This window comes from Humulus lupulus, chromosome 3, assembly GCF_963169125.1.
Source record: "Humulus lupulus chromosome 3, drHumLupu1.1, whole genome shotgun sequence".
Classification (NCBI taxonomy): domain Eukaryota; kingdom Viridiplantae; phylum Streptophyta; class Magnoliopsida; order Rosales; family Cannabaceae; genus Humulus; species Humulus lupulus.
This window is the reverse complement of record NC_084795.1, coordinates 277,446,289-277,507,236: the sequence shown is the minus strand read 5'-3', so window position 1 is coordinate 277,507,236 and position 60,948 is coordinate 277,446,289. Positions and strand designations below refer to the sequence as shown.

Sequence of the window (60,948 nt, the reverse complement as noted above, 5' to 3'; positions counted from 1 at the left end):
GTATATAGTGAAGCTCAGTTTGTGTATTTTGTTTTGACAGGCCTTATGTGTACTCAGAATCTGAGAGTGGGGTAATTTGTGCATAGATTGTTTAGAATGCTACTTTTCTAATGAAATAGCTAGATTTGAATTGCAAATGGCTGTGGGAGGAAACATTTTTAAGGAAGCTCTTGACGAGTCCCTTGGTACGATTCAGATTATGATGTAGCTAATTGTGTCCTAATTAGCACAAGTTGATGCACCCCCAATTCATCAGGTGTGTTTACAATCACACTGCTTGAATCTTACATGTTTTTTTGTGTATTTTTCTTTTACTAATGATATAGATAAGTGTACTTATTAGTATAGCTTTACATATCCTCTAACAAATTTGTTAGCCATTGGAATTTAATCAAGCAATATAGTACAAACTAGGCAACTTTTCTTGTTTGCAGATTGCTTGAGCAAAACAAGTATTAGAGCTGCAATAAATGAAAGTCACATAAGTTCAGAATGACCAAATATCATTATGAGAATTAATCCAATAAGGTTCAGATTTCTTTTTACTGTTCAGAACATGCTTCACATGGAAATTCTTGCTGCTATAAAAACCCCATCTGATACTAAGTAAAACGATTAGTGTTTATAGACATGTTTATTTACATAGAGATGTATATTTGAGAATGTTTACAAAAGCACAAGTTCAAAGGGCAAAGCTTCTACAGACAATACTTGTAGAGAAGTACTTGTTTGCAATGAAATTTACAAATTAAAGATTATATACTCTTGCCTACTTACTGATCAATGATGAAATTTGTGCTAGTTGAATCTATACATGGGACAATACTACAAGTGACCAATCTTCCAGCCTTTGCAGTGCAATTCATAACTAGATCAGGCGGTGATTTATGTTATGAATTCGAGAGATTGAAGGAACTCTGGGAAAAGCTACAACACTAGGACAATATTCAATCTGCAAAGTGGTGGAACTTGCTCCTTGGAAGGCATGGGATATAACAATGAACTACTACTTCAGGCTGAGGGTATCCTCTAATGATCATTGATGATTAAGGTAAATTTTACAATCTTGGTTGACACATTCTACCAAATCTTGCTTTTCACTTTCAACTTATGCCAATGTCTCTCTAACGCAGGGAGATATTTTGGAAAGGCCGGAAAAAGGTAGCTTCCATAACATGAAACAAGCAATGTTCGTGTTAGATTGTAATTTAGTTGTTTTGGTTTTCGTAAATCTAGGCTTGTTTAGATTGGTCTTTCATTTTATTTTGTATGTATTTAGTAATGTCTAGTTCTTTCTTATTATTTTGATGTTGAGATTTTTTCTATATCTTTCTATAATTTCCAAGTGTCCTGATTGTTACTACGGTTTTCCTCCGCCATAAGTGAGGGTTTTCAATAAATTTGGGAGGAGGTCGCTCATGGACAGATGACCTTCGTCTCTTCTTAAAATAAAATGAAAATGTTTTATGGTGTATGTTGAAAGGCATAGGAAAAAAAGGGTGAAAAAGAAAAGATTGTAAACATTCTATAATGTATAATTAGTACTTATTCTACTGGTTTAATGGAGTTAAGTTTTATGTTTTAACAAATTCTCATGTACTCTATTTTATAAATAAAATGTTAATTTATGAGTTAAGATCAATGAGTGTATTGGTTGTAAAGGGGATTTGGGAAGTAAGGTTTCTGTGAAGAGTTTTTTGTTATACAAAACTCAACAAAGAATTGTAGAGAGGAATTTTAATACTTTCCAGCTTTTTATAACATTTGATTTATATCCAAATCACATAATAAAAATCACTACAGAAGTCTTCTTTTAATTAGTTTGTAGACTATTGACTAATCACTGCATTTTTTATTTTTCACAAATAATTGCTAAGCTACTGTTCCAATTTAAAATGGGAACTTGGTTTTGCAGGAATTTCTCTGGGAAGAGCCTAAAGATTTAGAGAGAGAATTATTAATTTTGATTTTTCTTTTTAAAAAGAGACAAAGATCACATGTTCAGTAATCTTATCCTACAATTATTAAGAGCCATCACTTATGATGGAGGAACACTGTGGATACAAAAAACACGAAGCTAAACATGAAACAGCAAAAACCATCCAAGAACTAAACCGCAAACAAGGACCTAGAACTCAGAATACCTCAGGAAACAATCCCAATCTCTACCGAGATCTAGAAAGGAGAGTCCTTCAAAGTACTTCGTTTTCAAATTACACTCGATAATGTCTCCTCTTTTGCATATTTTTCATGAAGGTTTAGTTTTCCTAAGGCTAACAACCAGCCAAACACTTTAACTTTTGAAAGCTAAGACTAACAACCAACCAAACACTTTAACTTTTGAAAGAACGCAACTCTTTCAAAGAAGATTGAGCCAATTAAACTCTGGCACGCGTGGATTGAAATGAGCGAATGGAAGGTTGATTTACAAGAGTAAATCAGTTACAAATTGTTAATTAATTAATTGGTGACAATATGATAAATAAGAAAGTGACATTAATTATTGTGCCAAATTTGGCACATGCTATATCTTGTGCCAAATTTGACACAACTTTTAGCATGTGCTAAATTTATCACACCTTTTAGAACATCATTGGAGTGATAATTTTGTTAAAATGTGTTATATATAACAATGCATCACCTTTTTGGAACTCCATTTTAAGTTGTTCTTATGGTGTAAATTTTATGAAAAATGATACTTTTGTAATAGTTATAAGTAAAATGGTATTTTTACAAATTTGAGAATTTTTTAATAAAAAGTGATATTTTCTAAAACTTGAGGCCTTTTTTATTTGGGGCCTAGTGAATATTGTAATTTTTTGAGAAATTATAGGAAATTGCCCAAAATAAACCCATCAAGAAGTTAATGTCCTCATTTTTTAAATTGTAGATAAATGACCATTTTACATTGTTGATTATCTAAATTGCCCTTTTTTATAATTTATTTATTTATTTAGGATTGTATGACTTTAATATAGTGGTATATGTATATTAGTTTTGTTTAATTAGTTTTTATTTTAAAGTTATATTGATTTTTTAAGTTTTTTAAAGGTTGTTGGTATATTATTTTTCAATTAGTGTATATGTTTTTTGTGGTATGGTATATAATTTTTTTTTTTTGTGATATTTAATTTCTATTTTATTATATATAGTGGTAGTATATAATTTTGTATCATGGTATATACATTTTAATGGTAGTATATAACTTTGTTAGCATAGTATATACATTTTTGAGTAATAATTTTGTAAGTTTTGATGATATATTATTTTTCAACTCAGTATATATATTTTGTGGTATGGTATATCATTCAACAACCCATAAAAAACGAAAAAAAAATCAAAATAACTTTAAAATAAAAACTAATTAAACAAAACTAATATACATATACCATAATATTAAAATATTTAGAATAAAATAGTAATTTGTTAAATGGTGTATTTGGTAATATGTGATATTAAATAGATGATTAGGCTATTTTACTACAAAATTAAAAACATGGACATTTACTTACTTTCACACAACATCAAGGGTCATTTTTTAGATTTATAATGTAATTATGGTGCAAGCATGTATTGGGTTGGTACTCGTTTGTGCTTTTGTTTTTCTAAAGTACAAGATAGTGAAGAAAATGAGAACAAGTAGTAACTTGGTTTTTGGGTAAGAAAGGTAAATTCATTTGCTATTATATGTAACTTGGTGGATGTTTGGTATATCTTGGTCTACCATTTGAAAAACCAATTATATATAAGATGAACTAATTAATAGTGTCAATTCAATATAAGAAGAGTTTATATTTTTTTGGACTGTGTTTTGACAAATGACTTTTTGAATCCCGTGTTTTGTAAAATAGGTCAAATAGAACCTTAAACTGGATTTTGGTTAAAGTCTTCTAAACTAAAATTACAAATAATTCACCAAACTAATAATTTAAAACAAAACAAAATCATTGTGCCTAACAACTGTATTGTTATATTCAATTTTTTCTTCATCAAAATTGTGTTAAATGGTCTATTTGAACAATTTTACAAAACACAGGGTCCAAAAATGAATTTGTCAAAACACAGGATCCAAACAGATAATGAGACAATACACAAGATCCAAAAATGTATAAACACATATAAGAAAAACTACACGCATTTTCAATGTGTTGGCCATAATTGTGTAGTAGATAATATAAATAATTTTACAAACTTATATATAGACTATATATAAATCTCTCCTTTATTCTTTTTATAGTTGCTTTTTTAGAAGGAATTTTTTGAAATAAATAAAACATAATATCAAGCTAAATTCATTACAAAGGCTTACCATTGATCCACCTTTGAAACATAGCAAAACATTCCTTTTGCTTGTACTGGGGAGCTGTGTGTCCTGCTCCCTGCATTCATGTAATAATATAATTATCAAATTAATGATTATTTGGTTAAACATTGAACAAAATTAAATGATTTTTTTTATAAAAAAAATCATTAAGAATTTGATTATAGATAATTTAATCTTGCAAAATTTATACAAATATATTATGTTCTTAAAAATAAACATTCAGCCTTGCCTTAACAGTTGCAAATGTCATTTGATTGGAGTAACTCCTAGTGAACCTGAAAGTCCAAAACAAATAAATTATAATCTAAACTTATGAAAATGTGAGTGTTGAATATTAAACCTTTATTACTATGGTTGTGTTAGGTAAAATTTTTATTTTTGAAATTTTTAAACACAAAAATGGGGATATTATTTTTATTTTTGTTTCTTTATTTTTAAAAAATAAAAATATGTTTGGTAACTATTTTTGTTTTTTGTTTTTAAAAACAAAAAATAATAAATGCATTTGATAATTTTTATTTTTATTTTTTGTTTAACAATATAAAATGATGTGTTGATTTGAAGAAGAGAAGAAAAAAAAGAAACGAAAAGTCGAAAACGGTTTAAAAAAAATTGAAAGTGAAAAAATTCTATTTTTAAAATTTAATAAATTTTTTTTAAAATAATAATTAAAAATAGAGTTACCAAACACTTTTTTTGTGTTTAATTGTCAAATTTTTAATTGATTAAATAAAAAATCATTCTTTTAAATGTTACCGAACAACACCTATATCTTTTTTTTTTATTATTTTAAAAATAATGTTCCTTTAGGATTTCCCTCCAAGCAATTTGTGATGTGCATATTTACCCTGCAACTTGGTCTTCAACAATCCATGACCTCCACTCATCTACAATGGAGTAATTTAAAGACTTTATCCATGCTTGAGTTGCCAAGAACGGAACAGTCATGTCATGATCACCACTTATAAAGACATTAGAACAAAAAACAGATTAAGAAATTATCCAAACAAAATTTATACATTTATATAGGTTATTACTATAACCTATAGTATTCTACAAAGAGTAATGATATGTGCACCAAAATTATGCACAAAAAATTATGTATACATAAGATGACGTGATAGTTTCATTTGACCAATCAAATCTATATCACGCGGGACCGACTGTTTTTACATCAGTTGGTGTAATATTTTGGTGCACATATCATTACTCATTCCACATATTATGAAAGAAATGACCTAATAAATTAGATTCACCTGTATATTAAAGATCTGTAGCCTTTAGCACTAAGGTTTACATGATACTGAAAGCTGCTTACAATGTCTACTTTATATTGATCTCCTAGGTCGTGATTGCATCGCAGCCATTCATGTATACTACCCTGCATAAAATTATCTCGTCACATCACTACCTTTATTTAAAAATAAATAATTAATAATTAAGAAAAATTTATGGGTATGCACATCACCCTAATTGGTTTGGCACAATTCAAAATATTCAACATGTACAAAAAAGTTCACTTCATCATGAAGGATGAAGAAATGAGAAAACCTAACTTTGACACCATATAGAAAACTTTTAAAGTAAGATTGAGAATCCAACTTAAAACTAATTGGTGCTTGTTGAAATTCATTTCCAGCACATGTCACTCACGTGATCAACATGTATCTCATTAAAAATTACAAAGTTGCAACACATGTTTCGCTAAGACCAAGTATTAATCTCTCACTCAAGGCTACTTGGCTAGAAACAAGCAACGTGCAATGCGCGTTGTTTACTTAGTTTTATTTATAGAATTTTTTAATTATATTTAATAAATTTGTATCATTATCATATAAATTTTAAATAATATAATATTATTATATATAATAATATAACATTTTTAAGCATACATGATAATTTTTTTAATAAAAATTAAGATTATATATTATCATAATATTTAAATTTATACTAATATAAATATTAAATATCTAGTCTTAATTGTATTAAATATTATTATAATTATAATTATTTATAATATTTGAATTCATATTAATATAATTAGTAAATAATTATGATTATATATTTGTTACACCCAGATTTCGAGCTATGTAAAATATGACCTTGAAAGTTGGAATTCGCAAGTAAGTGGACTCACAAGGTTGGAAACATGCTCCAGGATTGTATGTCGAGCCTGCAGGACATAGAAGACCTCGAGTATGGTGACCTCGAAATATTTATGATCTCGAAAGATGGCTCCGGGGAAGCATTCATCTCCAGGGATGACCTTGGATCAGAGGTCCCGAGCTCGACGCACATACGATCTCGAAAGCCATGTGGCCTCGGGAGATGTTTCTAGCTCGATAGATGACGGGAAACCTGGGAAGCTAAAGCCTTAGAGATACGCGATAACCACCTTGAATATCTACAAGTGTTATAAATACGAGATGTAATCCTCATTTATTATTGTAAATCCCCTAGAATCGTGGGATATTATTTGGTCAGTTATACGTCTCCTGGTCTTCAGGGGACGTTTCCTTTTATATCTGATTACAGGCATTTAAAGCCATTTATTTTATTTATACAAAAAGAGTAACTACCCAAAATATGTGGGATAGTATTCTGCAACCTTCTCTATAAATAGAGAGGCCATGCACCATTGTAAAGGACCGAAATTCTGATCTTTGAGAGAAAACTCTGGAGAATTCATTCCTGAAGAATTCCTAGAGATAATCTTGAGTACTAATAACAGAGACTCGTGGACTAGGCAGATTTAACTGCTGAACCACGTAAAAATCGTGTGTCTGTATTGTTTTATTTCAATTGTCCATTATCAGTTATTGTTTAAGTGCTCTTCTTTCACTGTTTGACGAAAAACGGCGTCAACAGTTTGGTGCTTTCATTGAGAGCCTTAAGCATTCATCCCTGAGAAAATCATGGCCACAAACAATTAGAACACCCCTGAGGAAAATTACCCAAGACGTCCTGGAAAACAACCAATGGAGAACCCAGATGTTGAAGAGAGAAATGGGTCCTCTGATTCCCGGGGACCACCTCCTCCACCAAGAGATGAGGATATGTACTACAATCCTGAGCGGTACGTTCCTATTGTGGAACTTGAAAACCGGCAACTGAAGCAGTTGTTGGCAGAAGCCAACAAACGGAATGAGGAGTTGACAAGGATAGCCGCAGAGGCGCAGGTGGCTCAACCCCCGCCTCCGCGCGAAAACCAAGTTCCTCCTCCAAGGGACGTACATGTTCCTCCCCGGAGGCCCCGCGGGCATCCACGAAAGGATGCTGCCACAAGGAGGCCAACTCAACCTCCGGCACCAGCGGAGCCATCCGCTCCGCCTAGGCCCCAGAGGAGTACTCGAGCTCGGGCCCCGGCTAACCCGCCTGTAGAAGTGCCTGCAAGAGCTGAGAATAACCGAACCCCTGCAGAGGCTCGGACTCAGGTACCTGGGAGTACACCGAATGCGACTGACCCATCTCGGGCAAATTCTGGACCCTCTAGACCGTGACAAGGGTGGCAGCCACCGTCGCCTATACGGTTCCCTCTGTCACCCATAAGATATCCTTCGCCTCCACACAGAAACACTCAACCTGTTCGAGATCAGGATCAAGGGCGTGCGGGGGAAAGACAAGGAAACAGAGAGACTTTCCAGGAGCGGAGAGGCGCTCCATCTGAGAGAAGTCAGACGTCTCGGTCTCGCATTGCGGAGACGAGGCGACGTGAAAAGAATCCATCGCGAAATAACCGAGCAATAAGTTTCACCAGTGATGAGTCCGGAGAGACCAGGTCCGTCAGTAAACACGACCGAGGTCGTAAGAATACTGGAAGTCGCAAGAATCGTCCCGACCTGCGAAATCATCTGAATCAGAGTCGGGGGAATGGAGATCAAACAAATACGGACCTAAGGGATCGCTTGAATAAGCGTAGAGATCCTTTGCGAAGACGCGAGCCTGGAATCACTATCAATGACAGTCAATTCCAGACAGTACCTCCTACTGACCCAGTCCAAGAAAGAATCGATCAGCTCAAAAGAGCCTTTAGGCTTTTAAAGAATGAACGAGGAAATGGTCGATATGAGGACTCTGATGAGGAGCTCGAGCCGTTTGCTCCCCATATATTTGACACTCAATTTCCTCAAGGGTTTCAGATTCCTCACGTCCCTACGTTTGAAGGAAAGACCGACCCGTGTAGTCACCTGAGCACGTTCAACACTATCATGAGAGCCAGTAATGTGGGTTACGAGCTCAGGTGCATGTTGTTTCCAACATCATTGGCAGGACTTGCCAAAAGTTGGTTCGAAAAGTATAAGAGACACTCAATAACCTCATGGGAGCAGTTGTCCAAAGACTTTAAGAAGCAGTTCAGAGCGATGGTAGGGGTCAGACCAGAAGCATCCACCTTAACTAACGTCCGGCAGCAACCGGGCGAAACATTGAAGAGTTATTTAACAAGATTTAATCTAGAAGTAGCCCGAGCTCGGGATGTGGATGATAGTGGACACCTCATGGCTATCCGAGCTGGCGTATTACCGGGAAGTACCCTTTGGGAAGACATGCAAGGGAAACCGGTAAGGTTGATAACCGAGTTTAACAGACGAGCGCAGAGGTTTGTCAATGTGGAGGAAGCGAGGTCGACACTCAAAGCGACCTCCCAGTCCGAAACTACAACGATAAACATCAACTCTGCCTCAACCTCGGCGGATCCAGCGGCACCAAAGCCTGCCTCGGAGAACCCCTCCAAGAGATAAAAGAACGAAGGAAGTAATCCCGAAGCTGAGGGAGGAAAGAAAAAGAAAGGGGAGAGGTATTTCTCCGTGTATAAGGTATACACCGAGCTCAATGAGTCTCGAGAGAACATATACTTGGCTAATGAGAACCAGGTCCCCTTTGGGCGCCCTGACCCGATGAGAAATCAAAAATCCAAGAAGGATTCCAGTAAATATTGTCGGTTCCACAGAGACACCGGACATACAACCGATGAATGTCGACAACTGAAGGACGAGATCGAAGGTTTGATCTCGAGAGGTTACTTCCGGCATTATGTCAAAAACCAGAGTACTGGTCAGGCGGCCGCGAGCCAGAGAGTAGCCGTGCCTCCGACCACACAAAATAATAACTCCCGATCTCGGGAAGAGGACAGGCCCCCGCCGATTGATGGAGAGGATGTAATAACCATCTCGGGAGGGCCTCACCTCGCAGGAGGGGGCAGAAATGCCCAAAAGAGGTATGTTAACGAGTTGAAGACAGGGGACGGGTCTCCTTATGAACCCAAACCTAGGGCACCAAAAAGCCAGAGGATTGAAACACAGCCAATAACATTCACCGAGGATGACGCCTCTCATGTTCAGTTCCCTCATCATGATCCGTTGGTCATTACTCTTCAGTTAGCCAATAAAAGGGTTCACCGAGTTCTCATAGATAATGGGAGCTCAGTCAACATCCTTTACAAAGCAACCATAGAGAAGATGGGACTCTCCCTTCGCGACCTGAAAGCGTGTGCAACTACTTTGTACGGCTTTTCAGGAGAAAGAACTGCCTGTATGGGATCCATTGAGCTCCCCGTGACCTTGGGAGACTATCCAATCTCGGTGACCAAGATAATGGAGTTCGTGGTAGTAGATTTACCATCCGCCTACAATGTGCTGCTCGGGAGACCCGCCCTGGTCGGGCTGGGGGCAGTTTCATCAGTACGGCATCTAGCCCTTAAGTTCCCGACCCCCAGCAGAGTCGGGACATTAAAAGGAGACCAGTTGGCAGGGAGAGAATGCTATAGCATCTCCTTGAGGGGAAAGAAACAAACGAACGCTCAAGCACTCGTTATCATACAAAATAAAGACGGAACAGTTTTAGAAATTGACGAAGAGATCGATTCGAGAATTGAGGAGAAAGCTGACCTCGAACCTTTAGAGGAGCTCGAAGAGGTTCAGCTCGAGGAAGCTGATCCCTCGAAGAAGGTGAAGGTCGGGAAACACCTCCAAGATGAGGCCAAATAGCAATTAATCTATTTTCTGAAGAAAAACCAGGATGTCTTCGCGTGGTCGCACTCAGACATGGTAGGAATAAGCCCGAATGCAGCAAGCCATGCTCTAAACATAGACAAAAGCTTTCCCCCAAAGCAACAAAAGCAAAGACAGCTGGACGAAAACAGAAAGAAAGCACTGAAGGAGGAGGTTAACAGGTTAAAGGCAAACCATTTCATTAGGGACGCCTTTTACCCTGACTGGGTAGCCAATCCGGTGTTGGTCCCAAAGCCCAATGGGACGTGGAGAACCCGTATTGACTACTCAGATCTCAACAAAGCTTGCTCAAAAGACTGTTTTCCGTTACCAAGGATTGACCAGCTCGTGGATGCCACGGCGGGGCATGGCCTGATATCGTTCATGGATGCCTATTCTAGATATAACCAGATTCCCATGCATGCCCCCGACCAAGAACACACGAGCTTCATCGCAGATAAAGGGCTATATTGCTATAATGTCATGCCATTCAGGCTCAAGAATGCTGGAGCCACATACCAGCGGCTCGTAAACATGATGTTTTCAGAACAAATAGGGAACAACATGGAGGTTTATGTTGATGACATGCTTGTAAAGTCACAACTCAACAAGAACCATGTTGATGACCTCGAAGAGTGCTTCGGCGTGCTCAGGAAGTATAACATGAAGCTAAATCCTCAGAAGTGCACTTTTGGGGTATCTTCAGGAAAATTCCTGGGTTTTATTGTGAACTCCCGTGGAATCGAGGCTAACCCCGACAAGATCAAGGCCCTAATTGATATGCCCTCACCTCGAAGGCACAAGGATGTCCAAAGTCTGACTGGCAGGATGGCGGCCCTAAGCAGATTCATCTCGAAGTCTACAGATCGTGGTCTTCCATTTTTTAACTTGCTGAGAGGAGGTAAGAAGTTTGAATGGACAGAGGAATGCGAGATGGCCTTTCAGGAGCTCAAAAAGCACCTTGCGGAACCACCCATCCTGTCAAAACCTGAAACGGGGGAAATACTGTACCTATACCTTTCAACTACCGAACACGCGATAAGTGCAGTGGTCGTCCGAGAAGAAGAAAGGGTGCAAAGACCCGTTTACTACATCAGTAAAAGATTACTGGGGGCAGAGTCAAGATATCCACTGATGGAGAAACTCGCACTCAGCCTGATTCATTCATCCCGTAAGCTCCGCCCTTACTTTCAGGCACATCCCATCCATGTGCTGACTGATCAACCACTTAGACAAGTCCTATCTAAACCAGAGGCTTCAGGTCGACTCCTTAAATGGGCTGTTGAGCTCGGACAATTCGAGATCACCTACCACCCAAGAACGACCATTAAGGCACAGGCATTGGCGGACTTTATAGTGGAATGTACGGGTATAGCCGACGACGAGGTAATAACCACGGCCCACGAGCTGTGGAAACTTTACGTCGACGGCTCGTCAAATGAAAATGGAGCAGGGGCAGGGGTCATTTTGGTTACCCCCGCAGGAAGCAGATTTCATTCTGCCCTAAGATTTGGCTTTAAAGCATCGAATAATGAGGTCGAATACGAGGCTTTACTCGCGGGACTTCGTATAGCTAAGGAGCTCAAAGCTAAAGCTATACATTGCTACAGTGACTCCCAGCTCGTGGTTAATCAAATCTTGGGTGAATATCAGGCTCGCGGCACGAGAATGGCAGCTTATTTGGAGAAGGCAAAATCCGCGTTAGAGTGTTTCAAATTCTATACAATCGAACAGGTTCCCCGCGAGTAGAACTCGAATGCAGATGCTTTAGCTCGGCTCGCCACGTCCACCGAAAACGAAGAGCTGAATGTTGTGCCCGTAGAACACCTATCAACACCTAGCATTAACGAGCCAGAAGAGGAAGATGTGTGTATGATCGAAACAGAGCCGACCTGGATGACCCCCATAGTTGATTATCTCGAAAATGGAGTTCTTCCAAAAGATCGGAACCAAGCTCGAAAGTTGATGTATCAACTTCCCCGTTACACAATCTTGGATGGAAGGCTATACCGAAGGGGATATTCCATGCCGTTACTCAGGTGTGTAACCCCTCTCGAAGCTAAGAAAATCATTGAAGAAATTCATGAAGGGTTCTGCGGAGATCACACCGGGGGGCATAGCCTATCCAAAAAGATCATACGCCAGGGATATTTCTGGCCAACCATTAAAACAGATTCTTTCGAGTATGTGAAGAAGTGCAACAAATGCCAGAGATTCGCCACGATACCTCGAGCCCCACCATCCGAGATGACCATGTTGACATCCCCATGGCCTTTCGCGGTATGGGGCATCGACCTCATAGGCTCTCTCCCGACTGGCAAAGGCGGAGTGAAATTGTAACGCCCTGGTTACCCCAGAACAGTTACGGTGAACGGTGAACCGGAAATTTGACCCGCTACCCGAGTCCTTTGGTTAAAAACGTGATATAAGTGTTAATATCAGGTTAAGGTGAAAAACCAGCAAAAAGGAAAGGGTGCATTTTATTAAGTAAACAAACTGCTCCTGAGCCTTTCAAAATATTTACAAGTAGTTCGTAATACAAAAGAGTCGCTACAGTTCCAAATTTACAATCCCCGCCGGCCTAAGCGGCAAAAATAGGGTAAACCCCTAGTCCCTCTGAGAACTCCTTGACCGTGGCGGTCAAGCGGCCCTGTATGTACATCACATCGCCCAAGCTCTCCGCTCAAGGCTGGCCAAGCTTTTCCTTTCCTTTACCTGCACCACAAAGCACCCATGAGCCAAGGCCCAGCAAGAAAACACAAATAAAACATGATATAATGTCAACAACGATCATAGTAATCGTCCAGGACTATCAGCCCAACAAATAGGTGACAATAGCCAACAGTCACAATAACGAGCAACGCTCCCTCTAGCCATGTGACGATAGGGTCACCAGGGCTTAACTGATAAGTGATCCTCTCATAAATTGATCAGGATAGGTGTATGGTGATTAGTCACCAACATAACCTTCCTCACGACTCTGGAGTCGTAACTATGGACAACGTCCCTTAGCCGCGTGACTAACGGTCACCGGGGTCGTATACTTTGGCTATAGACATCTGGTCGTAGACCAGGCAAGCGCTTATAAGTTCTTCGACCTTAGGGTCGGTCCCGCATTAATGCCATAGGGCCATTCAATGCGTGATCATCGACTTTAGAGTCGGTCCCTGACTAGTCAGTGTCTTAAACAGGTAATCAGCATTCATTAGCATTTAATATGAAATCCACGTTCATATATATCAACCAACACGCCTCAATATCAAACCATGCATGTCATATACCTGTACAAGGTGCAACTGTATTCATACACTGTTTTCTTACCTCAAGTTCGAGCGAGAAATATGATAAAGATGACCCCTGAGAACGATCGACCTTTTAGTTCCTTAGCGGTTACCTAATCACAACCAATTATAACCTCCATTAATGAGAATCCACAATAATAGGGTCTTAACCTAAGCACCACCCTCGGGACCCCGAAACATGCCCACACGGTGAGTAGATTCGATCCCGGGCCTTAAGGATTGAAACCCTAAGTCAAAAACCCTTAAAAACACTCAAAACGGGACTTAGAAGGAACAGGGTAGCGCTATAGCGCTCAACCCCTAGCGCCACAGCGCTCTACACAGAACCTCCCAAGCGCCAGAAAGCCTCCTGAGGAGCGCTATAGCGCCCTAGGGTGGGCGCTGTAGCGCTACCTCCAGGCCCAAACACCCCTGAACCGACCTTCTTCATCTCCTTCGATTCTAACTCAATTTCCAAGCTTCCAAAGCCTACTCTTGATGCCAAATAAACCCAAAAACCACCCTAACGCACCCCAAACATCACAAGCATGGGAACCCTAGCCAAAACTCCCCAAAAAAACCATGAATTCATCCTAGTAATCTCAGCTGCAAAACAAACCAAAACAAAGCAAACTAGAGAAAACCATGGTTAGAAACTTACCCAAAGCTTGGCTTGTGATGGTCTTCAATGGTGGAACACACTCCCAAACTCCCAAGGCTTGCTTCCTAAGCTTGAATCCTCAAAATTGGTTCAAAAACCACAAAGAACAGTGAGGAGAAGAAGGTACGGGAGAACTCTAAAGTGTACTCTGTTTTTCCATCACTTTTCTCAGCTATCAAGGGTTATATCTATCCTAGGGGTGAAATGTCCATTTTACCCCTAGGTCATTTAATACTTTCTAAAGGCTCCTAAGGGCATTTTTGGTACTTTCCTCCTAACTCGTTAATCATAATTAACGCTCTCCAATTCTCGCTATTCTCAAAAATCTCAAACACCAATAATTCTCATCCCGTTACCCTTTATCTCCCGATAACGCTCTAATCATCAAAACCACCCCGAGACTCAACCCAAGTCCCGACGCTTAATCCCGTTGTGACTAAACCGCTAATCAATAATCTACGATCGTCTCATGTCGAATAGCTCGAGCCAACCCACATCATAATGTGGTCTCAACACATAGCATCGATATGCATACAAGTAACATTATATTATAATATAATTCTCATAAACATGCATAAACACATTTAATGGCGTAATTAAGCAATTATGGCCCTCCCGGCCTACAAATCCAGCCGCTAAACCACATTAGGGAATCCGGGGCATTACAGAAATATGCTGTAGTTGCCATGGATTACTTCACGAAATGGACGGAGGCTAAACCGTTGGCAACTATAACCTCGAAGAAGATCTTTGATTTCGTTGTAAAAAGCATCGTGTGCCGATACGGAGTACCAAGGAAGATTGTATCCGACAACGGAACCCAGTTCGATTGCGACCTATTCACCAATTTTTGTGAAAAGAACGGTATAATAAAGAGTTTTTCATCAGTGGCTCACCCTCAAGTGAATGGCCAGGTCGAAGCTGTGAACAAAACTCTCAAGAGTTCACTAAAGAAAAAGTTGGAGGAAGCAAAAGGACGGTGGCCCAAAGAATTGCCCCAAGTCCTTTGGGGATACAGGAGCACGGCTCGAACCTCAACAGGACATACCCCATTCTCTCTAGCATACGGCTGCGAGGCAATGTTGCCCATAGAAGTCAAAATCCCAACGATCCGAACTCAGATTTACAACCAAAGTTCAAACCATACTCAGCTCGGGGAAACCTTAGACTTGATTGAAGAAAAAAGAGAAGAGGCCCAGGTGAGAAATGCTGCCTACCAGCAACGAACTACCAGATACTTCAACAAGAGGGTTCGAGATCGAAAATTCGGAATGGGAGATCTAGTGTTAAGACGCGTATTCTTGGCAACTCGAGATCCGGCAGCTGGAGTGCTCGGGCCGAACTGGGAAGGACCATACCAGATAGAGTCAGTCATCCGACCTGGTGTGTACAAACTTGCGAGATTGGACAGGAGCCTAGTACTGCAAGCATGGAATGGCGAACACCTTAGACCTTACTATCAGTAGTATAGGAAAAGTGTTGCCTATAACCATGAGTTTCTATTTGTATTAGCTTATTTGTTTTTGAATGTCATCAAATAAAAGTTCAATTTCGTTCAAATATGTTATTTCTTTTCATTTTTGCAATCTCTCTTAATTTAATAACCTATGGTCACACTCATAGGATATTAAGGGGGCATCATTGGTACATATACCATCAGCTTAAAAAATAAAATAACATATACAAAAAAATATAAAGTATTTGGATGTAACCAAATACGCGAGCCTAGATAGTTCGGATATAACCGAATTATCAAAAACATATAAAGTATTTGGATGTAACCAAATACGCGAGCTGAGATAGTTCGGACATAACCGAATTATCAAAAATATATAAAGTATTTGGATATAACCAAATACACGAGCTGAGATAGTTCGGACATAACCGAATTATCAAAAATATATAAAGTATTTGGATATAACCAAATACGCGAGCTGAGATAGTTCGGACATAATCGAATTATCAAAAATATATAAAGTATTTGGATATAACCAAATACGCGAGCCTAGATAGTTCGGACATAACCGAATTATCAAAAATATATAAAGTATTTGGATATAACCAAATACGCGAGCTGAGATAGTTCGGACATAACCGAATTATCAAAAATATATAAAGTATTTGGATATAACCAAATACGCGAGCCTAGATAGTTCGGACATAACCGAATTATCAAAAATATATAAAGTATTTGGATATAACCAAACACGCGAGCTGAGATCGTTCGGACATAACCGAATTATCAAAAATATATAAAGTATTTGGATATAACCAAATACGCGAGCTTAGATAGTTCAGACATAACCGAATTATCAAAAATATATAAAGAATTTGGATATAACCAAACACGCGAGCTGAGATAGTTCGGACATAACCGAATTATCAAAAACCGAAAACGTTTGGAGTTAACCAGATGTGCAAACTTAAAAGGTTTGGAACAAACCAGCCAAAAGATAAAAACTAATCGATGGTAAGTAGGAACCTAAACCTATTTCGAAATCGAGGCTGGAATATCTTAAAGAAAATAGTTTCGAACTCTTAACCTCGGAGCAAAAACTGAGGATGAGGAAAAGTGACTAAACAAAAAAGATATAACCAAATCATTCACATTACATACCATATAAGTACTTTTGGGTTCATGGTTAAAGTAATACCCGACCTTGAAAAATAACGAGGTCGGAAGCGGATAATTTGAACAAACTGTGCATGAATGCATTGAGCTTCGAACCTAAATCCATAATATGTTTGTATGACTAAATAAACATAATTGATTCATCAATATAAAATGTGCCAAATATTTCGAGCCAAGAAATGTAAAGCATATATGAGTAATATTTAAAGAAATTGTATCAGCCCCGAGGGCATAAATTAAAATAATTACAGAAATAAGGGGACGCAGCCCCAATAGATGGTTTCCCCGAGATCAGATCTAAGAAAGAGGAGTCTCCTTGGCCTTCTCAGCATCTGCAGCACCGGATTCCTCAGGACGAATAGCATGGCTATCCTCTTGGGCTCCCTCCGAAACGGCGTCCCGAGCAGCCTTTTCCTTCTCGAGCTGCTCAGCCTTCTCCTTCTCGAGCTGCTCAGCCTCTTCCTTCTCGAGCCGAGCGTTCCACCTTTCAAGAAGCGGCGCCTCGTGAGGACCTAAGAAGCTGGTGTCCAGATCTTCATTGTAGGCCCACATTCGGTACATAGCAGAGTCAATCGCTTGATCCTTCTTCTCTTTGTATTCAGCAAGGAGGCGAGTTTTTTCATCCTCCATGATCTCGAAGGTGGCAGCCTTGTCCTCTTCAAGCTTCTTGTTGGTCTCCTGAAGCTGGGTGATCTCCCTCTTATGTTCCTCGAGCTCAGCTTTCAGCTTCCCGAGCTCGGTGGCCATGTCTTCACGTTCCTTGGCTCCTGCCTCAAGCTTCGCATTCGCTGCCTTCAGATCATCGCATGCTTTGAGCTGGAGATCCTTCGCTTCCTGAGCATGAGACTTGCTCGAGTGGACCTCATTGTTCAGCTTATAGTTGAGCTGGGCAGTGAAGGCAAGAGCCTGAAAAAAGGAAAAAACCACCATTAGCTCCAGGTCAGTGTGATTATAAGCAGAAAAGGAAGGACTATAGAAGGATACTCACCGCGGCAGTATGCTCGATACTCTTCTCGTAGAGAAAAGTGCAGTCTCGGGTGTCATTTAAGCACTGCTATTGGGGAGCTTCGAGACTGCCATAGCTCTGGTCGATCCGGGACATAACATCCGAGACCAGCGTAGATCCATGGGACCCAGCAGCATTATCAACCACATATGCATCCATGTGGGTGGAGACTGATAGCTTCTGTGCTCGAGAAGCAGAAGGCCTTCTAGAAGTCGGACCTAAGGAGGACTGAACCGCCACGGGGGGTTAGGACTCAGCCATAGCGGAGGGACCAACAAGCGAAGTCGGCGCCACTCCCGAGGCGACGACCTGCGAGGATGGCGCCGTTGTGGAAGCACCGGCCTGGGAAGTTGCCGCAGCGATGGAGCTCGAAACCGGCGGAGCGAGGGGAGGTGTTTTCTTGGACCTCTTGGGGCCTTTGCCCGGCTGGTCAGTCATCTGCGCCCCCGCTCTGGGGCGCTTGCTCCTCTTGGCGCCGGCGCCGTTGATGATGTTGTCGAGGTCGGAGTCCATCTTGCCTGCACAAGTCACAACACAGAGCGAGTTAATAAAAGAGAAGCACACAAGTTGTTTCAGTGTCACAGACGTATAAAGTGATGATAGAAGAAACCTAACTGGAACTCTCCCCCGAGCTCGGGCTTGGGGACCATGAAATTCCCCCGTCTTCAGAGGAGGCGGGGGGAGTGCCTTCCCTATATGTAGGTGATAACCTCGAGAGGTCCCTATAATCATTGGTCCCATACTGAACGGCTATCCCATTCCACACCTCGTCCGTGGTATACATGGTGTCGTATTTCCCGAGCCCACTATCAAACCTATGGACACAGTCATCTACCCAACTCCATATGTAGAAGTGGTATCTATCTTGTGGGCACGAGACTAACCTATTGGGCCTGTGTTTTAGTAAGGTGGGGGACCACATTCTCGAGGTAGGGAGGACTTTACCTTCATCCGAATCCGAGCTCGAGGCTTCATCATTAGCCTCATTCCCCGACCGCGGACTCCTCAGGCGAACTGGAAGAGGTGGCCTCGTTTCTCTCCTCGGAGGAAGGGCGCCTGTGGGCAGGGGCACCTGCTCCCAGTGTTCATATTTTATATTGGACCAGTCAAAGGTGGACTGGCCCTCCTCCAAAAGTCCGCACTTTCGGAGCTTATCCTCGTGTAAAAGATATAGGAGAGATCTCCTGCCACGGGGGAGTTGGAGCAGGGTCTCTCTATGCTCCTTCATTGTATCGTCAGGAGTGAGACGCTGAAAATTGGCTGAAAGACAACATATTTCTACTAAGTACGGATCTAAGAGCTAAGGTCACGAGCACAGAAATAAAGATAACAAGAATACTTACGAATCCGCCTGAACGAATAGCGTCGAGACGGGGACAGACCGTCTGTCCAGAAGAAGGCCCTTTTGAAATCGGGCGGATAATTGGGAAGATCTTCAAAGACCTTCTTCTCCTTGGGATAGCTCGAGAGGTAATAAAAGCCATCCCCTCCCCGAGCTCGGGAGGGGTTACTTTTCAGACAAAAAAGATACAAGATCTCTTGAGGTGAAGGTCCTTTCCACCCCATCTCGTGGTATAAGGACCTCAGGGCAGACAGTACCCTGTAAGAGTTGGTGTTGAGTTGGAACGGGGCCAACCCAACGAAATCCGTAAAGTCCTTGAAAAAATACTTCAAGGGCAACATAGCTCCTGCCCTCATATGTTCCTGGCTCCAGGCCGCGTATTTCACACTGGCGTCGCGGCCCCCAGGGGCGAAGCAGCTTCGTTCATGCTCGACCGGAGGTCGAAATTTCAAGGAGCCTGACAGGCTGAGGCCGTGGAAAGCTAGGATTTCAGTTATCTGGCTAGTTGTGGTAACCGAGCTCCAGTAGTGCTCGGCCTCGAACATTTTCCTCCCCGGCTGCGAGGAGGAAGGTTCCCCCATTAGTGAAAATTTGAGCTCTCCTGGATGGTATGCGATAGTAACCTTTAATGCAGGATCGAGGGGAATCGGCCTAAGTCCTGAATTGGATTCTGGATAGAGGGACTCCCGAAGAACTCTCCTCTTCCCCTCTATGACCTCGTCAATCTGGCGGCGGTAGTGAGCTCGAATGTCCTCTTGCTCGCGCGCAAGCTCGTATTCTCTTATCTGACGTTGATTCCGGGCGAACAGCGATTCTGGGCTCGGAGATTTTGGCTCGTAAGGGATTGCCAGCAACGACCCCCACCGTCTTTCCAGATTCTGTGACATCTAGCGAGAAAGAAAAAATGGTGAGGGCCATGCATGCAAGAGTTCCGAGCTCGAACTTACGAGCTCGGGGTTTAGGAGCAAAGCAAGCTAAATATTAAGACCCTAATTGAAGAGTCAGGGCGTGCGTTCCACGAAAAAGAAAGGAGCGTGGATAATTTTTTGAAAATCCCGAAAATCAAGGGAAAAGAAAGTGGCGGTTAACCAGGAAAGGCAACCTTGGGTTTCATGCATTTATCAAGGCCCATGTTTTTTACCCGAAAACTCAGTGTACAAGAAACGTCGCCTAAAAATTTCAAAACCCAGAAAATAGGAACCTCACTCAAATATGAAAACTGGGTATAAGCCAGTGATGTAAATCTAGTATGAAAGTCTAAAAAGCACAAGAGCCTATCGGATCAAAACCTCCTATCATATTGTGCTAAGGATGTAAACTAGCATATACACATACACAGCAAGAACAGTATGAGCAAAAAACTGGCAAAATGGAAAACAAAGATTGCTTACTTACACACTAATGGCGATTGCAGAGAGATTGTCGATTGAAGAAGAGGTTGCAAATAAGAACTCACGGACTCGAACAGACCGGGGTTTCTTTGTTTCTTTGGCCGAGAAAACATGCACAGAATAGAAACGTTATGAGGAGGTCTCTGGTTTCTTTTTTCTTCTTTTCTTGCTTTTGGTAAATGAAGGTAAAAATGAAGATGAAGAATGGGGTCTCGTATATATAGATGGAAAAAGGGGGATTAATCCGGGGCGTTGAATGAAATCCTTGCTAGATCGGACGGATGGGGATCAATGACAAGATGGCGCCGAAAAGGTGGCAGACGGATGATCGTGGGTATGTTTCCAAAGTACTCAAGTACCAAAAATGAGCAATACCCAGCTGACGCGTGTCCATTTTCAAAAGTGTGATGGTACAGTTCTTAAATAAAGTAGTTCAAAAGTTTCCTTCTCTTAGGATTCGAACAAATACTTTTGAGGGGGCAAGATGTTACACCCAGATTTCGAGCTATGTAAAATATGACCTCGAAAGTTGGAATTCGCAAGTAAGTGGACTCACAAGGTTGGAAACATGCTCCAGGATTGTATGTCGAGCCTGCAGGACATAGACGACCTCGAGTATGGTGACCTCGAAATATTCATGATCTCGAAAGATGGCTCCGGGGAAGCATTCATCTCCAGGGATGACCTCGGATCAGAGGTCCCGAGCTCGACGTACATACGATCTCGAAAGCCATGTGGCCTCGGGAGATGTTTCTAGCTCGATAGATGACGGGAAACCTGGGAAGCTAAAGCCTTAGAGATACGCGATAACCACCTTGAATATCTACAAGTGTTATAAATACGAGATGTAATCCTCATTTATTATTGTAAATCCCCTAGAATCGTGGGATATTATTTGGTCAGTTATACGTCTCCTGGTCTTCAGGGGACATTTCCTTTTATATCTGATTACAGGCATTTAAAGCCATTTATTTTATTTATACAAAAAGAGTAACTACCCAAAATATGTGGGATAGTATTCTGCAACCTTCTCTATAAATAGAGAGGCCATGCACCATTGTAAAGGACCGAAATTCTGATCTTTGAGAGAAAACTCTGGAGAATTCATTCCTGAAGAATTCCTAGAGATAATCTTGAGTATTAATAACAGAGACTCGTGGACTAGGCAGATTTAACTGCTGAACCACGTAAAAATCGTGTGTCTGTATTGTTTTATTTCAATTGGCCATTATCAGTTATTGTTTACGTGCTCTTCTTTCACTATTTGACGAAAAACGGTGTTAACAATATTATTATCATAATAATATTTTATAACATTTAAATTTATATTGATATAATTATTAAATATCTAGTCTTGTAATATATATAATTATAATAATAATATTTTATAACATTTAAATTTAAATTTAAATTTAAATTTATATTAATATAATTATTATATATGTAGTATAATAATATAATTAATAAATATCTATTTTAGTTAGTTTTAAAGAAATGTTCCGTTAAATATTTATAATATTCCATTAAAGTTAACAAAACAAACCGTTAAAACTAAAAAATTTCGTTAGCTACACACTTTTTATAAATAATATTTTTTAATGAAAATTAAGATTATGTATTATATATTATTATTATAATAAATATTAAATATCTAGTCTTAATTATATTAAATATTATTATAATATTTGAATTCATATTAATATAATTAATAAAAAATTAGGAATATATTATTATCATAATAATATTTTAAAACATTTAAATTTATAATAATATAATTATTAAATATCTAGTCTTGTATTATATGAATTCAAAGGTGGTGGTTCGGAAAACAAACTATTGGGTTTTAAAGCCCAAGCCAAGGGAAATGTCGTGGTGGCGGTGGTTTAGTTTGAAATGGCTCAAAAAAGCTCGGATCTACGCTTGAAGGTTCATAAATCACCATGGATTCCGACGAGCATTGACTTCCAACTCCAGTGACCATTGAATCTGATTTTTTAGTGGGTTTTGAAGCCCAAGAAGCAAGGAGTATGGTGGTGGTGGTGGCTCAGCTCGTGGTGGCTCGAGGTGGCCGGAAAGTGCTCAGAAAGTTTGGGAGAAACCCATGAACGACAGAACTTCAAGTGCCCAGTTGAGGGCCTTAGGTCGTGCGTGAGGTGTCCATCTTCGAGGGTTGGGGGTTTCGGGGGACGGCGCGTCGGATGGTCTGGTGTGTGGCGGTGGTCGACGGGCGTTCGGCCCTGGCAGAGACGACGCAAGGAAAGAGAGGGAGAGAGATAATGAACTTTGGGACAGAGAGAGAGGGAACCGAGGAGAGTGAGAGAGAGAAAAAGGGGCTGAGTGATTTTTTTTGTTTTTTTTAATAAATAATGATAAAACTTTTGTTAAAAAAAATTATTCAAACTTTTAGGACACACATAAGTTTTTAGGGCTCGCACTGTGTGTCCTAAAAAAATTCTTTAAGGACTCCCAATGAGTGTCCTAAAAAGTCCGGGAGGTGTTTGTTAAAAAAAATTCAAATTTTTAGGACACATAGTGCGAACCCTAAAAGAAAATTGCGAGTCATAAAAAGTCCCAGAGGTGTTTGTTAAAAAAAAATTCAAACTTTTATGACACATAGTTTTTAGGGCTCGTGGAAAATTGCGAGTCCTAAAAAGTCCAGGAGATGTTTGTTAAAAAAAAAAATCAAACTTTTAGGACACACATAGTTTTTAGGACTCGCTCCGTTGCGAGTCCTAAAAAGTCCAAGAGCTGCTTTTAGGACTCACATCTAGGTGAGCGCCCCAAAAAAATGTCATAAAATGATGTTTTTGTAGTAGTGTTGTGGACACAACACATGTACAATTCTATATATATACTCGAAAGAATAGTCTTTGTTGCTAGTTAGATGATATAGTTGGTGAAATCTAATGGTGATGCTTACTTGACATAACTAGAAGATGACAATCATACAAAGAACGATCACATACCTTTCTTATGTGAAGTGCTTTGCGAACATCACCATTGTTAGCCCAATAACGAGAAAGCTGGTGATCATAGTTCTAGACATACCCAGAAAACGTATGAGTTATTAGTATATGAGATCGAGTTTGGACTTAAACAAATATTATATGTACTGTGTGTAGTAGTCAAGTTGATCGATTTTCCACTTACTCGACAACCGAATGGAGGAAATGGTGAATCATCATCATCATCAAAAAGGAGAAACACTTGAGAATTCATTTGATTAAACCATCTTCTAATTTTATGAGGTTTTAGAGAACGATCACGAGGGCAATCCAGTTCTAGAATATGATTTTCATGAATTCCTGCAATGCACTATAAATAGAAATAATAATAATAATAATAATAATAATACCAAGTATCAAATACTTTTGCAAACGTAGAAGGAACCTAATCTTGACCATTGAATCTAGTTTGTGTTTGATCGAGTGGTGAACCTAAAATTGTGTCAGTTGAACTATATCTCTTCTATTTCTATATAATAAGTGTGTAGATAAAGCAAATTCTTGGTTTTAACGGTTTTTTATTTATTTTAATGTTAACTTTAATGAAATATTATTATATTTAACGGTAATGTGTAAACATCACTTAAACTTAAATAAAATAAAATAAATAATTAAAAAAATTAAAAAAAGATATTTTTGAGATATTTTACAATGATAATTATTTAAAAATAATAAATAATTAAACAAATTAAAATATGATATTTTTGAGATATTTTATAATGATAATTATTTAATTAAAATAGGATATTTATTTGAAATTTATATGACATTAATGTAAATTTAATAAAATAAATAATAAATTCTATAAATAAAACTAAGCAAATAATTATCATTATCTTTATAATTAAACAAATTAAAATATGATATTTATAATGATAATGATAATTATTTGCTTAGTTTTATTTATAGAATTTATTAATTATTTTTATTAAATTTATATTAATGTCGTATAAATTTTAAATAAATATCATAATTTAATTAAATAATTTATTTATTATTTTTAAATAATTATCATTGTAAAATATCTCAAAAATATTATATTTTAATTTGTTTAATTATTTATTTTTAAATAATTATCATTGTAAATTATTTCAAAAATATCCTAATTTAATTATTTTATTTTATTTAAGTGTTTACAAACTACCCTTAAATATAAGAATATTATGTTAAATATAAGAATATTTCGTTAAAGTTAACATTAAAAAAAAATAAAAAACCGGTAAAACTAAAAAAAATTATAATCTACACACTTATTATATAGAAGAGATATCATACTCATCAACTTCCTTAGTACGTACAAGTTACCTTTTGGTAGTATTGGAAAGTTTTCAAACACTTGGTATTGTTGGGATCTATGTTCTTATGCTCTCCTCGGCAATTATTCTCCAGGGACTGAAAGAACAAAAATAAATGTTTATATTTAGGGTTCGTCGGCAAAATGATCTATTTTTTTAAGTTATTTTGTACTCTGGTCTAGTTTTGATAAATTTTTGTAAAATAGCCTCTAACACTCTAGACAGTTAGTTGAAATTTTAGACAGATGTTATTTGGCAAAAAAAATTATCAAAACTAGGCCAGAATGCAAAATGACTTACAAAAATAGTTTATTTTCACCAATTACTCTTATATTTATATATAAATTTATATAATTACATAATCTTACTTTGAATACTATAAAACTATATTCCACAACTATGCTTTTTAATAATTAATTATATTTAACCATTCACCTTGTAGAGTTCATCAGAAATAAGTGCCATTCCATGTGTAAATGGGATTTTGTAATTTTGGTTTGTTGAATGATCTGTTAGAGGGTTCCCAAGTATGTATCCCTGAAAAAATTAAACCATTAATTTGAGTTTTTTTTTTTTGAGAAATTAATTTGACACATTTTAACCTTCATAAAAAAACTTTTTTCAATATGAAAGAAAAATATTTCAATAGATGTAATAATAATAACTTGATAACCTTTAGAGTTATAGATGGTATGGTGCTTTCCTTAATCCCTGCATAGCAAGATTTTAAGTGATTATTAGCTCTAGTGCTCCAAATTTGCCATTGTGTTTTAATTATGAAACAATACAAACACACCTATTTCACACACAAAAAATATGCATACTATGATATGCCATTATTTACAATCATATCATTTAAATGTGAGAGTCTCACATTAAAATAATAAATTTTTTATATTAAGGACTTATTATAATGTGCATATTTTGTTTCTAAATTAGTAGTATATGTAGTATTACTCTTTAAGTATTATTTAGGCTATATAGTCATTTGATAGCATGTGTTTTATCCAAATACAAACTTGGTACTTTATATTTTCAATAATGCTTATCTAATATCCTGTAATTTGATATAATATATATTTGATACCCTGAAATCAAATTTGAATAATAAATTTTAACAATATGACAAACCTATCATATAATTAAGTAATTAAATTTGATTTTAAACTCTTATATAATTAATAACAGTTTGGTCATATTGATAATATTTATGTCTAAGGTACTAAATATGTCAAATTGCAAATAACAGGGTACTAGATGATCATTATTGAAAATATAGAGTGCCAAGTATATATTTCAATAAAACACAATGTACCAAATTAGTATTTACCCTATTATTTATAGTTGAAGATTTTTCATACCATTTGAGATTAGTTGGAAAAGGGCAGGGACAATCATCCCAGCGTAAGAATCTCCAGCAATATAAACAGGATTGGAGATAAACTCTGGATAATTAATAAGCCACTGCATGAGTATTTACAATTCAAATATTAATAATATGATTTTAAAGGTAAATGACAGATTTAACATTAGGTAATATACCGAACAACTCTCCTTCAAATAAATAATATGCAATAGAATACTACAAGATGTTTAATTACATGTACCTTTTTGAAAAATTGAAAAAGGTCATCCAGTTGTTTAAAATCATTCCAGTGATTTACTGATGAAGTTTTTGAATATGAAAATCCAGTACCAACCGGCGAGTCTACAAATATTATATTGGACACCTGTACATCACGCCATCAAATACAAGTGTATAATATTTACAATATTTATAAAGATGAATAAAAATACATGAGTAATGATATGCGCACCAAAATATTACACCAACTGAGATGACAGTTATATTTAACCAATCAAATTTATTTAAGACGAGACTAGCTATTTTAAAAAAACAATGTCATATGAGTTGATGTAATGTTTTGGTGCACATATCATTATTTAAAGTAGATATAGCATTATCACCTTTGTCCAGGAGTAGTGATTTAAGATCAACTTGGGTAGGCTTCCATTGTATTTCTCAATCTTGTAATTTAGTGGACCTAAAATACACAAACCAAGGATGATATATTTTTGTCAATTAGTCCTATCATAGTGTATCACTTATGACTAAACTAGAATTAAGTTGATATAATAATCTTGAACCAGTCCATATTTAAGAAAATAAAACTCTTATTTTTTCATCTTTCTATTTGCATTTTATTGATTCTAGAGCAAACAAGAGTTGAAGTCAAAGGTCATCTCTCTCTAAATATATACATATATATAGGGAACGACTATAATGCATCACCTTTTTTTGCAACACCAGTGCATCCTTTTTTTTATTTTTGGCACCTGAATAGATATAATTCCAAATTTTTTATATAATGGTGTACATTGTCAGTATTTAGAATATCCTACAAATTTTCAAGAAATTCTGAATAGTTTACGAAGCCGAAAACAGAGTTCAAATTGTCAATTACACGAGTACACAAAAAATCAGGCACGTGTGCAACAGACAGTTTAGATCCTGTTTCGGTACCATAATTTATTCAGAATTTCTTGAAAATTTGTAGGATGTTCTAGATAGCTATAATGTACATCATCATATAATTTTTTGGGATTATAACTATTCATGTGTCGAAATAGAAAAAGGATGCACCGGTGTTACAAAAAAAAAGGATACGTTGTAGTCGCTTCCTATATATATATATATAGGTGTATATAATTAAAGTACTTTGTGTTAGAGAATAAAAATACAACTCTATGCAAAGAATACAATAGACAAGGCAATTGATTAAATAAATATTACAACTCAATTACTCAAAATACAAGTAAATAGAAATAAGAGAAGGAGGAGAATTACAAGAACAAAAACCCTAAAACAAAATATACCAATAAATATGTAAATAAGAATAAGAGAAGAGGATTACAAACTCAATACACTAATAATACAAGAAGAACAACATAAGAAAAGATCAATGGAAAACACAAACTCTCACTCAACCAAAGTGTAGAGTAGTAGGGATCACCAACTTAAACAAAGTTCAAGACCTTTGTCCAAAAGCTTATTTCCCCCTATTCTCTAAGCATTAAGGGATCTCTCCAGGAAATAGCTCTGTGGAATTATCAAGCCTTTTGGTATATTTTCCAGCCAAGTGCTTTGTGGATGGAAAATTGTGTGTCTTACAAGTGAGCATTAGACTCTTATTTATAGAGTTTGAGATACCCTTTGGATTTCAAATTCCACCAACCCCCATGGCTGTTACCAATGTTTAGTTGGATTAGTATGGAATTAAAATTGAGATTTGGGAGTTATTTGGGTTTTTAGAACCATTCAACACATTTGGAAAAAACTGAAAATTTGGCCTGAAATGCACCTGTGGCCACGACCAGGGACATTAGTGGCTGCGGCCACTGCTCTTTATCCCCTAGGCCGCGGCCACCATCATTCAGTGGCCGCGGCCACAACCCATTTTCAGCACTTGAAAATGTGTTGTTGTTCCAAACAGTTCCAAACCCTCCCAAATGACTTTGTAACTCCCAAAACACATTATTGGGCTTAAAATCATATATCTCCAACAGCCATATTTTATAATGGCTTTATGAAATTCAATCTCAAATGTGTAACATATAATATACACATTATTGGGTAATATTTGGGAGTTACAAATTTGTAACTGATTTTGTAACTCCAAAATATATCACATTTGGACGCACACATTTGTCAAATTTTGTGACTCTCAATAATATGTTACAAGGTGTGACAAATCACATTTGTGTGACAAATCATATTTTGTCACATTATTTAATCTAATATTATATTATATGAAATAATATAACATTCCCCCACTAGATTAAATAATCACTTTTTGTAACACTTATTTAATCAATCAAACATTATATTAAAATATAATATTCCCTCACTTGATTAAATAATCACTCTCTATAGAAACCTTTGCATTGGTGCATAAAGTAAAATGTTTTTCGACTTGAATTTTACCTTAGTGTAATTATCACAAAGTTTGTTGAAATTTTGGTTGCCGAAGCATTGAACCACTATCCCTTGATAACAAACCGGTGATAACACACACACATTTGCTATGTTCACTTGAGACCTCAATGTCTCGCTTTTGCACAATTAATGGCCATGTGCACATTCCATTCATAGAATTTTCTTGAGAATGACTCCCAATTCTCATGAGGGGCGGCACCACCCCTAGGTCTATATATGTAGAACTCTTACAGTATTTTGTTACCCTAAAATACTTGTTTTTTCAAGACTGAGTTCTATTAAAAAACATTTCGGTTTTAACCCTCATTTTGGTAACACACTAGTACTCATATCTCAGATGGGACAAAATTTGAGTACTACTATCTATTCACTTGATTGGCTTGTTATTACCTATTTAACCTAATACTAGTTTGGTTACTTGTGTTAAGATAGGTTACCATCAACCGTGAATCTCTTTAGGGAGTCTAAGTCCCATCTCTTGAGATGTAAAATTGATTCCATTTGAATCATTTCTTTTCTCATATATGCATACTTAGACACTCTCATTATTTTATTCAAACTTTGTTGCTAGCCATAGTTTGATTAAAATAGTTACCTCTTTAAAATAGTGATTTTGACCATAGTCAACACCCCCACTATTTTATAGTTTAATATCCAAGATAAACATTTGAATATTAATTCTAGAAATCTCTTTGTTTCTAAAATTCTCCTTTATGTTTTAAATTGATTCCTTCTTGAATCAAAATATTACAAATAGTAACTTTAGACACCAAGCATGTCTAGATTTATCAATTCTTTACACATATAGCCAATGTGATTTAAAATGTGGAATTCAAATCACCTATTTGATAGGATGACCAAATTAATCAATTGATTAACAACAAAATAAATTGATTAGCTTTGGAGCATCACCCCACATTTCTCACATAGTGATAATAAAATATCACTTTAAAATATAAATCTCTTCATTTCTAACAAGTCATTTATCCTCCAAGATAAATCTAGACCTATGATTCTCAAAGTTCATCATGAGTCCTTAAGCTTCATGATAAACACTCAATAGATCAAGATAAAAAATCTCAATGTTTATCTTGATTCATTTACTTGCTAAAGCAAGGCACACTTATTTGAAAGTAACTTTCACTTGGTTGCTTTCTTTTATATATTTCACAAAATTAAATGTGAACACAAATGTAATGTGAGAATTTCTCAAACAAATAATCACGGATTTTCATTTTTAGTTGCCTAAATAATCTCAAAATCACTTAAACAACTTTTGTGTATTTCTTAATAGTCTCTTTGAGATTCTTTTGAAAACACCAATTTGACATCCATTGTTTTTCTCATCAAAATCAAAATGAAGATGAAGATGTCAATTTTAAAACACTTTAAATCAAAGAAAATAAACATTCATTGATTTATTTAAACACTTTGATTTCTTTTGCTTAAAATTATCTCCCCATTGAGATTAATTTAAACATATTACCACATTTTACCAAAATGAATAAAGTTCTCTTTAATTCTTTATTGGTGTAAATATTCAAAATTGCTTCTCCAATTTTGAAATGTCTCCTTACTGAATATTTAAGAATTATTGTCACTAAATAATTCTCAAATATATTTCATTTGACCACACTCTAGACTATAAGTCTATTGAGTCAATATGTCATCCCACAATTTTTGAATCCACCTTGATCCATTTTTCTTGCAATGGCAAGACACGACCATTAAAAGATGTAACCCCTTTAGGTTCATCTTTTCTTATCTCATAAAATGAGATGGTCAACACTTAAATGAGAAATTTAATTTCTCAAATAATTCTCTTTATTTACCAAATAAATGGTAACTCATCACATTTAAAAAATATAATATAAACATATTTATATTATTATCACCTTAATAATCATATTATATGGCACATTATAATAATCATGATAATTCTCATGTATATATCAAAATACATTTATATATTAACATAATTATGTCTCAAAGAAATTTCACATAATTTGTCAACATATATCCATCATATTAGCATGCACTGTTAATCTCATAATAAGACAATTCTATAACATGCTATCATATTACCCAATAATCTACTAGATTATTTACACATTAATCACATATAACAAAAACTCAACATATTGAATTATCTTCTAATCTAACCACTATATTTGAAAACAAAGGAGATTAGAAAACAATGAACCTCATTTATAAACTTTTTTTCTTTTCATTTCTATCACTATAAGAAAACCATTAGATCTTCTAAGAAAACAAAAGAAGAACATTACATTATCTTACCATCTTTTCAAAGTTGGATCCTCATATGATATCTATGGATTCTCCTTCAATTGAAAAGGAACTAAGCTTTTTATTGTTAGAGAATATATTTAATTGCTCAATGGAAAAGTGGAAAAACCAAAAATACAATTCTATGCAAAGAATACAATAGACAAGGCAATTGATTAAATAAATATTACAACTCAATTACTCAAAATACAAGTAAATAGAAATAAGAGAAGGAGGAGAATTACAAGAACAAAAACCCTAAAACAAAATATACCAATAAATATGTAAATAAGAATAAGAGAAGAGGATTACAAACTCAATACACTAATAATACAAGAAGAACAACATAAGAAAAGATCAATGGAAAACACAAACTCTCACTCAACCAAAGTGTAGAGTAGTAGGGATCACCAACTTAAACAAAGTTCAAGACCTTTGTCCAAAAGCTTATTCCCCCTATTCTCTAAGCACTAAGAGATCTCTCCAGGAAATAGCTCTGTGGAATTATCAAGTCTTTTTGTATATTTTCCAGCCAAGTGCTTTGTGGATGGAAAATTGTGTGTCTTACAAGTGAGCATTAGACTCTTATTTATAGAGTTTGAGATACCCTTTGGATTTCAAATTTCACTAACCCCCATGGCTGTTACCAATGTTTAGTTGGATTAGTATGAAATTAAAATTGAGATTTGTGAGTTATTTGGGTTTTTAGAACCATTCAACACATTTGGAAAAAAACTGAAAATTTGGCCTGAAATGCACCTGTGGCCGCGACAAGGGACATTAGTGGCCGCGGCCACTGCTCTTTATCCCCCAGGCCGCGGCCACCATCATTCAGTGGCCGCGGCCACAGCCCATTTTCAGCACTTGAAAATGTGTTGTTGTTCCAAACGGTTCCAAACCCTCCTAAATGACTTTGTAACTCCCAAAACACATTATTGAGCTTAAAATCATATATCTCCAACAGCCATATTTTATAATGACTTTATGAAATTCAATCTCAAATGTGTAACATATAATATACACATTATTGGGTAATATTTGGGAGTTACAAATTTGTAACTCCAAAATATATCACATTTGGGCATACACGTATGTCTAATTTTGTGACTCTCAATAATATGTTATAAGGTGTGACAAATCTCATTTTGTAACATTATTTAATATAATATTATATTATATGAAATAATATAACACTTTGTACTTCTAAGTAAGCAAGAGTTGAAATCAAAGTCTCTCTTTAGTTAATTAGTTTTAGTTGGTTAAATTAGTTAAATTTGTAACGACTTATAACCATTCCTAAAATAAGACCCTTTTCAGTTCATTCTCTAATACAATTCAATTTCAATAAAAAGACCTTCTTTTCTTCTTTTTCTCTGTTCTCCTGCAACTAATATATATACATATACATATATATATATATATTTGGGTATATAGTTACCTATTTCATAGACAAGGCCAGACCAAGCAGAGCAACCAGGGCCTCCTGTGAGCCACAACAACAGAGGATCTTTGTCTGGTCTTCTCTCCGACTTTACAAAGTAGTAGAAAAGCTGGGCGTCCTCCGATTCACCAACTCCGATATACCTATATATTTATATAAATATACATATTTCACTATTCATATATAGTATATCTATATATATATATATATAGTAAAGTTTACGTACCCTGCTTCAAGATGAAAAGGCAGAGGTCCTTGAAAACCAGGGAGATAGTTGACTATGGAGGCAGACAGCACAAGCTGTAAGGTGCAGGGCTGTAACAGAAAGAAGAGTAGCAGAGGAAGAAGAAGAAGAAGAAGAGGTGGAGTCGCCATGGATTGTAGCTATGGGAGCTTGAGAAAGGACTCAGTTTTGTTTGAAAACATAGGATAGGACACGTGGTGTAAGTTGTGGTCGAAACAACTCTTTCGTGTCCTTACGAGTCTTTTTGCTTTTTTCATTCATTATTATGTCTTCTCAACTTTTTACTCATCAACAACATCTAACACTTTATACATTTGTCCTTTTCTCATAGACAATAAATTATTTATACAGAATTCGGTTAAAATAGCTTTTTTATTAATTGATTTTGCAATTCGGGATATTTATGATAATTTTTTGTAAAATAATATTTATCTATAATTTGAATAGTTGTCTAATTTAAATTTTTAACTAGTTATTTAAATTATGAGAATTTACTTTGTAAAAAATTATTAAAATTAGACTAAAGAGCAAAATAACATTATTTTGCCAAAAAACCTTATTTATATTAAGTTTTTTTTATTAAAAAAAATAAATGTAATTTTTATTTTATAAAATAGTTGTGCTCAATTATCCAAATAATGTGTTTTTTGTATTGTTTATTTATGTGTTTATATATATTTGGATTTTGTGTTTTTTGTTTATTTATGTGTTTTTTGTATTGTAGCTATGGGAGCTTGAGAAAGGACTCTAGTTTTGTTTCAAAATATAGGATAGGAGTAGGACAGTGACCCATACACGTGGTGTATGTTTAAAAACATAGGATAGGATAAGAGTAGTACAACTCTTTCGTTTCCTTACGAGTCTTTACACTTTATACATCTGTCTTTTTCTCATAGACAATAAATTATTCATACGAAAAATTGGTGAAAATATTTTCTTTTTAGTGGTTATGTATTTTGGCATATTTTTAATAATTTTTTATAAAATAGTATCCGTCTAATTATTTGTCTAAATTTTTCTAAAATTTTCGACCAGCTGTTTAAATTTTTCGACCACCTGTCTAAATTTTCGACTAGCTATCTAAATTATGAGGAGTCATTTTGTAAATAATTATTAAAACTAGAACAGATTGAGTCGCCATGAATTGTAGCTTTGTTGAGTTCTTGCTTATGCTTTTTCTTTTCTTTTTCGGTGCTGACCCCTTACTCAAATAAATTTAATCAATTGGTTATAATTTTCATATTTTCGTTTGATTATATATTCCACATAAGTTTTAGTATTATACTCTAATGTATAATTGTAAAATTTGATATTTCATTAATGTTAATTTGATATTTATTAAAAATATACAAAAATTAATCATTTTTTTTTATATTTTATTGTTGACATTATAAGATAATAATAAAATAATAAGGTAAAAAGTATAGCATTTGAAATTCCGTTTTTAGTAATTACCAAATTAATTAAACCAAGTAAATTAATTAAAGTGCGGAATGGTAATTAACTGTTTACACAGATTACAGTTCTGTCGGGACAGAAGCCAAACTTGTCACGACAGAAACTGAACACAATAAAAAGACAGTGCAAAAACAATAAAGAACACAGCGAATTTTTACAAGGTTCAGAAATCCTTTCGGATAACCTAATCCTTGGGGCCACGCCCAGAGAATAAAACCAATTAATAAAGAATCACAAGTACAAAAACATTGACTTAAACAAAACAAGACTCCCTCTTGAGATTTGCCGCAACTTGTTGTACTTCTCTTCACTAATCTGATTTTGATTGAAACGCTCAACCACTTGAACTCCCTTCAATGGTCAGCGAGTGCTTGCATCCTCCCGACGCAAGGCTTGAAAAAGATCTTCTCCCGAAGACTACAAACGCTGTGTTCAAATTACAATGTGTATTCACTCATGAACATGGTATAAGCTCACCACTAAACACTAATCACTCATAATTCAACAAGATCACATGAATACTTATGATCTTGAAAACAAAAGGAGAACTCTCAAATATTACAATAAAGCTCACGAATAATGCACCAAAGAGTTCATTTTCTCACTGCCTTTATAGCCCTATTTATAGAGTCTTTTTCGTGCTCACAAAGGCAGAGAAAGAGTTCTTCTAATAAAGGCAAGAATCACAGTAGTTAATCTTGATTGATGAAGAGATGCCTTATTTAGAAGATGCTGATCCGACAGATTCGATATCGGTGGGAACAGCTCAGACCTGTGCCGGATCAAAACAAGCTCAAAAAGGAAACAATAATTAATGATATTAAAAACCAGTTTCCTGATTGCAATCCTTGAGCTGCACGAAAATATGTCAGTAAATAATCCACAAAATAACTTTGGGTAAGTACCGAATATTTGCAATAACCTTTGTTTCCTTTATAAACAAAAAGAGGCAATATATGCTAAATAAGGAAGCATTTTATTGACCAAAAATCACACAAAAGGAAAGAGAGATTCTGAAAAATGGAATAAAGGAAACCAAATATTTTCCAATCAAATCCGAAAAATATAAGAAAGGAAAACAACTATTTCCGAAAATTATAATAAAAGGAAAACACATATTTCCGAAAATTATAATAAAAGGAAACAATTAAATCAACCATTTTCTCTTTTTAAGAAAAAAAAGATATTTCTATAAAAATGCCAATTAGGATTTACAATCTCCCCCTTTGGCAATTTTATAGACAAGGAATATCTATTTTTTAAAAGATCCCTGCAAAACACAAGTAAGTGCTTAAAACCATAAGAGTCACAAAATAAACAAAAATGACTCCCCCTGCGTAAGATAACCAAAGCACAGTTAACGAAAGAAACCAATAATAACCAGCAGGTGAACATAATCAAAGTACCAAAAATAGAGTCACTCTTTCCCCCTCATTGTATGAAAAAAATGCCAAAGAAACATAGAAACCAAAAGGAAATGAAACCAAAAGAAAGACACATGAAGTGTTCTTTTACAACTAACAATAGTAAAATAGATCAAGGGAACCGAAATTATCATGGGGCAGGAGAGCTGGATGCATGGAGAGAGGCCAATGAAGCAAGAATTTGGCGCTGAGTTTCCTCCATGAGTGAGATCGGTGACACGAAGAGAGGTGCTTGGTTCCCACACCATAGCCTGACCAACCAGTTCAGAAAAAACTTGATCCTTTGCAAACTCAATAGAATCATCAATCTCCACAGGGACGAGATTGAGAGCCTTAGTAATTTCGGACGGGCTAAAATTGTACCAAAGACCCCTAACATAAACTTTATGAAACATGAAAGAAGATTGGTCTAATAATTCATCATTCAAATTTGCATAGAATTCTTTAACAACCCGAGGCACAAACCCATCAAAACCAGACAAGGATCGCAACCAACCTCTTTCCTCTAAAGTAAGCAATACCCCAAAAACACGATGAGGAGCAAAAAGAAAATTTCGCTCACTAATAAAATGGCGATGGTCATAGAATTGCATGTTCTTCTCATTATCATTAAAACAGAATGTAATAGAGTGAGCTTTGAAAGAACCTGAGGTACGGGCAGGAGCACCTTTTTGCTTATCAAGTTTGGATGACAATTCAGGAAAAGCCAAAGGAGTGGTGCCTTTTGGGTCCGATGCAACTGGAGAGGCTTCAGATGGGTCTTCTTCAGAGTCAGTCTCCTCAGCCAAATTATCAAGAGGAACTTTAGGATTAGGCTCGGTCAAAGAAGGATCCAACTCAGGCTGAGAGTCTTCCGTCTCGGGAGAGACATCCTCCGATGAGGTGCATGGGGGAGGATTGATTTTGGCCTTTAATTTAAAATGAGATAAAGGAGATGAATCAGAGATGGAACTGGTACCTTTAGATTTAGTCACTTTGGCCTTTTTCCCTTTCTTCGACCCAACAACTTTGGACTTACGTTTGCCCTTTGCCTTGGGTGTCAACACATCAGGAGATAGTGAGGATTCAGAGTCATGATCAGATGGAGCAGACACATCTTCAGTAGAAATTGATTTGGACTGACTAGTTGCCAAGGCCGGTTTGACTTTTATTTGATCTTTGGGAGAGGCAGGAATTTGCTCAGCATCCAAATTCGGGAACGTAACTCCTTTGCTAGAAGCACCAAGAACAGATGAACTGATAGGACCCGAAAGAGCAAGAACCTTCTTTCTTGCTGTGGTTTTAGAACGACGGCCTGGAGTAGGAGAGACAGTAGGAATTGATGCTGGGACCGAAGGAGTGGCAGTGGGAACAAATACAGGAAGTGTCTCCTGCTGAGACTTCACAGACTTGGAAGATGAACCACGGCCTCGAGTCTTCATGGCTGCTAAGAGAAAAACAAGTGAAACACACAAAGAAAGAAACCCTAAACACTTTGGTTATATGTGAGAGATTTAACAAGAAAACACTGATCATAAAACAACCAAGGGACTCCGAATATATACAGTATTCGGAACACAAATGAGGCAAGTTCAAGATTGGGTAACCAAAAACGGGTAACCGGATTTTTAGAGATAAATGCCAAAAAATCTCCCTTTTTAACACAAATTCTGTCACACCTCAAAATTGGAAACTTTTGAATATTTTTAGAATATATTGAGACAAAACAAATAAATTGCAAAAATAATTTTTCAACCCCTTTTTTTTTTTAAAATACACGGTAGATAACAGATTTTCTTTTTCAAAATGTTTATTATTTTTTTTTATTACAGAATTGCCGAAAATAAAGTGTATAATGCCTTACCATATGTGTCCATGTAAATCCCAAGTCCTGTTCAGAAGAAACAAGATAACCATATTTTTCACAAATTAGAGAAATGAGTTATACTTCAAATACTAAGAGACCATAATTCGAAAAACATACCACACACAAAACATATTTGAGACAATTCATTATATGTATGAGTCTTACAACCATCTTACACAGTCTAGAACAAGCATATGTGTGTGCAAGTGTAAGCAATTTGGCGTTTCTTTTTGGCCTTTTAAAGCTAGGGTCATTGCCCATATTTGGCGATTTTTAGCCTTTTTCCAATTGTAACCAAAATGGAGGCTATAACTCTTATACTGATGGTAGCCCTTTACGCTGGTAGAGTATCCTCCAATATAATTGCTAATTACCTGGTACCAACTTACTCAGTGTCGGCTTTCACACATCAGTATAGGTAGCACTTTTCCAAAATGGAGCCTGAAAAAGAAACTGGATTAGGAATGCTCATACAAAGATAATGATTTGATCAAATATAAATTGGATGAACTATAATTTTTCAAATATGGTTTTCCATTCCAACAAAGTATAGGACTTATAACGATCATTCTCTAATAAAAAAAATATGCTCATCAAATTTCTTCCAATCAGGACAAGAGATTTACAAAAACACATATGCAAGGCAAGACAATCAATTTATTGGCAATTTCAAATAAAACAAACCCCCAAGGATTTCCTGAGGGAATCAAATCTAACCGTGTCTAAGGCTTTAGTAAAGATATCTGCAATTTGTTTGTTAGTCTCAACATATTCTAAAATCAATGTTTTGTTTTCAACAAGTTCCCTAATAAAATGATGACGAATGTCAATATGTTTGGTGCGAGAGTGCTGAACAGGATTTTTGGAGATATTAATAGCACTTGTATTATCACAAAAAATGGTTAAAGTTTTAACATCAAACCCATAGTCTGCCAACATTTGTTTCATCCACAAAAGTTGAGTACAACAGCTTCCAGCAGCAATGTACTCAGCTTCGGCTGTTGACAAGGAGATGGAGTTTTGTTTTTTACTATGCCAGGAGACCAAATTGTTTCCTAAGTAAAAACAACCACCACTTGTGCTTTTTCGATCATCAGTGTTTCCTGCCCAATCTGCATCACTATAACACACAAGGTTAGAATTTGTTTCTTTGGAGTACCAAATGCCTAAGTCAAGAGTATTATTGATGTAACGAATAATTCTTTTTACAGCAGTCACATGAGACTCCATGGGGTTCCCTTGGAACCGAGCACACACTCCAACACTGTAACTTATGTCAGGGCGACTTGCAGTTAAGTAAAGGAGACTCCCAATCATACTCCTGTAAAGGGTTGGATCAACTTTCTTCCCATTTTCATCTTTAGACAATTTGACCGTGGTACCCATGAGTGTTTTAGCAGGTTTAGATGCATCGAGTCCAAATCTTTTCACAAGGTTTCTTGCATACTTGCTTTGTGAAATAAAAATTCCTTCATCAGACTGCTTTACTTGAAGTCCTAGGAAGAAATTGAGTTCTCCTAACATGCTCATCTCAAACTCTTCCTGCATTTGTTTCACAAATTCCTGCACTAGAGAATCATTAGTAGAACCGAACACTATATCATCAACATAAATTTGTGCTATCATAATATTTTCATCAACATTTTTGATAAACAGTGTTTTGTCTACTCCCCCTCTCTTGTATCCCTTTGAGACCAAAAATTGAGTTAGTCTCTCATACCAAGCCCGTGGGGCTTGTTTTAGCCCATACAAAGCTTTTTGCAATTTAAAAACATGATTAGGATTGTAAGGATCCTCAAACCCTTTAGGTTGTTCCACATAAGCTTCCTCATTCAAAACACCATTTAGAAATGCGGATTTTACATCCATTTGGAACAATTTAAAACCAAGAACACATGAAATAGCTAGTAATAATCTTATGGATTCAAGTCTTGCAACAGGGGCAGATGTCTCATCAAAATCAATTCCTTCAACTTGAGTGTACCCCTGTGCAACTAATCTAGCTTTATTTCTTATTATGGTCCCAAATTCATCAGTTTTGTTTTTAAATATCCACTTTGTACCTATAACATTGGTATGACTCGGTCTAGGGACAAGAATCCATACCTCATTCCTTGCGAATTGATCTAACTCTTCTTGCATAGCATTGATCCATGATTCATCATTTAAGGCCTCCTTCACATTTTTAGGTTCCAAAGAGGAGGTAAAACAAACAAATTTAACCAAATTTACATACCTCTTTCGAGTGACCATACTCTCTTCAAGATTTCCCAGAATAAGGTCAGAAGGGTGATTCTTTTTTACTCTGGTTGATGGTTCTTTTTGAACGGAGTCAGAGGAAATAACTGGATTTTCCTTCTCTGTTTGCCCTGTTGTTGTTTCGACAGACTTGTCATTTGATACGTCAGCAGTGGCTGTTGTCCCCTCCGAAAGCTGTGTTGTCGGATCCGCCACATCTATGAGCCTGTCAATTTCCTCCTCATGGGAGTACTCAGAAAAATCTTTAAAATCATCTACAACCACATTAGCTGATTCCATAATAGTTTGGGTTCTCATATTATAGACACGATAAGCCCTACTATTAGTGGAATAACCAAGAAAAACTCCCATATCACTCTTAGCATCAAATTTTCCTAGATTCTCACGATCTCTAAGAATATAGCATAGACATCCAAAAACATGAAAGTAGTTAACATTGGGTTTTCTACCTTTCCAGATTTCATAAGGACTTTTGTTTGTACCTGGGCGCAGAAAAACACGATTAATTGTATAACAAGCTGTATTAATAGCTTCTGCCCATAATTTCTTTGTGAGTTTTTTGCTGTTAAGCATAACTCTGGCCATTTCCTGCAAGGTACCATTTTTCCGTTCCACTACCCCATTTTGTTCAGGGGTTTTGGGAGCAGAAAATTCATGCAAAATTCCAAATGTTTTACAATAATCATCATAAACAGAATTTTCAAACTCTTTACCATGATCACTCCTTATTCGTACAATCTTTCCAATGTTACAATTTTTTTCAACTCTTAATCTTGTACATAGTGTTTGAAAAGCTTCAAAAGTATCTGATTTCTCTCTTAAAAAATCTACCCAAGTAAATCTAGAAAAATCATCCACACAAACAAAAATGTATCTCTTGCCATTAATACTTTCAACTTGAATAGGACCCATGATATCCATATGCAATAATTCTAACACATTTGAAGTATTAACATCAGACAATGCTTTATGGGAAATTTTCAACTGTTTTCCCAATTGGCATGATTCACACTTACCAAGCGATTCTTTACCCAACTTGGGTATACCACGGATGAGACCTGCATTAGCAATCTTTTTCAGGTTTTTGAAATTTATATGACCAAGTTTTTCATGCCACAAGTCAGTAGTATTAAAGCTTGATGAAGATGCATGACATGTGAAGTTTTGTGTGAGAGTGTAGCAATTATCCAAAGAACGAGAGCCTTTGAGAATAATATCACCATTTTGATTTAAAACATTACACTCATCATGTGAAAAATTAACATAAAAACCTTGGTCACAAATTTGACTTATGCTAATTAAGTTGGCTTTCAGCCCATCAACAAGAAGCACATTTTTCAATTTCGGTAACCCTTCAATGTTTAGAGTACCTTTACCAAGAATATTTCATGTCATTCCATCCCCAAAAGTTACTACTCCACACTTCAAGGATTTGAAGTTGGTAAGTATGTTGGCATTACCTGTCATATGTCTCGAACAACCGCTATCAAAGTACCATGAACTAGATGCATGCATTTTGTGACAGGTAAAAGTAGCCAAGCAAACAGAGTTAACTTTCTTGACCCATACTGTTTTTGATTTTGAATTTCTTTCGGTCAAGAATTGATTCATACCACCAAAGTGTTTATCATAATTCTTTTTGAACAATTTTAACAGAGAAAAACACTTAGGTCTTATGTGACCTTTCATCCCACAAAAATGACAAACTGGTACAAAATGTTCAATGTTTCTTTTTGGAGAAATTTTCTTCAGTTGTAGATCTGTTGCAACAGATGGCAACTCTGTCCTCTCAGCATCGTGACTTGTTCCTGCAACACGGTTAGTTGACACAACAGATGGATAATTCATAGATTTTACAAAAACCGTTTTTCTTGAGGACTCAGATCCATTAGATCCTAATCCACTGTAGTCACCAACCTTTTTTCCTACAGAAAGAATATCATCCAAAATTCCAGATCTAGGATTAAGCATTTTGACACCTTTTTGCAAAAACTCAATTTCTTTATTCAAAGAAATAATTTCATCATTTTTGGAGGCAATAATCATCTCAAGACTTTCAATTTTTTTAACAAAATTTTTATTATTGCCAGCCATTAGACGATTCTCAGAACACACTTTCAGCCATTGATCATACATTATTTTATAAGACTCTTGTAATGACTCCTCATCTAAATCAGAATCATCAGAATCACTATCTGAATTATCATTGTTCTGAACAGAATTATTAAGGCATAGTACATCCTTGTAATTGAAAACAATACCTTTGTGAACAGAGGTTAAGGCAACACTATTTTCCTCCTCATCACTCTGTTCAGAGTCTTGATCACTCCATGTGGCTGTTATGACTTTCTTTTTCTTTAAGGTATTTGCACACTCAGATTGAATATGTCCAAATCCTTCACATTCCCTGCACTGAATACCCTTTTTATTAGTCTCAAAGGGTTTAGAAAAATTACCTTTTGGGTTTTTGGATAAGGCCTTTTTATTTCCCAATTTCTTTATGTATTTTTGGAAATTTTTTGTCAATAGAGCCATCTCATCATCCTCATCATCCGAATTTTCCTTCTTTTCTTTAGAGGATTTCAAGGCAATAGATTTTTCCTTGATTTCCTCTGTCTTACCTTTTTGTCTAATTTTTTGGTTTAGCTCAAAAGTTCGAAGTGAACCCATTAGTTCCTCTACTTTCATTTTGTCCAGATCTTTTGCTTCTTCAATTGCAGTTAGCTTTGTCTGAAACCTGTCAGGGAGAACTCTAACAATTTTTCGAACCAAAACATTTTCTTCAAGTTTTTCACCAAGAGCAAAAAATTCGTTAGCAATATCTGACAATTTCTCATAAAATTCAGTGAGGGTTTCATTTTCATTCATTTTCAAATTTTCAAATTTTGTTGTGAGCATTACAAGCCTAGAACGCTTGACATCAGCAGTTCCTTCAAATTGAGTTTGAAGAATTTGCCAAGCATCTTTGGCCGAAACACATGAAGAAATCAATTTAATGTAACCCTCACCAACACCATTAAAAATGGCATGTAATGCTTTATTGTTGTAACTGGACAATTTATCTTCAGCATCAGTCCATTCAAGTTCAGATTTTACCTTAGTTATATCATCGCTTTCTGCTGGAGGAGTCCAACCACTTAAAACAGCTCTCCAAGCCTTTTCATCTTGAGATTTGATAAAGGCTCTCATTCGAACTTTCCAATATGGATAGTTTGAATCGTTGAGTAAAGGGGGGCGAGTTATGGAACCTCCTTCTGTGAAAAAAGACATTGCAAGAACACGAACAACAAACAGAATAAACCAAGATCACACTCAAAAATGAGTGACCCGCTCTGATACCAATTGAAATTCCGTTTTTAGTAATTACCAAATTAATTAAACCAAGTAAATTAATTAAAGTGCGGAATGGTAATTAACTGTTTACACAGAATACAGTTCTGTCGGGACAGAAACCAAACTTGTCACGACAGAAACTGAACACAATAAAAAGACAGTGCAAAACAATAAAGAACACAACGAATTTTTACAAGGTTCAGAAACCCTTTCGGATAACCTACTCCTTGGGGTCACGCCCAGAGAATAAAACCAATTAATAAATAATCACAAGTACAAAAACATTGACTTAAACAAAACAAGACTCCCTCTTGAGATTTGCCGCAAATTGTTGTACTTCTCTTCACTAATCTGATCTTGATTGAAACGCTCAACCACTTGAACTCCCTTCAATGGCAAGCGAGTGCTTGCATCCTCCCGACGCAAGGCTTGTAAAAATCTTCTCCCGAAGACTATAAATGTTGTGTTCGAATTACAAAGTGTATTCACTCATGAACATGGTATAAACTCACCACTAAAATCTAAACACACATATTACTACAAGATCACATGAATACTTATGATCTTGAATACAAAGAGGAACTCTCTCAAATATTACAATAATGCTCACGAATAATGCACCAAAGAGTTCACTTTTCTCACTGCCTTTAGAGCCCTATTTATAGAGTCTTTTTCGTGCTCACAAAGGCAGAGAAATAATTCTTCTAATAAAGGCAAGAATCACAGAAGATATTTTTGATTGTCAAAGAGTTGCCTTATTTAGAAGATGCTGATCCGACAGATGCGATATCGGTGGGGACAGCTCAGACCTGTGTCGGATAAAACAAGCTCAAAAAGGAATTAGGAGTTAAGCTAGCAGACCTGGGAACCACTACCTATGCCAATGTTCTAGAAACGGCAATCAAAGTAGAAAGGATTCTGATGAATGTTAGTAAGGAGAAGAAGGATTAAACGATGGTGCCAGACCAAAGTCTTTGCATTGACCCAAGGAGGAACCCATGCTAGTAACAAGGATTTACAGGTCAGATCCTATCCTCGATAGTATATGTTCTAGTATCGCTTGATTGGTAGCAGTATACTCGTATATCTCGTTAGGAATGATAGAAAAACTAGACAAACCTAGTGAAAGATTTAGAACTAGGTTTGTAACCGAGTTGCCTTCGGGCAAAGTAGTTCTATCATCACGAATAGTACGAGGCGTACCGATCAAGATTGAGGACATAGAACTAGAAGGAGACCTGATGGAGCTAGTAATCAAGGACTTCGACGTAATACTAGGCATGGATCGGCTAGCACGGCATGGCGCAACGATCGACAGCAAACGTAAGAAGGTGATGTTCGAGACTCCTGAACGGCCAGAGACGATGCTTCATGGGACAAGCTTCAGGATTACGCACCCCGTTAGTGTCATCTCTCAAAGCTCAACAAAGGATAGAGAAAGGATGTCAAGCGTTCTTAGCCAGCATCACGAACGTGGAAAGGGAGACGCCACTTAAGGATGGAGATGATCGAGTTATACAAGTATTTCTAGAGGTATTTCCCGATGACTTGCCAGGATTGCCGCCAAATCAAGAAATAGACTTCACGATAGAATTAGTACCAGGCACCGAGCCTATCTCTAAGGCACCATACCGGATGGCACCTACGAAACTCAAGGAGTTAAAGACGCAGCTACAAGAACTCCTAGACTTGGGTTTCATTAGGCCAAGCCATTCACCATGGGGAGCTCCGGTACTATTCATGAAGAAGAAGGACGGAAGTATGCGCATGTGCATAGACTACTGTGAGCTGAATAAAGTAGCAATTAAGAACAAATACCCACTACCTCGGATTGATGATTTGTTTGATCAACTCCGAGGCGCGACTGTATTTTTTTAAGATCGATCTACGGACCGGGTATCATCAGCTCAAGGTAAAGGGAGAAGATATTCCTAAGACAGCCTTTAGGACTCGTTATGGACATTACGAGTTCTTGGTTATGTCTTTTGGTCTTACTAACGCACCAGCCGCGTTTATGGACTAAATGAATAGGGTCCTCAAGTATTACTTAGATAAATTCGTCGTGCTATTCATCGACGATATCTTAATATACTCCAAGGATGAAGTAGAGCACGAGGAACATTTGAGGATGATTTGGACGCGATTGAAGGAGCATCAACTCTACGCCAAGTTCAAGAAATGCGAATTTTGGCTTTCGCAAGTGGCATTCCTCGGGCACATCATATTGAAAGACGGAGTTGCAGTAGATCCATCAAAGGTAGAGGCCGTGAAGGATTGGCCTAGCCCAAAGAACGCGTCAGAAGTAAGAAGCTTCTTAGGGCTAGCAGGTTATTATAGAAAGTTTGTAGAGGGCTTTTCTAAGATAGCCACTCCACTCACCAACCTGACCCGGAAGCAACAAAAGTTTAACTGGAACGATAAGTGTGAAGAAAGCTTCCAATTGCTTAAGGATAAGCTTTGCTCAACACCAGTACTTAGTGTACCGATACCCGACGATAAGTTCGTTGTCTAATGCGATGCATCAAAGCTAGGATTGGGATGCGTGTTGATGCAAAAATGACAAGGAGATAGCCTATGCCTCATGTCAGTCGAAGGAGTATGAACAACGCTATCCAACTCATGATATGGAGTTGGCAGCGGTGGTCGCATTGAAAATCTGGCGCCATTATCTTTACGGAGAACGGTGCGAGATTTATACGGACCACAAGAGTTTAAATTACTTCTTTACGCAGAAGGAGCTCAACATGAGGCAGCGCAGGTGGATAGAATTAGTCAAGGATTACGACTGTGAAATCCTATACCACCCAGGGAAGGCGAACGTAGTTGCCGATGCGCTTAGTAGGAAAAGCTATGGGAACTTAGCAGTCTTATCCGGAATAGAAAAGCCGCTACAGCAGGAGCTTATCAGTGCCGGAATAGAAGTGGTTGTAGGCAAGCTGGCTAACTTGTCTATCCAATCAAATAGGACATACGGATTGGTCAGAGACATGAGGAATCGCTAGCACCACATATGGAAGCAGTCAGAGAAGGCAAGAATACAGATTTCTCAATATCTAGCCAAGGCTTATTGAGATATAAGGATCGGGTATGCGTGCCAGACGATCAAAGTATTAAGAAGACGATCCTAGAAGAAGCGCACAATACCCCGTACTCAGTTCATCCAGGGTCTACCAAGATGACTCATGACATCAAGGCAGTCTATTGGTGGCTAGGGATGAAGAAAGAGATAGCAGAGTATGTATCTAAGTGTCTGGTATGCCAGCAAGTGAAAGCGGAGCATCAGCGGCCTGCAGGATTGTTGCAACCACTTAGCATACCGGAATGGAAGTGGGACGATATAGCCATGGACTTCATAACGGGTCTGCCAAAGACGAATAAGCAGCATGATTCCGCTTGGATAGACATAGATAGACTAACCAAGTCGGCTCATTTTCTGCCTGTTAAGACTTCATATACGGCAGACCAACATGCAGACATCTACATCCAGGAGATTGTACGATTGCATGGAATCCCCAAGACGATAGTATCAGATAGAGGATCAGTATTTACGTCAAGATTTTGGAGAAGCTTACAACAAGCTATGGGTACTAAATTAAGCCTTAGTACAGCTTTCCATCCTCAGACAAATGGGCAGTCCGAGCGTACGATTCATATTTTAGAGGATATGCTACGCGCATGTGTACTTGATTTCGGAGGATCGTGGAACAAGTACTTACCACTGATCGAGTTCTCGTACAAACAACAGCTACCAGTCAACGATCGGAATGGCACCTTATGAGTTGCTATATGGACGAAGGTACCGATCACCATTGCACTAGGACGAGGTAGGAGAAAGGCAGCTTCTAAGGCCCGAAGTTGTTAGACAAGCTCAAGAAGCAGTAACGCTTATTAGACAGCGTATGCTGGATGCTCAAAGCCGTCAGAAAAGCTATGCGGATACCAAGCGACGCGATGTGGAGTTCCAAGTTGGAGATCAAGTCTTCCTGAAGATATCTCCTATAAAAGGTGTCAAGCGGTTCTGGAAGAAAGGCAAGCTTAGTCCCCGATTCATAGGTCCTTTTAGATATTGGACAAAGTGGGAACAGTTGCGTATAGACTAGCCCTACCGCCAGCACTAGCCGATAGTCACAACGTCTCCCACATCTCGATGTTACGCAAATATGTGTCAGATCCATCTCACGTCCTCAAGTACGATACGATAGCGCTCCAGAAAGACTTAAGTTACGAGGAATGACCGGTTAGCATCCTAGATAGAGGGATGAAGTAGTTACGGTCTAAGAACTTTCCTATAGTCAAAGTCCTATGGAGCAATAGTTCTGAACGCGAGGCAACGTGGGAGTTAGAGGAGGACATGCAAGGCTGGTATCCGGAGTTATGTGATAAGTAAATTTCGAGGACGAAATTCTTTTTAGTAGGGGAGAATTGTAGAGTCCAAGAACTTTACTTAGCTAAGATAGATAATAGTATGATAGTATTTATAGCATTATCTTTGTAACTGTGGATTTTTGGTTCAGACCGGGAATTATTTGGACACTCATAATAAGTACTTATAGATTTTCTAAGTTTAACCTATAGTTTAAGAATATTAAGTATAACCTAAGGTTTGATTATGTGACTGATATTAAGGATCATATTTATTATATTATAAGGTTTAGACATCAACCAATAGGATTTTAAGCACATGTTATGAATGGTAATTAAGGATTAAGTATTTTGGAGGATTAAATCTAATAAGGAGTAAAGTTTGAATGTTATAGGGTTAGTCAGCAGCTTTGAGTACGTTGAGGGCTTAGTCAAGGCTGTTTACTCCATTCAAACTTAGCTAAAAATGTGTAATTTCGTGTTTAAATATTCAGCGAGTGCCGATATATCGCAGCTATAGGGGGCGATATGTCGCAGCACGTAGATACGGAAAACACGAAACGATGCACGGTCGCCTCGGGCATACTGGCCCAGGCGATATATCGCCTACAGGGGGCGATATATCGCCTCCTTCAGCATATGTTCAATTGTTTTTGAATTCTTTTCCTTTCAGCCATTCAAACTTCTTCATAAGTCCAGCATCTTTTGAACGAGTCTTCAGCCTCTGCTGAACGATTATTCAAATGATTTTCACCTAAAAAGCCATTATTTTTATTCAAGTAAAATCAAGATACTTTCATTCTCAAACTCTATAAATAAGACCTAGTACCCAGCCATTGTTCACCATTTGCTCTAAGTTCAGAAGCTGCTAGTGTTAAGTGAGTGTGAGAGTGTAAACACCTGGTTTGGGGAAAAACTATAAGCTTAAACATCATAAGCTTATCAAACACTTTGGGAAGTGAGTTCTATAGTATTTCGGTGGAGGTTAGATTGATCTTGCAAATCTTTGAGGTAAACCCGAAACTTTGTTTCATTTATTTCATGTTATTTCCTTTCTCAAAACCTTCTACTCAGTCCCCTAACCTCATTCTTATTTTGGTTAGGGAATCCAAGTTCTTAAGCATAGAAGTTGGTAAGTATGTTTTTATGGTTTAGTCTTTCCATCTCTTTCACTTCATCTCCTTTCTTTAGACTCACTCTTTCATTATGGTTTTAGGAGTGTTCCAAAAGTCCCAACTCAGTCCATTATATCCCGGTAACTTTGGTAAGGAAAATAGGCTAGAATCTATATGTTTATGTTTATGTTATCTTATGTGTTATGTTGTGATATGATATGAGTATGTTATGAATATGTTGTGCATGTGTTTGTTGTAGGCTTGGGCTTATGCCCTATTTGACTAACAAGACCCCAAAAAGATTGTGGGCATATGCCTATTTAGCTGGTAGGACCCCACTAATCTCATGGGCATAAGCTTGTTTAGTCTATGGGACCCCAAGTAATAATGGCCATTATAATAAGTGAATTATGTGTTATGATATGTCTTTACGTTATTATGAAATTATGTTTATCTTTATGACTATGAGTTAGATTTTTCCTTGCTGGGCATTAGGCTCATTCCTTTCTGTTTATGTGCAGGAAATAAGCTTTAGAGGTGGAAAGATTCGTGACGCTTGGAGGATGTGTATCGATGGTGAATGGAGTCAAGGGGCCGAGCGTTATTCAATTCGAGGATGTAGTCTTGTTTATGTTTTTATGGTTTTAAATGTATTTTCCGCATTTTCTATGTAACTCTTTTTAGTTTTTAAGTTATTTTTGTTTTAAAGACAATGGGTACCCATATCCTACTTATTTTTATGAAAGTAACCTTTGTTTCTACAAGTTTATAATAAATTATGGTATTTTCGCAAATGTATGTTTTAGTAAGACTTTTTATGTATAGTTTCGTTAATGGTCCAAATAGTCTAGAGTAGTGGGTCATTACATAGGGTCTGTCAGAATGATCAGGCTAAAAACTTTTGTTTTGGGAACTCATTAATATAGATGGCTGGGGACATAGTATACAGATATGGAATCTATACCTTCTCGCAAGAGATTGAATGATGGTTCTCTTAAGGGTTGACTTTTGGGACTGAAAGGTTATTGAGCTCAAATTCATAATTTAGTTATGAATTAACCTTCACTAGTAGAGTCAATGGTACTTAAGGAAACAAGACATAATTAAAAGGGTAAAACGGTAATTTTATTCCCGATTAATTATGAACCATTATTAGAGGGTCAAGTTGTATGCAATGATTAAATCAATGGCCGCTTTATGATTATAAAGTACTCAGTAAATGAAATGTCTATAATTACAAGAGTTCAATCTCATATTTATAGTGGAATAATCATGAGATTAATAAATTAAGATTATTTAATTAAAGAGTTTAATTAATAATCTCAAATTTATTGGAGCTTGGAATTATAGGTCCATAGGTCCCCATAGCGGCTCTATCAACACTGTTCAAGGTAAGAGTTGATATGAAGGGAAAATAGTTTAAAGACATATTTAGGAAGAAATTTGTTCTTCAGGCCAAATATGCAATTATATGATAATAGTGATTAATTAATTAATTACAAATTAGTTGTAGTTAACCAAATTAATTAATATTTAATTATTATATAATTTTCGAAATTATATTAAATAATTAAATTAATTTTCGAAATTTAATTAAATAGTTAATTAATTGTAATTTTCGAAATTATGATTAATTAAATATTTATTTTCAAAAATTTGGGTTTAATTAATTAGTAGAATTAAGTAAATATCTTTATTTGAGTGGGAGATGATAATCTGATAAGTTCAAATTGGATTTGAATTTAAAAGATTGATATTTATTCAAATAATTAATTATATTTGATAATTAATTAAAAAGATAGTTAATTTGAATTAGCTATCAGGTTGTTAGATCTTATCTGACAAAGAAATTTGAATAAACAATTAAATAAAATTTGAAAAACCAATATCCCTAGAAATTAGGAAGCTACACGTTCACACACAGTCCAGGACTGTGTGTGGCGTGTAAGGGCTGGCATTTTCAGGGATGGGATTTTCAATTTTATTTGTTTAATTAATTAATTAATGGATAATTCAAAAAATTGGTTTTTTGATTTTTTTCATTAATGGAATAATCAATTAATTAAAAAGTAAATTGTAAAATGGTTACAGATTTATTTTTTAAATTTTGAATATTTTCTGTTAAGTAAGACTGATCAGATTATTATTCAAAAAGAAGAGAAGTGAGTGTGAGACAACTCAGATTATTCGCTCTGTGAAAAATAGAACGATAGTTTTCTATCTCCCTGAAAATAAAGAACCAATTCTCAGGCCTATTCTCTTGATCTCATGAGTTGAGTACATCAAGAAGAATCACAAATAAACTATCCTTCATTCTCTAAGTGCCCACACATTTCTTGAGGTGTAGAGAACGCTTTGGAAGACCTTGGTGTGAGTACGTGGGAGCGGCTTGGATAGGAAGATCGTTCTAAATACGAGAAGATAGCAAGGACACTTGATAGGCTTCAAGAGGTATGATTTCTATCACTATCTTGTTTATGATTAATGTATGTATATTAATGGATCCGCATATTTAAAGGTAGTTTAAATATGTTACAAAATTTTTGTTGTACACTGGGCCAACCACACCACCTTTCCGCTGCGTATTAGGAAACTCGTTCCTAACATGAGCCACATTTGGAATTTGAGGAGGAAGAAATGGATGACGCAACGCTGAAGAGTACTCTGGGGGTGTTGCATGAAGAGCTGGCCAATATGAGGGCCAGTCAGGCTGCCGAAATTCATGGTGCGGCAGAAGCAAGAGATTGAATGGCAGCGCGCAGAGTTAAGTGAAAGGCAGGCGGAGATGGACCGTCGCCAGAGCGAAGCCATGGCAGCCCTAGAGGCAGCCTTGCAATTGGTTAGGAATCAGGTTGCACCTGCCTCACACCCTGATCAACCCACGAATGGGCCACCCCACAGGGGTCCCAATCCTAGTCCGCCTATCCAACCCTTGAGTCCGCAAAGGCCCGAACAGCCTCAGGTGCCCCATGATGACGTCCCGCAGGACCCGGAGGCACAGCCTCCATCCCAAGCTGATCGCGGCAATCCCCCACATGAGAGGCAGAATAGGACCAGGCATCAGCCTCGCAGTCCTAGACGCCATAGGGACGACGAGCTGAACCTTCCGAACAAAGGACAGCTTCCTCCTGATAACAGGAGGAACTCAGAGTTAGGCTCTGTGGTCCGTGGTCCCCAATGGCATGAAAATGCACGGGGACCCAACGACCAACGCAGGCCATCCTCTAACGCTCGCGACGTTTCAGGACGGGAAGGAAATCGAGGAAACAGTCGATCCCGTCATGGCCAGTCACGATTCAAAGATGGCAATGGTTATGATGAAGCCGATTCCGGCAGAGGAAATGCCGGTCGGAGGAATGAAGAAAGAGGTGGAGGCAGGAGCCAGATACCTCAGGATGACCAACCCAACAGACGGGACACTAGGGAGCAGCCCAGGCAAAATAACGTCTTCAACCGGCTCGGAGCTAGCGAGCAGCGGAGAAGAGACAAAGATTTGAGAGATCAATGATCACCGTGAGCGACATGGCGAGAACATCCCCCCAGAAACAGAGGCCACAACGATTCCTATCGCTGTGCAGGCCCAGATAGATGCCCTCAACCAGGCGGTGCAACATCTGGTCGGGGGAAGAACATCTTACATCGACCACGACAGGAGAAAAGGCACTCCTTTCCTCCAGAGGATAGCTATGGCAGAGACTCTTAGCAAGTTTAAAATGCCTACGCTTCTCAACTTTGATGGGTATGGTGACCCGGTATCTCACGTCAATAAATTCGAGATACAGATGGACATTCAGAAAGTGTCCGAAGATGCTCGGTGCAGAATCTTCCCTGCAGCACTTTCTGATGTCGCACAGGAGTGGTTTTTCAAGTTCCCTCCTGCAAGCATAGTTTCCTGGGAGATGTTCGTAAGGGAGTTTTATGGAAAGTTCTACGCAGGTCGTGTACATCCGACCGAGGCAAACCAGCTGGTTGAAATACGCCAGCAGGATGGAGAATCGCTTAAGGACTACATCCAGCGCTTTATGCGAGCAGCCGCTGGAGCAAAAACAGTGGGGGATGAAGGCAAAATGATGGCCATAACCGCAGGGGTTAGGCGTCGATCCCCCCTCTGGAAAAGCCTCCGAAAGGAAGGGGTTAGAACTACCCAGGAATTCTTGGACCGGGCTGATCATTACATCAAGCTCGAAGATGCCATTGCCGACGACGGAAAGCCTCCAGGCAAGGGTAAGAAGGCTGCTGAGCCCGCCAAAGTCGCCAATGGGTCTAAACCTAACGGCAAGGGCAATGGGAACGGTAACGGCAATGGCAAGAATGGTGGAAAACGACCACACAATGAGCCTTCCACCTCTGACAATAAACGAGCCAAGGGTAATCGTTATGAAGCTCGGTTCACTAACTATACTGCCCTTGTTGAGTCTCGGGCAGGCCACGAGTTCTAGTGTGCCTTATAAGAAGCCTGCCCCCATTCGAAAGGATATTTCGAAAAGAGACACTACCAAGTTCTGTCTTTATCATAACGACTACGGACATGATACCAATGAATGCAACCAGCTGAAGGATGAAATCGAGTTCCTTATTAGACAAGGACACTTGAGAAGATACGTACAGGCCTCGGGAAATTCCCAACGAGAAGCTCCAGGTGGCAACGAGCAAGCGCCCACACGCCAACGCTCGCCACCTTTGCAGCCTGCCCCCGTGACTGGCACATTGTTAACCATCTGTGGAGGCCTGCACCTAGTGGGAAACAGCAAAAAGGCCAGAGAACGATACGCTCGGACTCTGCGCCATGACCAGAACATCGAGATAATGACTGTGGAGGACCGCGCGCCAAAAAAGGCTCGATCAGAGAAAAGTGAGATAACCTTCTCTGATAGCGATGCCCAACATGTCCGGTTCCCACATTCCGATCCGTTGGTCGTGGATATCCAAATGGCCAACATGATGGTGAAAAGAGTGTTGGTCGATACAGGAAGTTCGGTGAATATCCTGTATAAGTCTTCGCTGGAACGCATGAAGTTGTCCGTTAAAGACCTGGAGCCCTACAACCAGACGATATACGGCTTCTCTGGTGAGGGATTCGCCCCCGCAGGATCAATCAAACTACCAGTGACGACAGGTACAGCGCCTGCTACCAGGACATTACTCGCTACTTTTATAGTAGTTGATTGTCCTTCGGCGTACAATGCCATCATTGGGAGGCCTATATTGGTTGATCTACGGGCCGTCACCTCTATGTGGCACTTGGCCATGAAATTCCCGACAGACGCAGGAGTAGGATGCATATTGGGAAACCAGAGGGAGGCTAGAGAGTGCTACAACGCCTCAGTCGCGAAGGCGAAAAAGGGGGCGTCAAAGAGCACTACCTCAGATAGGTTGCAGATGGCAATAGATACGCAAGCCCAATCCGGTGATGAAGTCACCAAATAGGGTGTTGCCTAAAGTGAGGATAGAGATCTAAATCCTCGCTTTGGGGATTTTGAAGAGAACGTTGGACCCGTCGAGGACCTGGAAGAGGTCCAACTCGACGAAAAAGACCTGACCAGAGTTGTAAAGGTCAGGAAAAACCTAGAACCAACCACGAAGCATGCACTGGTGGAATTTTTGTGGAAGAACCAGGAAGTCTTTGCCTAGTCGCACAAAGACATGGCTGGGATAGACCCTGCAGTTATCAGCCATGTCCTGAACATAGACAAGACTTTTCCACCCGTGCAACAAAAAAGAAGGTTGCTTGATAAGGATCGATCTAGAGCCTTAAAAGAAGAAGTTGAAAGGTTGAAACAGAATGGGTTCATCAGGGTGGCATTTTATCCATCGTGGGTCTCCAATCCAGTGCTGGTTCCCAAGCCTAATGGAAAATGGCGAACCTGTGTGGATTTTACAGACCTCAATAAAGCCTGCCCGAAGGACTGCTTCCCACTCCTCAGAATCGACCAGTTGGTCGATGCTACTGCAGGACACGAGATCCTCTCCTTCATGGATGCATATTCAGGCTACAACCAGATTAGCATGCATCCCCCTGACGAGGATCACACCAGCTTTCGGACCGATACGAGCTTATATTGTTATAAAGTAATGCCCTTCGGACTGAAAAACCCAGGTGCGACTTACCAGCGACTGGTTAACCACATGTTCAAAGAATTAATTGGAATAAACATGGAAGTATACGTGGATGACATGCTGGTAAAGTCTAAGAAAGCAGAAGGACATGTGAAGGATTTACAAGAGTGTTTTAGCGTATTGAACAAGTACCAAATGAAACTAAATCCTCTCAAGTGTTCCTTCGGAGTTGGATCAGGGAAGTTTTTGGGGTTTATCGTTAATTCAAGAGGAATCGAGGCAAACCCCGACAAGATAAAAGCCCTGATCGATATGAAATCGCCTGAAAAGATCAAGGATGTACAAAGTTTAACTAGGAGGATTGCAGCCCTAAGTAGATTTATTTCGAAATCAACAGACAAATGTGTTCCTTTCTTTAATCTACTTAGGGGCAATAAGAAATTTGAATGGACGGAAGACTGCGAGCGAGCCTTTCAGGCTTTGAAAGCCCATATGGCACAGCCTCCCGTTCTATCGAAACCAATAAAAGGAGAAACTTTGTTCATTTACCTGGCGATCACTGAAGTTGCTGCAAGTGCGGTACTAGTACGGGAGGAAGAAGGCGTACAAAAACCAGTTTACTATGTAAGCGAAAGGCTAATCGGAGCAGAACAGAGGTATCCGCCCATCGAAAGGTTAGCGTATTACTTAATCTTGGCCTCTAGGAAATTACGTCCTTACTTCCAAGTCCATCCAATCACAGTTTTGACCGACCAACCCCTTCAACAAGTCCTCCTGAAACCGGAAGCGACTGGGCGTCTGTTAAAGTGGGCAGTCGAACTAGGGTAGTTCGATATCACATATTCACCACGAGCAGCGGTAAAAGGACAAGTCTTGGCCGATCTCATTGCGGAATTCACCGAACTCCCAGATGACGAGCGATGCGAAAAACCTAATGCACCTGAACCTCATGCTGAAGCTCCCTCGTGGAAGTTGTTTACAGATGGATCGTCAAACGAATCCCACGCGGGAGCAGGAGTGATATTGATAACGCCGGAAGGGCATCGATTTCACTGTGCCATTAGGTTTGACTTCGTATCCTCGAACAATGAAGCAGAATACGAGGCCCTACTCGCAGGATTGAGATTGGCAAAAGACATGAATATAAAGGTGCTCGATATTTACAGTGATTCACAACTGGTGGTGAATCAAGTTCTAGGGGAATATCAAGCACGTGGTCTCATAATGGGAGCCTACTTAAATAAAACTCGAGATCTATTGGCACAATTCCAAAAATATACCCTCCAGTAGATACCTTGAGACTTGAATTCAAATGCAGATGCCTTAGCCAAACTTGCAAGCGCGAAAGATGCTGACACTTTGAACATCGTGCCAGTAGAAAGATTGAGCGAGCTGAGCATCTGAGCAGAAGTGACTAGCATGGAAATCCGAATGGGAGATACCTGGATGGCACCATACTTGGAGTATCTTACCAGCGGTGCCCTGCTGACCGATAGGAACAAAGCCAGAACTCTTCAAAGGCAAGCCGCAAGATATATACTGGTCGATGGTGTTTTATACCGAAGGGGTTATTCCATGCCACTGCTCAGATGTGTCACGCCTGAGAAAGCTAAGGAACTGATGAAGGAAGTACATGAGGGCTTTTGTGGAGATCATGCTGGGGGCAAATTTTGGCAAAGAAGATCCTAAGGCAGGGCTATTTCTGGCCAACTATGAATGAAGACTCTACAGAGTACGTGCGGAAGTGCGATAAGTGTCAAAGATTTTCCAAAATTCCACGCGCAGCTCCGAACGAATTAAAGCAAATGCAGAGTCCATGGCCTTTCGCAGTATGGGGCATAGATCTGATTGGCTCACTGCCAACAGGAAAAGGTGGAGTAAAGTACGCAATTGTAGCAGTCGACTACTTCACCAAATGGGCCGAAGCTGAACCACTCGCTACCATAACGACCAAGAAAGTTCTTGACTTCGTCATCAAGAACATTATTTTCCGATATGGTTTGCCCCAAAATATTGTCTCAGACAACGGAACCCAGTTCAACAGTGACCTATTTACAGACTTTTGCGAAAGACACGGGATTATTAAAAGCTTTTCTTCAGTTGCGCATCCACAAGCAAACGGGCAAGTAGAGGCCGTGAATAAAACTCTTAAGGACACCCTGAAGAAGAGGCTTGAAGACGCTAAAGGAGCATGGCCAGAACAGCTGCCTGAGGTCCTCTGGTCGTACAAAACGTCTCACCGAACAGTGACAGGTCATACTCCGTTTTCCTTAGCATACGGATATGAAGCCATGTTGCCAGTCGAGTTAGATCCGCCCTCACATCGACGAATTACATACGACCAGGATCAAAACAGTCAACTGATGATGGAGTCCCTAGACTCAATCGAAGAAATACGAGAAAGAGCCCAACTCCGAGTAGCTGCGTACCAGCAAAAGGTCGCCCGGTACTTTAATTCAAAAGTAAAAGAAAGAAAATTCAACGTCGAAGAGCTAGTGCTACGACGAGTTTTCTTGAATACCCGCGACCCCACTACTGGAGTACTCGGACCGAACTGGGAATGACCATACCAGATCGAAGAAGTCCTTCACCCAGGCACCTATAAACTGGCACGCTTGAATGGAGATCTCGTTCCACGCTATTGGAATGGAGAACACCTGCGCAAGTATTACCAATGAACAGTCCTTTTTAAGGGACTGGCTTGTATTAATTTTTACTTTTTACAAGTTTCGAAAAAGGTTAGCCACGTTGTATGGCTAATCCTTATAAGTGTAAGATCTTTTTAAGATCACTCGTACAGACATGTTTAGTCCATTTTAATACGAGATTATAAGGGACTATGCGCAGCCAGTCATTCTTGCCATCCTTTGTAAATTTATTTTTACAAGTATTTGTTCATTACGTGTGTTGTTTTGCTGTATTACAAGTGTTGAATTTCATAACGAGCAGTAATGTTCGAACAGGTCGTGGTCAAGGCAAGTGACCAAGGACCTAAAGCTCCTCGATCACTTGGGGGGGGGGGGGGCATATAAGGTACATCGATAGCAAAGCATACCATGAGGTATGTAAGCACATGAACAAAATGAGTGAAAGCATGCTACGGTACTTAGAGTATTTTTCAAAATTTATGATTTTGTTAAATCAATCCAAAGTACTATGCTAAGTTCGGTCATGCGAACAGGTATTATAATAGAAACATTATAATATCATTAAGGCAATTGTTTACACCGCGAGCATTAGTGCTCGGATGTAAATATGAAATTAAAAGGAAAAACCTTTACACCGCGAGCAGTACTGCTCGGATGTAATTGTTCAAACATGAGTAAATAAGCTGCCCTCGCAGCAATAGAAGGAAATTGTCTTTACAAGTAGGCCCGTGGGCCGCAAAAACTGTGAAAGATAAAAAAAGAAAAAAGAGAGTTATTTTGGAGAAGGAGGGTCCTTTGGAGCAGGAGCATTCTTATCAGCTGGAGGATCAACCTTAGCACCAGCAGTAGGGGTCTTGGCCTTCTCTTCTGCCTCCAGCCGAGCAGTGCATTGCGCCATTAGCGACCGTTGCAAATTCTCGGCTAGGTAGTCAATTCTAGCCCCCCGGTTGTGTTTCCAGAAATCATAGAAGCTTAGGAAGGTGGCTTCCTTATACTTCTTCAGATTTCTAGCCCCATCCTCCTCAAGCTCCTGATTGCGCTCTTCAAGCTCTTTAACGCGCCCCTCGAGTTCCTATACCCGCTCCCCGAGCCTCGTCGCCTCAATTCTACTGGCGGTCAGATCAAGACTGAACTGCTTACACTCTTGGGTATTGAGGATAGCACTCTCCTTCCATTTTTTCCGCTCCTCGATGGCTTTCTGCCGGGCCTCGACACTCTCCTGAAGCTCCTGGGTAAGAGTGGCTTGGTCCTCGCATAGCTGCTCATTCAGCTTAGCCAACTCCTTGTTCTCCACAAGCAACTTGTTGTTTTCCTCGAGCAGCTTGGTCTTCTCATCCTCAAGCGCTTGCTTAGCCTGGGCAAGCCTGGAGTCAAAGTTCTTCTCTCGAGAGACCATGGCCCCAGCACGGCGCCAGCTAGCAGTCAAAGACAAAAACCCCTGAAGAAAAAAAAATATAAGTTATGAAAGGAAGTTTAGCATAAATGACAAAGCAGCAAAATACGACTTACACTGGCTATCTCATTCAACCCTCGGTTAATGATTTCGTTGATATCCATTGTGGCAGTGTCATTGATGGCGACCTGGTGCGCTTATGCTTGGAAAGCTGATATATTCTCTCCCTGGCCATGCCAACAATGTGGCTGGGCAGGGAGCCTTCGGACAAATGGTCCAAGGTCTCTTTGTCTACGACCTTTGAGGAAGACCGAGGATTGGCAGCCACGAGAGTTTGCTGCTCAGGGACAGGCGGATGTGATAAGTCCTCTTTGGAGGGAGCGTCGGTGGGAGCATCTTCGGTTCGGGCCTTCTTCAAAGGGGTCTTGCTACTTTCCCCTTAAGCCCTTTTGCTGTCCTTCTTCGGGACAGAAGCATCGGCAGCAGCTTGGCAATGTTCAAAGAAATCCCTGGAGTCCATGCCTGCACAGAGAATAACATTTCAAACGATGAGATTAAAGGGTCGCAAAGAAACAGAGGTTAGAGTAGAAGGATTGCAAAAGTAAGGTACCCGGGCTACACCTACTGGTCGTAACATTATCTACTGAACTACCTAGTTCCTGGAAGAAATCTGAATTTAAAGAAGGAGTGTTCCTAAAGTTGTCGTCCCCATCAAATAGGTGGATGGGAATTGGCAAGTTATTTAAAAATGAGAATGGTGTACCGTATACATCCGACGAGTCGTCAGACTGTTCGGCAGGCTCAGCAGCCTTTTGTTTCCCCTTGCCCTTGGGGACCGACGGTTTTGCTGCTCGGTGGGGAACAGCAGGTTCCCTGATTGTAAACCCAGTTGGCCTCCTCCTAGGAGGAGGTGCCTGAGGTTGCTGCTTGGGTCCCTGCTCACGTCCCACGCCAGCATGGACACCACCCGCCGCAGGTTCGCTGGTTGCAGGTGGGGAGCCCTTAAGGCCAGCCAACCTAAGGTTAGCCTCAGTGATCAAGTTTTTCACACTCTTAGTAGCATTGGACATACTGGCTAAGAGTGCTTCCCTCGACTCCATTCCTGGAGTGGGGTTCGGGCGCAACCATGGACCTGGAACACAGTGGAACAGTAGAGTATTATGACAAGAAAGATTTAAAGGGCAAGAATTACTGGTTTAAGGCTCATTATCTCCCTTACCTCCTCGGATGAAGGCCAGGTTGTCTGCGGCGATGTCAGGCGTGAGAAAGTACTCCAGATGATACTTCCTCACGTTGGAGATATGGGTGGTCTCGGACAGCAAGGTGCGTCTGGTCTCCTGGTGGCAAAAATGGAAGAACCCCGTACCGTCTTGGTTGGGGTTGGACTTGAGGTCAAATAGATAATTGACCTCATGAGGGGAGGGGGCTGGCCATTTCTTGAGTTTGTAAAGGATATAGAGCGCGGTCAGCATCCTATATCTGTTTGGGGTAATCTGAAAAGGGGCCACCCCGAAGTAATTAGCCACCCCTTGAAAAAATGAATGCAGAGGCAAGGTGGCACCCGCCTCGATATGATATCTCAACCAGGCACTATAAGCCCCCCCTGGCAGGTTGGCTCGCTGGTCGATGGTAGGTCTGACTAGGGTCACCCCCGTCAGATTATACTTATTTAAATAATTTGAGACCATGCGAATGGTCACCATACTTGGGGATACCACGTGCCACTCGACAGCCGGCTGGTCGACATGACGAGGACGGGCACGCCCCTGAACTTCAGTTTCAGGAGGGAATTCTCCTCGACCACTGGTCGAGGGAGCATCATCAGAAGGCTGACTTGGAGAAGAAGGGTTGCGTCTTTTTCTGGCCTTGGTTTTTGTTATGGCCATTTTTTGGGTAGGAGCTGGTGGAGGATTTGGGTTAGAACGTGAAAATGGAATTTCTGGAATCAACGTGGATGGATTCTCTTCGCCTTCGAGCAGTTGGGCTAAGAGTTCGTCTTCGATAGGTCTTTCTCCCCCCAAGGGTCTTGCATATGAACTGCAAACAGACAATGGAGGAGATAAGACACAATCCGCGAAGTAGTGTGAGGAAGTTGGGATGACGTTGCTCGTGCCTAAATAGCCAGCAGCATCCTAATCCTACGCTAACTTCAACGTGGGTA

General features: G+C 38.4%; 1 protein-coding gene and 1 long non-coding RNA gene across 5 annotated transcripts; one reads left to right on the top strand and one right to left on the bottom strand.

The window, feature by feature from the left end:
- The first annotated feature begins 215 nt into the window (after positions 1–215).
- Positions 216–1,438, top strand: LOC133824448 (uncharacterized). Its single transcript, XR_009888531.1, has 3 exons — positions 216–256; positions 803–1,051; positions 1,134–1,438. It is a non-coding gene; the product is annotated as an uncharacterized LOC133824448 (long non-coding RNA).
- A 2,656-nt stretch (positions 1,439–4,094) lies between these two features.
- On the bottom strand, positions 4,095–33,177 carry LOC133824447 (serine carboxypeptidase-like 7). Of its 4 annotated transcripts, XM_062257331.1 has the most exons (14): positions 32,875–33,169; positions 32,646–32,791; positions 26,893–26,969; positions 26,532–26,654; positions 26,286–26,388; positions 25,598–25,635; positions 25,360–25,461; positions 24,935–25,021; positions 23,775–23,939; positions 23,591–23,662; positions 5,581–5,705; positions 5,172–5,285; positions 4,554–4,599; positions 4,095–4,379 (listed from the first exon to the last, which is right to left on the bottom strand). In XM_062257331.1, the coding sequence occupies exons 1-14, from the start codon at positions 33,021–33,023 to the stop codon at positions 4,296–4,298; spliced, it is 1,431 nt and encodes a 476-aa protein (XP_062113315.1). In that variant the 5' UTR covers positions 33,024–33,169; the 3' UTR covers positions 4,095–4,295. The 4 variants fall into 4 exon arrangements, 3 of the variants coding, with proteins under 3 accessions (XP_062113315.1, XP_062113316.1, XP_062113318.1); XM_062257332.1 differs by lacking the exons at positions 23,591–23,662; positions 23,775–23,939; XR_009888530.1 differs by lacking the exons at positions 4,095–4,379; positions 4,554–4,599; positions 5,172–5,285; positions 5,581–5,705 and adding exons at positions 16,998–17,791; positions 17,874–18,409 and having other exon boundaries at positions 32,875–33,177.
- Positions 33,178–60,948: the final 27,771 nt, after the last annotated feature.

Excerpts from the sequence above, each read along its gene's own strand:
- LOC133824447 (XM_062257331.1), bottom strand. The coding sequence starts at position 33,023 with ATGGCGACTCCACCTCTTCTTCTTCTTCTTCTTCCTCTGCTACTCTTC. Across the intron at positions 26,970-32,645 it reads TGGCCTTGTCTATGAAATAG|GTCCACTAAATTACAAGATT; the intron begins GTAACTATATAC and ends TGTGTATTTTAG. Across the intron at positions 26,655-26,892 it reads ATCACTACTCCTGGACAAAG|GTGTCCAATATAATATTTGT; the intron begins GTGATAATGCTA and ends CGTGATGTACAG.